The following is a 71,556-nucleotide window of genomic DNA, read 5'->3' on the forward strand; positions in this document are numbered from 1 at the left end:
CATAAGGGGTGACACTAATCACTACAGAAAGCTCTGTGCAAACTAGCAAGAATATTTCACAGCCAGATGACTGTAATGATAAAAAAAAAAAAACTGCTCCAATGATTTGGTTATTTTATATAAAGAGAACCAACTGCACCACATTTTAAAGGGGCCCATCTTTATTCCTTGAAAGGTAAGAGTCCCTGCTCCTCTTCAGGGAAACAGATCTTCCCTAGACCAAAGTGGCTTCCCTCAGCTTTGGGGGTGGTCTCCAGAGGACAGGATTTCAGACTCACCGCCATCCATAGCATCTCCCACTGGCTGGCTCTAGGCAGCTCTCTGCACCCTTTTGCTCTCTCCATGCACTTGAGAGAGAGACCCTGAGATCAAAAAGCTGCCTGTTGCAGTCTCAGACTTTTAAGTACCAACATCTTTTGTTGGGTCCCACCCAGGATTATGGAGAAATGTTGCCACAGAGCAGAGCCTTGAATAGACAGCTCCTAAACCCTAAGCTATGCCCTCCAGCACACTTCCCTGTCTCCTTGCAGTGCTGAGCCTAACTATTTTGCCAAGGTGTTTTTCCATGTCATTGTCTTACCAGGAAGGAATAATAAATGATTTTTCTCAGGCAGGGATTCTGGACAACTAATAAAACAGAGTGCAAGGACCACAAGGAAGCAGATACTGTGATGAAACATAAGGTTTAATTTTAAAAGCAATTGGAAGATACATCTTTTAAGTACAGAGTACAGAGCTCCAGGCAGCCTGGGCAATACATTGTGAACACAAAGTCCCTCAGTCACAGCCATGGATGGAAGCAAGCACCAGTTACATGGGTGTAATATCTGAGAAAAATTACATTAAAACAATTCTGTGACCAGAAATGTAACTACAGATATGGCTAGATAGATCTTTATCGGTCGGGACCCGTGGTATAAATAGAGCACCGTTGAAGTTACTGGTGCTCCGATGTTATAGCGCATCAAATAATTTGGCCCCGTATCCATGGATCTGTGCTCATGGAGGTCTCCAGCATACAAACAATAAATCAACTTTGTGCCAAAGCTATTCATACCCTGTGTCTACATCTAAACTTAAAAGCAACTACACAGTAGAAATCTCACGCTAAAGGAGCCCACGGGAATCTTCAGGTCAGTTCCAAAGGCAGAACCACCAGATCTGGGGGTTGGCACTAGCATACTCCGGTCACACAAGGATGCATTGAACTCAAGACTTCAGCATCAGTCTTGGGAATTTCTACTTTTTGTCTTCTTATCTCATTAATTTACCAGTGTCTGTGTGAAGCAGGTGAAAAAACAGACATCTTTGCACTAAAGCAAGCAAAAACTAAAAGCATGTACAGTGTAACCACACAAACATCATTCACACACACTTCCAGGTAATAAATTAAGCTATAAGAGAACAGAGCCATGAACCCAGGGTGCAGCTTTTCAGGGAGTGTGAGCAGGAGGAGAAGCGTGGTGCATGGAGAGCGGTTCTAGCCGTCTGTGGGGCAGTTCCTCCTTCCAGGCCCTTTCCTTCGTGCTTTACCAAAACCACTGGGAGGCAGAGCAGTACTTCTTGTTATTGCTCGAAATCTTCACTTGGCTTGATTGACCTTTGGTCACACACTGCTGGGGGCACTTGGTCACGCACTGCTGGGGGCACTTGGTCACACACTCAGTTACACACTGCTGGGGGCACTTGGTCACGCACTGCTGGGGGCACTTGGTCACACACTCAGTTACACACTGCTGGGGGCACTTGGTCACACACGGTGGGGGGCACTTGGTGACACACTGGGTCACACACGGCTGGGGACACTTCACACATTGAGGGGGGCACTTGGTCACACATGGTGGGGGGCACTTGGTGACGCACTGCTGGGGGCACTTCACGCATGGTGGAGGGCACTTGGTGACGCACTGCTGGGGGCACTTCACACATGGTGGGGGGCACTTCACGCATGGTGGGGGGCACTTGGTGATGCACTGCTGGGGGCACTTCACGCATGGTGGGGGGCACTTGGTGACGCACTGCTGGGGGCACTTCACACATGGTGGGGGGCACTTGGTGACGCACTGCTGGGGGCACTTCACGCATGGTGGGGGGCACTTGGTGACGCACTGCTGGGGGCACTTCACGCATGGTGGGGGGCACTTGGTGATACATGGCAGGGGGCATGGTGGGAGACACACTTGCTCACACTGAGGCCTACACTTCTGCCAGCCTTTGGGACCACATGGCTCCATGCACTGCAGTGAGCTGGACTCGCAGTACCCGTCGTAGCCCGAGTAGCTCTTGGTGGAGTATTGTGGTGTCCACTGCTGAGGACACATGGGTGGGCATTTCACAGGGAGTTGGTCTTGGCAGATGGGTGTGGGCAGGCACCGCTGCTTGCACTGCTGGCCGTAGTAGGACATCTTGATGTGATGGGGCAGAGCTGAAAGAACCATGAAAGAGCAGATCCTTGACCAATGTGACATTCACTAACCCCGCCAAGTACCCCTCACTGCTTGGTCACTCAGGGAAGAGCCAGTTACTCAGGTGCTACAAATTGATGTTGCTTTGTTGCAACCCAGTGCACATCGGCAGGGAGCCTGGATCCTTGCATTTATCCACAAACCACAGTGACAGGCCACATAATGCAGGCATCTTGGTCATATTCCTGCTTCAAATCTAATGGCCCAGGCAGCAGCCCCCATAAAGTCACACTGGTGGTATCCCCTGCATGGGCAGCACTGTACCTGCGCCCACGGGTGCTTGGGGCAAGCTAATCACCCAGTTAGCCTCCATCAATGCTAATGAACCTGCCACAGCATTGGTGGTGCTTCCAATGCAGCGTAGCACCTGTACCGAGCAGGGCGGTGTGTCACAGAGCACAGGGAGATGGGGCTTGTTGGACTGCACAGGACTAACCAGTTTGGTGCACCCCCAGGTGAATGCCTGGGGGAAAAGAAATTGGGTCAACCCTTCAGCTTTGTAGGGGGAACAGACTGGGCTGTCCATGACATTCTCAGAGCCACCAAGCCTAGCACAGCTTTCCTTTGCTCCTGTTCATCTCCAGGGACTCCCGCTGAATTACTCCTGCTCTCCAGAACTGGAAAAAGGGTGCTGTTCCATCTCCAGCCGGACCCGGGTATCCCCTCCCCCAGGGGCTCTTGACAGAAACACCCCTGGTTGTAGCAAGAAGGGCAAACAAATTCAATGCAAGGACCCAGTCCCTTCCCACTGGTCTACAGTGGCACGCTCCCTCCTGCTTGCTGTCCTCCTGGCTCCAAGACATGTGCCTTCTTGGCTACCAATCAGCCTAAATTCAGCAGGATGGGCCATGGGGCATGCAGTCCATTGTCTGGTTTTGGGGCCCCACTAAAGGATGTGGACAAATTGGAGAGAGTCCAATGGAGGGCAAAAAAAAAATGGTTGGGGGGTTGGGGGCATGACTTGTGGGGAGAGGTTGAGGGAACTGGGCTTATTTAGTCTGGAGAAGAGAAGACTGGCAAGGATTTAACATCAGCCTTCAACTGACTGAAGGGTGGTGGCAAAGAGGATGGAGCTGGGCTGTTCTCAGTGGGGGCAGATGACAGAACAAGGAGCAATGGGCTCAAGTTGCAACAAGGGAAGTTGAGGTTGGATATTAGGAAAAACTTTCTTACTAGGAGGGTGGTGAAGCACTGGAAAAGGTTCCCCAGAGAAGTGGTAGAGTCTCCATCCTTGGAGGTTTTTAACACCCAGCTAGACAAAGTCTTGGCTGGGATGATCTGGTTGGGGCTGGCTCTGCTGTGAGCAAGGGGTTGGACTAGATGTGATCTCCTGCAGTCCCTTCCCATCCTAATTTTTTTTGTCAACCCTCATTTTCTATGGTTGTATGGATAGCAAGGAGGCTTTCAACCAGGAGCTTTCCTAGGCCTGGCCACTGCTTCCCCACATATTAAATATGAAACCCATTTTCTGGCTTTCAATTCAGTCTACCCAGGGATAATGATTTTGTGGGAGAGTTCCTCCTCTCTGTTACCCCCTGGCTACTCCACTGACATTCATGGGGTTTCATTAACACAGCAGAAAGCAGAATTTAAGCCTTCATCTAGTGCCAAGCATCCAGTCATGACTTTGCAAACAAATAATAACAATAGCAATTGTAGATCAAAATTATTCTTGTTGTCACGATATTTACTATGAGAAAGGGCTCTTTTACTCCAGCTCCTTTCAAGACCGTTCAAATATCCACAAACACCTTTTTGCCTTTCTTATAGTACCCCTTCTCTTTCCTTTTCCTCCTAGTCTCTGTGTACTTTACCCTTCAGCCTTTACATTTCTCTGCAGTCTATTATGACCACCAGTTTACAAATGTGGAAATCAAGGCACAGGAAGACAACACATACCATATTTCAGGTCAGTGACCAAGGCTTAGAAGCTAGGTCTTTCCAGAGCCAAGCCTCTTACCTTCCCCACCAAACCACTCAACATCTCTAATGTTACTCGTCTTAAGCTCATGGTCCATTTAGCCTCAAACACTATATTCATACAAAGCCACAAAGTAAAGTTAAAATTAATAATCACCAATGCCTCCAAGAAAGAACCATGACAAGGCTCTTTCACAGTAGCTCTTCCACTACTGGCCAAGATCAATGAGTATTTGTAGACACCCCATTGGAGCCACTGGTCTGGGGGAATCACTGCAAACTCCATCTCTGGAAACTGATCTGCCCCAAAATCACAAGCCACTTCTGAAATCCATGCCCACAAAGACCAACCATAAAGTGACGCTTCAATAGCTGGAAAGATACTTAGTACAAAAGTGACTTACCCGATTCACAGATGAGAGCAGTTGAGTGGTAGTGGATGAGGAGCCTGCAGAGTGAGAAAGCTTTTATACAGTTCCCAAATGTGCTTGGAGGGTATGAGACACTCGCAGCATGCGTGATCCTTACTAACGGTCATAAAAAATTATTCACCCCACGTGTCACACTTCTAACACCTGGCAGCACGCCACCCCCCCAGTGATGACTAGTCTGCTGCCAGACCCATATGTCACCAATTATCTTGCATGTAATCCTCTCAAGAATGACAAGACTTTGTGGTTGTTCCGTCGGGCAGATGATGACAATTTTAAGCCCTTAGGGGCTTAAAATGTCAAGGCACAAGTGGGTGAATGGAGCACAACAAAGAGCTAAATGTTCTCAATGATAACGGATGACAGAACAAGGAGCAATAGGCTCAAGTTATAACAAGGGAAGTTTAGGTTGGATATTAGGAAGAATTTTCTCACTAGGAGGGTAGAAAAACACTGGAACCAGTTGCCCAGAGAGGTCGTAGACTCTCCATCTCTGGAGGTTTTTAAGATCTGGGTAGACAAAGCCTTGCCTGGGATGATCTAGTTGGGAATGGTCCTGCTTTGAGCAGGGAGTTGGACTAGATGTGACCCCCTGAGGTCCCTACCCATCCTAATTTTTTTTATGATTCTATGAAAGCATACAAGAGATACTCAAGAGGGCAATGACCACAGATTTTAAATTTCCACAGGGGCCTGGTAGAAACATTCCCACTCCTTGATGGTTCCCAAGTAACAAGGACATTCATTGCACTAGTTTTCAGACCATTGATGTGGGACACTGGGGGCTCTAGAGGTGACAGAGGACCATGCTGCTACTGTCTTGCATGTAGTTGGTGATCAAAGCTGGTATGTCTTCGCCATGCTAGCCACAGGTGGAGTGAATATTTGCCTTGACTATGATCCTGGATGGGTCTATGTCACTCAATGGTTTCATTAAACTGTGTGGACTGGTCATCATGATATCCCTGCTGGGGATACCAAAACCCCTTTGTAACTTCTGTATTCATTTGCCTAGCACCAATATCAAGATGGTGAAGTCCATTAACTCCTTTTAAACAACAAGAGAACATTGTCTTTGTCCCATTTTTTCATCATTTACCATAAAACATTAGCTAGTCCCCCCTTAACATAACAAGTTAGCATTCAAGTCAGTAGGATAGTCAGAACTTTCTTCTTCCAGGTACAGGGGCTGGTTGGTCTTTGTCAGTAGTAGCTGGCAACATTATAAAGGTAACGTCTGCCACTCCTGAGAAGGCAGGTCATCTTTTCCTTTTGCCTGCCCCACATCCCAACTCCAAACATATGCATGAATACTGAAGGAAAATCTCTTATGTCTATACAGTGACCAACAGTCAGGGCTTCAGCTCACTCAGGAGGGTGGAATATCCCCGGGTCTTCCACCCTGGGGCACTCCCAAGAGTGGATGAAGGACACTAGTTTACCAAGGGAAAAGCAGAGTCATTCTCGGTGGGATTCAGAGCAAAAGCTCCCTGCTCTTTGAATGAGGCCAATTTGAGGAGCTTGTATCACTTAAGCCCTAATTTGATGGGATGAATTTACCCAGAACACCTGACTGTATGTCACTTCCACCATACATGGTTTGTGTTGGTGCTTCTTTAAGAGCGCGATAAATCAGTTGAGATGAAATCTTACATTTCTCTCAAATTGCCCACACTGGAAAGACCTCATTGAATAAACATATGGTTTGACTACCTGCAGCCTTCTGTTAGAAAACCATTCATCATTAATTCAGTTGATTATTACTTAATATCAGCCCACTTCACATAAAAGCCATGGGTTATTTGAGCTTCAGATCAGTGCTTGTAAAGGGTTAACATGCCGTTGGGAAATTAATTTATCGGGAGCTAACCCAAACTTTTGCCTAGACTTACCCGAGTCAACCTGATTCTTAGTTGGTGAAAAACTGGTGAGGACTTGGCCTAATGCATTTTATTAATCCTATGACACTTATGCATCAACATATTTGCAAAGTGACGGGAGCACGCCGTTCTGTGACTCCCAAAGTGAAAAATCATTAGACAACATCTTGTTTCATTTCAAGGCTGTTACATAAGAAGATGGCATTTATTTGGCATAGCTAGCAGATGTAGTTCATCTAAGAGCAAGGGTGATTTGATGAGTCATCCACTCATCACATTTTGCCCAGATTTAAAAAAAAGAAAGAAAGAAAGAGAGGATGTTGAGGATCCCCTTAATTGTGTTTTTCTTTGCCGTTCAACATTAAATAAAAAAGCCTATTGGGTTAGAATTTCAGCTGTGATAAATCATCATATCAGTGGAATGCAGAATTTCAGTTTTTGCCTAAATTTTTCAGGTCTCTTTGCTAAAGCCTCCAAAATTCAGTTATTTATAGTCTCAAAGCTCTCTGGGTCAAATTCAGCTTGAAGCACAACTGTCCAGCCAGCGATCTCCGTGTCAGCCCCTGGTCAGCACACAGAATCATAGAAAATGGGAAGGGACCTCAGGAGTTCACATCTAGTCCAACCCCTGCTCAAAGCAGGACCAGGCCCAATGAGATCTTCCCAGGCAAGGCTTTGTCTAGACAGGTCTTAAAAACCTCCAAGGATGGAGAGTCCATAACCTTTCTGGGGAACCAGTCCCAGTGCTTTACCTGTCACATAGCTGCTCTCTGCTGAAATACAGGAAATGGGAGTTGGCTGCTGTACCATTTTAAGGCTAGGCCTATAGTATAAACTATAAAAACTTCTTTCTTTTCCTTTGAAAAGCCATTGGGTTCAAGCCTCTGTGCCTACCAAGATGGAGAAGCCACATCTGCACCTCTCTTTCATCCTAGGTGCAGTGTTCACTTGTCTCTTAACTTCCTACCTAGGAGAACTTTATTCAAGCCCTGACCAAAACCTTCATGTTCCCCTCTCAGGTTTTAAAATCCTAGGTGGATTTCAATTATTTTATTGCATGAATTTTTCCTGTGGTACACTGACTTCATGTTCTCACTCAGTAAGGTTTATGAGAGTTGTGTATCTAATATCTCCAAAGGAAGTTCTGATTAATGGTCCTACAGGGTAATGCAGGAGGTAGGGTAGAATGGCATCCTCTAAACTAACTCATTCAAAGAGATGTGAGCTTTCATAGGCTGCAGTCTATTCAGATGCTATAAACGGACTTGCAGGCAGCAGGGGTAGGAAAGAATGAAATAAGTTAAACACAAAGATAGGGAAAAAGGGAGGAAACAATCCTTATAGGCTCGGCAGTGCTACGTTGGATAGCACTACAGAAGAAAGAGACTTGGGGGTCATCATTGACCACAAGATGAACATGAGCCTGCAATGAGATGCTGCAGCTAGTAAAGCGACCAAAATGCTGGCTTGCATCCATAGATGCTTCTCGAGCAAATCCCGGGACGTCATTCTCCCCTTGTACGTGGCCTTGGTGAGGCCGCAGCTGGAGTACTGTGTCCAGTTTTGGGCTCCACAATTCAAAAAGGATGTGGAGAAGCTTGAGAGAGTCCAGAGGAGAGCCACGCGCATGATCAGAGGTCAGGAAAACAGATCTTACGATGACAGGCTGAGAGACATGGGACAATTTGGCCTGGAAAAGCGCAGGCTCAGGGGTGATCTGATGCCACCTATAAGTTTATCAGGGGTGACCACCAGGATCTGGGGGAACGTTTCTTCACCAGAGCGCCCCAAGGGATGACGAGGTCCAACGGTCACAAACTACTACAAGACCATTTCAGGCTGGACATAAGAAAGAATTTCTTTACTGTCCGAGCCCCCAAGGTCTGGAACAGCCTGCCAGCGGAGGTGGTTCAAGCACCTACATTGAACACCTTCAAGAGCAAATTGGATGCTTATCTTGCTGGGATCCTATGACCCCAGCTGACTTCCTGCCCTTTGGGCAGGGGGCTGGACTCGATGATCTCCCGAGGTCCCTTCCAGCCCTAATGTCTATGAAGTCTATGAAATCTATAAGCAGGCACTAATGAGAATAAAGTAACCGATCCAAGAAATTCTTCATAAGTCTATGTTATTGTGTTATACTTGGCTGCATAACTGGCTGCTAGGTTGGAGACTAGCATCGAGACTTTCACTCTCCCATTATAAGAGTTGGCGCGAAATTTTGCTTCTGCTCCCATGCTTTGTGGGTGTTCTGGTAGCATCCGCAGTTGGCTGAGCCTGGCCCACACATACTCCGGAAGATACAAGTCCTGCCCTGGAGAAGACTTCAATCTAAGGAAAACTCCTGAGCCTTTTTTTTTTTTTCCCTTCCGAACAGGTCTGTCCAGTCTAATGACATGGATCAAAGTAGCCCAACACCGCAGTGGAAAAACAACATCAAAATAGAACTGTGACACCAAGGGCCAAGAATTTGGTATCCACCCTGTAATAATGAAGCAAAGAAGTCATGATACCACTGGGGTAATTCAGGAACTGAGCTGATGCTTCAGGAATCCAGATCGTCTCAACTGACATCAAGGAATAAGATTCAACACAGGGGATGTATCTACATGTGCACATTTACTGTGCAATAACCAAAATTACAGTGCAGTACGGGTTCTCATCTCTATGTGCACACCCATACTGTGCAGTAAATATGGTGACTTACGCCAACTTGAGCGTAAATTTGATACCTGCATCATGCAAGTATCGAATTTACAACCCGATTATTTACTGATTGGTAAAAACACATGTAGATGCCTTACTGCACAGTAGCATTGTGTGCAAGGACTGACTTGGGACTAATTTTAGTCCCAAATCAGTCCACACGAGCGTTAATGAGCTTTAATGTCTGCACATATAGATGCTGGCCTATTCCTGCTTACTGCGGAGTAAATTTAAACCTGCATAAATACACATGCAGACACACGCAGGATGGAGTTAGAGATACCTAGGAGAGAAGACACAAGAAGGGATACCTTAGCTGTGGCATCGGTCTCTCTTGATATCTGGGGTAGGAAAGCACTAATTGGTAGACAGAATCAGTGCACAAGTTATGTTCCTAAGCCACTGTTCTTATTTTAAAGGCCCTATACCTACAGGGTGATGGCTGAGAAGGCCTGTTCATAGTTATCCAACTGCAGGAGCCAGGCCTATATTTATACCGGAGTTTCCGTTTTAATGCCATATGTTATCTCTCCCCCTAAAACCTCAAACTGACTTTAAAGCGGACACGTAGAACCACCAGGAATTTTCCATCCGTATGTTTTTTGATAGACAACCCAGTTAGCTTAAAATGCAATCTGAGAAAACATTGGTGGTTTTGGAAGGGTTCGGTCTCTACTCTAAATATTTTGGTTTAAAACCGGTTTGAAAAATCCACCCGAATTATTTTGTTTTGAGACAGAAAAATACAGCCCATCACATAGGGAAAAATTAACCTATGAGATAGATACCCTCAGAATATGGTAAGAAGCAAAACTTTTATGAGGCATCATAGGACTTTAGGAAGATGTTATTTTTGTTTAGTTGATTCAAAATAATCAAAGTAAAGCTATTTACATTTTTTCCATTCTGATTTTTTTTCCTGAGGTTTTCATTGAGGGAAAAATTTAGATGTACACTTTTTTTTCTACTCCAGGATAGATATTTAAATATCAGAATTTTCCATGGGGCAAATGTTCCAATTTTCAGTTACATTTCAGTAACAGGTTCCTTCTGGGAAAGCCTGGAGTTTTTCTGGGATACAGAAGAGATATTTGAATAGTTAGATAGTCCTATTTGGATAGTTTAATAGGACACAGAAAACAGAACCTATTGTTTCCATAATGGCAGCTTCAGGAGATGATCATTCTTGCTAGACCATTCAGTAAAACTAAAATACCTTACCTACACGTGCATTTTGTTCAGTACACACTCCAAACCTCATGACTGGATAATGATCCCTTGATTCAGAGACTCATCGCTGTAGTGAGTGTGATGCTGGGTCACTCAATGACCCTTGAGAGAAGGGCATTTATCACCCAGAATGTATACCTGGGCACCTAGCAATTTGAACTGTGTTAACTACATCAGGACTAAAACCCAAACCTGGCAAAATGCTCATGGGACCCTATGTTGTTCCAAACACAGCCTTGGCTGGGATGCCTTGAACAGGGCCACAGAAGCACTTATATTACTGGTACTTAGCAATACAACTTTCTTCCCTCTCTAAAAGCATGGTTTAAATAATAGGTGCCAGAACATATTTTTTTTTACTCTGTGCATATGCAGCATGTAGCATAATAGGGCCTCCATCTCAGCTGGCATTCAGAGACTAGTGACAGGACCAGTTAGAGGCTTGGGGAAGATATCAGATGGGAAAGGGCTGAGATGCTTTGTTACTCCAATTGCCAATTGCTCAAATCACAAGTGAGACTTTATAAAGGGGGATAAGGTAAGATGCCACATATATTGATTACATGAGTTAGACATAGAGGTTTGGACACACCATTCATACAAACACACACAAATAATCATAAACATCATTACACACAGGCGTACATATACACAAAACAACCATTCCATCCACACATACACTAGATATAGTTACCAGCGATAGTTGCTCAATATCAGCCCAGGGTGGCTAACCCAGGCTTATTGAGTAGATGATGATGATTTGAAAATAGCAGATTTGAAGATAACAGCTGGAGTGGGGTGAACAGATTCATCTGTGCTCCAATGAAACAGCAGTAGAGAAAGAAACTGGCCCAACTCGGCATTTTCAAAGTGCTCTTTTATAGGGATTGACATCCTTTGTTTTAGTGCTTTGCAGTTTTTCCATACCCAGCTTCTGTTTTTGTGGTTGTTTTTCTTTTGTTGGAGGCAGGCTTTCATGCTCCTCGCAGGTGGCACCCAGAAACTGCCTCTCTCCATGACCTTCGTGTTGGATGGGAGGCCATACATGGTGTACATCTCCCAGGGCAGGAATTCATGCCGCTGCTGCAGCAGCGGCTCCCACCTGGCTGCCCAGTGCCCACTGGGGCAGTCAGCCAGGGCACTGGCTGCTGCACCCACATGGGGGGATGGCGCGTCCACCTCCGGTGCATGCGCCACATCAAAGGGTGGGGTTGGGAGATCCTCCGAGCCCCCCTCCACCCCTACTCCATCCGAGGGGATCGACCCCTGTGGTGCTGGTCTGCCACCCGGGGGGGGGGGGCCTGGGATGTCCTCCCAGGGTTCTCCAGCCCCTGTAGTGCCTGATGCCCCACCCGGTGGAGGGGCTGGGGAGTCCTCCCAGTCCCTCCCTGTCCCAGTTCCGCCCGTGGTGGCTAGTGTCTCAGGCACTGGGGCCCTGTCTGGTGGAGCAACCAAGACCTCCCCACCACCTCCCTCCACCCGTGCCTCAGTCAAGGCAGTGGACCCGGAGGTGGCAAACCCTAAGCAGCCTGGCCCATCCCCTTTGGTGGAGGTGTCGGCTGCTTCTAAGAAAGCTAAAAGCAAGAAGCAAAAAAGACCTTCCAAAGGAGTGCCTGCCCCTTTGGGGCCTGCCTCTGATAGCACTGGGGAAAATGTAGCCAGGGAACCTGCCCCCACCCTGCCTGCCCCCCAAGGAACCTCACCACCTCAGGCCAGGACTGAGATTGTCCCAGCACCGTCTGGCAACGCTTCACCCCCATCCCAGCTCGTGGGGCTTGTGAGCGGTGAGGTAGAGAGAGAGTGCCTGCCACCCCAGAATCAGGCACAGGAGATAGCAGAGGGTCCTTCCACCCCCCCCCCCCGCCCACTCCCCTGCCCACTGACTTGGTGGTGGCACGAGAGGTTGTTCCCAGCCAGCTGCTGGCCATCCACATCACCCTGGCACACCAGAGCTTGCTCCTCGTCAACTTCTACACGACCACTGACAGGAAAGAGAGAGGAGCCTTCCTAGAGACCCTGGGCGACCTCCTGCGTGACACCAGTGAGAACGATGACTTGCTCCTCGTGGGTGGGGATTTCAATTGCATTGTCAACACACTGCTAGAATGGATGGGGCCGGAGCCGCACCTGCCTTCAGCCCGCAAGCTGTGGACCATGCTGGAGGCGGCAGACCTTGTCGATGCCTGGCAGGTCCTCCACCCTGACACGTGCAAATACCCCTGGGCAAAGATGAGTGCCAGTGGGATTGCCATGGCCCACCTCGACCACCTCTATATCACCCAGCACCACCAGCTATTACTACACAGCAGCCGCATCATCCCATCGGGCCTTTCGAACCACGCCCTGGTCTGCTGCAAACTGAACCTGCCTGGCAGAGCATGCACACGGGCCCCTTACTGGTGCCTCAACATCAGCCTGCTCCAGGACACCCACTTCAGGGACAGCTTGCCCACCTCTGGAGGAGCTAGGAGGTTGCGAGAGCAGACTACCCCTCCTGGCGGCTGTGGTGGGACATGGGGAAGACCCAGATTTGGGCATTCTGCCAGCAGTATTCCCAGCTGGCGGCAAGCAAGATCCGCTGCCGCACCCAGGAGCTGGAGGAGGACATGGCAGAGCTTGAGGCAGCCCTGCTCTGTACAGGCAATGAGACAGCGCTCCTTGAGAGCCTCTGGTCCCACAAGAAACGCCTGCGGGAGCTGGCAGAGGATGTGGCCCACAGTGCGCAGGTTCGTGCCCACTGCCAGGAGCTGGCACAGGCTGATGCCCCAACCAGCTTCTTCTTCGGTCTGGAGAGACAGCAGGCTGCGGCAAAGACGCTGGACCATCTCCAGACCCCAGAGGGACAGCTGCTCACAGACCCCGGTGAAGCGCGGGGGCATGCCGTCACCTTCTATCGGGATTTGTTTACAGCTGATCCCATCTGTCCGGAGGCCGCTCGGCAGCTGCATCAGGACCTGCCACGCCTCGGCACTTCACAGGTTGAGGCCCTGGAGTGCGAACTCTCTCTGGCTGAACTCGAGGCTGCTGTGGGGGAACTTGCTTTGGGCAGGGCCCTGGGCCTGGATGGACTGCCCGTGGAATTTTACAAAGCCTTCTGGCCCCTCCTTGGGCCCAGCCTCCTCTGTGTCTTCCACAAGAGCCTCGCTGAAGGGACCCTGCCAACCAGCTGCCACCGGGCAGTGCTCACCTTGCTGCCCAAGAAGGGGGACCTGGACTGCCTTAAGAACTGGCAGCCCATCTCCCTTCTGTGCACCAACTATAAGATCCTGGCGAAGGCGCTGGTGAACTGTCTCCGCACCGTCATTGCCTCTGTCATCAGGTTGGAGCAGAGCTACTGTATCCCGGGCAGGACCATCCAGGACAACCTATTTCTGCTGCATGACCTGCTCACAGCCACAGAGCTTTTTGGCCTGGACATCAGCTTGGTCTCCCTGGACCAGGAGAAGGCTTTTGATTGTGTCGACCACCACTACCTGCTCGGCACCCTTGAGGCTTTTGGCTTCAGGCCTTTTTTCATCACGGCCCTCCAGGTCCTGTACCACAATGCCTCCAGCCTGCTCAAGGTGAACGGTGTGCTGTGTTCCCTGTTCCTGGCGCATTGCAGCATACGCCAGGGCTTCCCCCTCTCGTGCATGCTGTATGCACTGGCCATCGAACCGTTGCTGCATGCTCTGCGATGTCGCTTGACTGGCTTAGCCCTGCTACCGGCACCAGGCCCGACCACCAGCCCCCCCAATCCGGCTGACGGCGTACGCGGACTATGTGACAGTCTTCCTGGGCAGCCAGGAGGATGTGCAGGCCCTGGTGGACTGCTAACACACCTACGAGCTCGCTGCATCAGCCCACATCAGCTGGGGCAAGAGTGACACACTCCTGCTTGGGAGGGCCTCAAAACCCTGGGAATGTTCCTGGGGCCACCGGCCTTGTAGCCCGCAACTGGGAGGGCCTGGCAGAGGGAGTGGAGACCCACCTGTAGCACTGGCACTTGCCCGCCCTCTCCTACCACGGCCAGGTCCTCGTCACCAACAACCTGGCAGCGGCAACCCTGTGGCACTGCTGCGCCATGCTGGACCCTCCACTGGAGCTCCTTGAGAGACTGCAGTGGCTCCTAATGGACTTCATCTGGGATAGACGCCAGTGGGTCCCGCGAGCTGCCCTGTACCTGCCCACCACCAAGGGGGGCCAGGGCCTGATCGACCTGGCCAGCAGGGTGGCCACCTACCACCTGCAAGCCCTCCAGTGGCTCCTGTATGCCAAGGGCCACCTCCCGTGGCGGCAGCTGGTATGCCAGTTCCTGCACTGAGTGGGGGACCTTGGCTTTGACCGGGAGCTCTTTATGCTGGACCTCACCTTCCTGAATGGGGTGGTCCTCCCCATGTTCTACCGCAGCATGGTGCGGGCCTGGTGGGCTGCCTTCCATCTCTGTCCCCAAGCCAGGCACCTGCATTTCCCACAGCTGCTTCAGGAGACCCTGGCCCACAACCAGGCCCTGCAGCATGTCATGCCGAGTCTGGCCTCTGCCAGCCCCGTGGCTGCTCTCATTGAGGCATGCACCACCTGCCTGGGGCACCTTCTGGACCCTGCTCAGTTGGGCTGGCTGTCACCCGAAGCCCTGGCTGCCCGGATGGCACTGCGCTCTGTCCGCACCGCGGGCCGGCTTCTGCACACCATTAGGGCTGCCCTCCTGACGGAAGCAGCGACTACCCTGGAAAGCTACCTCCAGGCTCACCAGGCCCTCCCCACCGCAGATGCCGCAGGTGACGCCTTCCCACTGCTGCTGGTCATCCCAGTGGTGGCCAGCGAGCTGGCTGACCAGCTCAACACACTGCTCAGGCTCCCTGTGCACTCCAGCAGCAATACGGGCTGCCCCTTTGGTACACTGCCCCGGAAGGGACTCTACGCATGGGTGATGCAAACCTGGCACGCCCAAGTGCTGGCTGGCTGCCCCGACACCATGTGGTGGTGGCACCTGGCATGGCCAGGGACCCCAGCATGGTGCACAATCTACAAGGCACCCACCGCCAAGAATACCAGCAACCGCCAGTGGAGACTGGTGCACGGCATCCTGGCCACTGGCATCTTTGTGCGCCACCTGGACCTGGTGGCCCCGGCGGCCTGCCCCTTCTGCCGAGGGGTGCTGGAAGAGGACATTTTCCACACCTTCCTCAACTGCCCCCGACTGCAGCCACTCTTTGCCACCCTCAGGGTGCTGCTTCGGGCACTGGGCCAGGACTTCTCAGCAGAAACCTACATCCACTCTTTCCCGTACCAGGTGGCTGAGCAGGCCGCAGTCAGCCTGGCCAACTTCCTGGTGGGCCAAGCCAAGATGGCCACCCTGAAGAGCCGGCGAAACTGGCTCACCGGGGCCTGGTTGCATGATGCCCTGCAGCTTTTCCGCCTGCTGGTGCGTGCCCGCCTCTCTCTTGAATTCGAGCATGAGGTCCACCTTTGAGGAACTCTGGGCCGCCGGCAGGGCACTGTGCTGAGTTGAGGCAGGACACTTGCTCCGTGCCCTGTGACACCACTAGCTCCTCAAGGTGCAGAGGTGCACCCAGCAAACTGAGACCTTGGGCTTTGTCTGGGTGGGCCAACCCCTGATGTTCTGAGGCCCCCCTGAATGTCCTCCCTGGCAAGAACTGTATATATGTATATATGTAAATACTTCTTTTGTTCTTTGTGGTTTTTTGGTTTTTTGTCTACAGCCATTCTTCAGCCATTCATTAATTAGTTTACTGACTGGTAATTTGCATTTGGCGCCTTGTTGCTTACATAAACAGTTAAAGCTTCTTCTCCCATCTCTATGCCATTCTCTCACCATTCACCCTTTTACACACGCTCATACATAAAGGCTATGTAGAGTTCATTCACTTATGTCAAGCAGAAGGATACAAAAGGGGGGTTTCAAGTTGCTTCCAGCCAAGACTAACATAGTTATATTTCACTGTTATTACACTCTGTGTTAATATCAGCTACATTAGTTCAGTTCATGCTACAGCTTTAACCTCAGAAAGGAAACAAAAAATAGTACGATGAACATATGTAAGTAATGAAAGGTCTTGAGAAAGTCAGCTGGGAGCTTCTGTCCCCCTGAGCCCTCAACACAAAAACCATGGGAACATTCACAGAAAACGAGGGGTGGTGAATCCCAACCTGAAAGGAAGACAGATGTGTTTGCTTATTGTGTACATTCATTACAACAGGATGCTGCCGATGACGAGGGTTAAGATTCATAGAGGGACTGGATGTCTCTAGAGACAACAAGACTATCCAGAGATACAACAAGGGATGAAAGCTTCAATAGTAGGCTTAATAGTAGTTATTATATCTACTAGTAAATTCAATAAATATCATGGTTATATGTTAGGGAGGGAACTTAATATTTAGGGTGTATTGTGTGGGGGGGGAGGGCGGAAGTTTGGGCCACATCTGGCTGCTCTGCAGTGTATGCATCTTGCTGTGAAGGTTCAGATTCCAGATTCTGCTAGAGGAAGGAGCTGAGCTAAGAGCATCACAGGTCTGACCCAGAATGACAATCACTATTGCTCTTGCTGTAATCTAAGTAGGAATGGAGAAGTGGAAGGGACTGAGATTACTGCCCCAGCCCTGCTATTGCAAATGCAACCCCCTCATATCATTATGAGCTGAATCCTCCATTGGTGTAAATTAGCCTAGAAGGGAACAATAAAGCATTGCTAAAATGAACAAAGGGACGGAAACTGGGAGTATTCTCCCAGCTGTGACCATTGGAGGGTGCTGTTCACTGTAACGCCCATCCTTGACCTTGACACATGCACCCTCCTACAGGCTCTAGAAACCAGGGAGAACCTTAACTAGGAGCAAAGTGGGGAGGGGGCTGCTGGATGGGGTGAAAAGAGTTGGGGGAACTCCAAGCTGATATGGGGCCTTTGTACATACCACATTTTTAGCCCTTTCTTGTGCTGCAACTGTGTGACTGTTTGCATGAAAGATCATGAATGACATGTGTCCCCAGAGGCACGGTGGTGGCGAGTGAGGAGCTCCCACAGGTGACCATGGCAGTGGTGGTTGGGGGGAGGGGTCGGTGACTACCCACAGATGCTGCTGGCAGTGGTGGCAGCAGCCAGCCAAAATTGGGGACCTCCCGCAGACGCCACCAGTGGTGTCAACAGTGCGGGGGAGAGGGTGGTGAGCAGCAACTGCCCACAGGAACTGCCAGCACCATCAGTGGTGCTTTTCGCAGGGGGTGCACCGCCAGTCTCAGGGGCTACATGTGCACCCACGTGCACCCCCTACAAGTCGCCAATGCGAAAGACCCAGAGGGGAGAAGGCTGCCAGGCACAAGAGGCTGCTTCTGCATCACTGCAAGGAAAATTCCCTTCTGCTTCCTTGGGTTTTTTGTATACAGTCCTCAATCACGGTGCAAATCATCACTCACACAAGTGCAAATACAGTGGGGGAATTAGCACACTTCTACATTTGGCATAGGAATATTGGAGGCCTGTGTCCTTTCCATGGAAAAGCCACTAGAGAGCAGCATTGCCCTGTGCACTACTTGCATGCACAACCACACTGTTTTGCAATGGTATTGAAACTCCAGTGGCTCTGAAACACCTTCTTTGGCCAAAGCAATCAGGACTCATGGTAGAAGTGATATCTTTTATCAGACCAACTGATTTTTTGCAAAAAAAAATATTTAATTGAAAGCTTTTTTTGGCCATACACACACACACTCTCTGGATTTCAGCAATACCCATCACTGTGATGCTTGTATGTGTTGCATGCAACACGCCCATGATACCTGATCCCCACATCTGCTACAGCAAATGTGTTCATTTATTGGCAAGAACATGTACAGCATGGTGGGAGGCCGTAATGGACCTGTATTGACTCAAAGGAGAACCACAAAGACAGCTTAAAAGTTTCAGCCTAGCTTCTTGCCAGCCCTTGCATGGATCAGTTGTTGCAGGGCTGAGCTGCCCAAGAGCACACAGGGCTGCACTTTCCCCAGTGCACTGAGTGCTCCAAGAGGTACTGTGTTCCCAACTTTACCCTTCTGTCTCATTCCCAGTCTCAGCTGTTAACTAAAGGCAGCAATATCTCCAGACAGATTTACTTGCAAGTCACCTTCAAAGGAAAGCATATTCCAGGAAACAATAGTTTCTTGAGAGAGACCTTGAGATGTTCTCAAAAGGTCTTATTCTTACATGTGGTTGTCTAAGGAGAGATCCCCTGCAAACCCACCTTGCTGGGCTGCGTACAGGCTCTCACCTGTAGAGGTAGCACTGTGAATGGGGACATTGTTACTCCTGCACTTCTCAGTCAGGTGTGTGAGATGAACAGGAGCATAAAAGAAAGGCCAGGAGGCAGAGGGGAACAAGGAGATATCTGATTTTATTGCATTACACATGCAATTAGTGGCATACAATGAGAGTGTGGCCCTGCCACTGAATGACATAACTGTAGCTATTCACCGGTGTCCATCGTGTGTCTAGTTACATCCCAGCAATTAAACTGCACCGAAGGGGAAAAGGCAGTGCCATTATCCATGAAACACTCCCACATTTCTGTCCTTTCCCCATCTCCAAAGGGCTTTACCTGCATTAACTAATTAATCCTCATCACTTTCCAATTAAGGCACAGAGTTCAGGCCCCTTCTATAGCTTTAATCTACCAGCAGTGGGGGCCCTTTCTTAGCCATCCTCACCAGAGAGCCTCCAAAGCAAGGGACAGCTGATGAGGTAAAACACAGGCTCAGAGCTTCATGGCTGCTACAGCTAACCATCCCCTACAGCAGTGGTTCCCAACCTTTTTTATACTGAGGACCGGTGAACATATTTAAATTTAATTTACATATTTAAATTTAATTTTTAGGTTGGGGTGGTTGCAAGGGTCAGACTGGGTTGGGGCACCACAACCATGGGCACCGGAGGACTCTGCAGAGGAGGGGGCTGCACAGGCAGTGGCCTGGGGGGTCCAGGAAGAAGGTGCTGCACTGCCTTCCCTAGGAGCAAGCAGCGAAGCTGCCTCCCCACACTCTTCCCCAGGCATTTCCCCACCTGCATTCCCAGGTGCGGGCAGGGCTGTGGGGTCCTGCCTGGCCTAGCACAGGCCCCAGTACCTGCTGCACAGGCAGCACCTCACCAGGCATGGCCATGGTGGCGGGAGCAAGGCAGGATTCATGGAGCAGGTTACCTCCCTCCCAGGACTGCCCCAGCACCCAGTTTTAACCCCACACGTGACTGATGGCGACCTGACAGCCAATCCTTCATGGCCCAGTGCCAGGCCATGGTCCAGTGATTGGGAACCTCTGCCCTACAGCAATGGTTTTCATCCTTTTTTTATTAGTGGACCCCTTTGGAAATTTTGAATGAAGGCACAGACCCCTTTGATCAATCAAAAGTAGGTGAATACCCACACTTAAAATTCATAGTCAACTTTCATGGACCCCTTAGATATAGCCTGCAGTCCCCTGGGGTCCATGGATCACAGGGCAAAACCACTGCCCTACAGAAATGCAACAGGTATTAGCCCTCTGGACAATAGACCCACATCTGGTGTGATTCAATCTAGTCCCACACAATGCATTCACTTAATGATCGCAATAGCATATATTGAATAGCACTAACATAGAGAAAGAAACTGTGAAACCTTTAGAGCAAGAAATCATAGCCCTACAACCAGGAGGATGTGAAGTTAGCTTTGGTATGCGGTGACTTTCATAGCATGGTTTCCCTAATGACAATGAAAAGCATTTCTGCTTTGGTAGCTACAGGCGTGGCGGCGGCGGCTGCTGCTGCTGCTGCTGCTCCACCAGTGGAGATGGCTGCACAGGAGCTGAAGCTTCTGGTTCCTCTGGTACTAGGAATCCTCCCAGTTTGGATTCTGGTTCTGGCTCCAGTTTGGGAGCCAGAATAAGAGGCTGACCCAGTGGTTGCTTACAGTACTCCTCTTCTTGGTGTCTCCCGGGTGCATTTTCCAGGTCCTCAACTGGGGCTGCACATGGTTCTAGTTCTGCTGGGACTGGCTCAGGTACCGCTGGGTCCAGGACTGGGGCTGGGTCAGGAATGACTTTGCTCAGAGCAGGAGGCAGAGTGGGTACTTGTTTGCATTGCTGCTGATTTTGCCGGGAAGACATCTTCCTGCAGTGCAGAGACACCTGTGGGAAATGGCAGATGGTCTGTACACCTGCTCTACCAACACCTGCACCTGGCTTCAGGACCTTTGACAACAGCTTCATCTCTGGGTGAATCATTTCAAACAACAACAGTAACAATTCCCTGCTGGAAATTTTCATTTGGGGTTTTTTTCCACCCTTGATAAAATAGTCACATTTTGGCAACCAAGTTCTACCAACATTGTCTTTGTTTCAAAAAAATAATCCCAAATTCCCTTTGCACAAAAGGGGTCTAACTGATGAATTTCAACCTGCCCTAATTCACGCTGATACAACAAGAGGACAAAATAGGCATAGAACAATGCCCATTAGTTTCCCTTTTCTCCTTCCCCAGCCTCTTCCTGGAGGCCTTTATTTCTTTGCATCTTGGAGTACTTTATTCCTTTGACAACTACCTCTACTAATATTACTGCCTGCATTTCAGTAGCACCCAGGGGTACCAAACTGTATAAGGTCTCTTTGTGCTATTCACAATAGTCACAATGAAAATAAAGACTTTTCCGTATTTTATTCCCTTCTTCTCTCTTGCAATGGCTTTTCCCCTTTCTTTTCCTCCTCCTGCAAGGGAATTTGTCCTTTTGTCTAGAATATGCATTAAGGTATTAAGGTTCTGGGTATTTTATGCACCACCACTCAGTGTTGCAGTGGAAGCCACAACGGCGCTCCCACGAAGAATGCAAAATATTCTTATGAAAGCCTGATTCCTTTCCCATTGTCACTGGGACAAGTCAAGAGTGACTGTCAAGGACACTGAAATTATCCAATCATGGAGGAGCAGCCACTCCATCAGTCAACAGAGCAATGCAGGTGCAATCCAGAATTAGTTCCATCGAATCAATGGGGCACAAAAAATTGGGAGAGGGATCAGGCTGCTCCATTTCCAAAGCCTGCAGCCCCTGCTGTTTCATCTCAGGTAGTTTCATACACAGATACAAGAGACTAACCCTTACCAATAACAGATGATAAGCCTCTGCCAGCACCAGCCAGCTCCCATGAACGAATGCACGGACTTCGCCAAATCCGACTTACCCAGTGAAAGCAAACAGGTCTGTGACTATAGGACTGAAGGAGCCTTGGGATGAAGGAACCTTTATATGGTCCCAAAACCCTGCCTCCTGGGAACAGAACATTGCTCTATGTCCGGGGGCCTCATTCCTTCCCAACCCTGAAGTTGATCAGGTCACTCAAATTACAAGGTTGTTCGGCCTTTGAGAGAGAAAACTCCCTTTTGTGGGGTATTTTCTATTTTAGTAAGGGATGATTTGTGGGAGGGCTTGTTCTCATTCACGCACATCTCAGGGTGTCTGCTTCACAATGCGGTGTTCTTGGATATGCCTCAAAGTAAAGAATGCAGACGGGAGATCAGGTCTTTACCCTATGACGGGGGGGGCAAACTCCTCATGGAGAGTACGAATACAAAGCCGGATTCTCGCCGATACTCAGACCCTTCGGGGCTGCAGAAATGAGCCTTAAAGAGAGTGGAAATGATTCCTGAAGAAGCCCACCATCTGCTTGTAGCCTTGGTTGAAGCTGGGAGAAGCTACCTATGCTGACCTTTTCCCCTGAACTCAGGAGTAAGGTATAGGTCAGGGACCTGGCCAACATTCAAGCTATCCCTTGCTCCCAAAGTGTCAACAGAGAGAAGGACATCATTTAGAGCAGACCCAAGGCTACATGCGATCCCGAATAATCCTTTCAGAGTTCCTTTACAATTAAGCTTTAAAGTAGTATAAAGGCCTCCTCAATTAGGTAATGAGGTGGTTTTCTCAAGTACTTTGCATTGCAAGGTGTAAACAAAAGTTTATTGAGGTCTGGCAATCATCTTCAGCAGATTTGGATTGAATCCTCTGGGCCAGCATTACCCTTGGTACTGTGGTGCTAAATGGTTGCAGAGCTCTGCTGATGGCTGTTGGTCATTCCTGCAGGATTGCTTCATGCAGCTGGACAGCAGAAGGATTTTTGCCAACTGAGCTGCAGGTTCATGCCAGCCTGTGGGAACACAACCTGACGGCGGTGGGAATGCAGTTCTGTTCAGTGAACTTCAGCCAAGGACCCACCCCAATACAAACTGTACTTGGAAACTTCCAAATGCAGATTACATGGACGCTTGGCTGGGATGTTTTAGTTAGGGGTGATCCTGCCTTGAGCAGGGGGCTGGACTAGATGATCTTGCGAGGTCCCTTCCAGCCCTACTTTCCTACGATCCTATAAACTAACCCCCCACTGGTGGATGTTTCTATTTTCAAGGTCTCTCCACAGACCCATAGGCCTTTACTCAGTGATTCCTGCCCTGAGACCAGCCTCCCACAACCAGGCCCCCAGTCCTCTGTTGTCTCCATCCATGTTTGCATTTGCCAACACCAGCCCCAGATCATTTGTCAGAGGTTACACAGAAATAGGAGTGAGAGCACTTATAAACGCATCAGGCAACAGTCGCAAGTTGCAGCAAGGGAAGTTTAGGTTAGATATTAGGAAGAATTGTCTGACTAGGAAGGTAGTAAAACACTGGAACCGTTTACCCAAAGAGGAGGTGCACTCTCCATCCTGGGGGTTTTTTAAGACCTGTATAGACAAAGCCTTGGCTGGGATGATTTAGTTGGGGCTGGTCCTGCTTTGATCAAGGGGGTTGGGCTAGATGAGACCTCCTGAGGTCCCTTCCCACCCTCATTTTCTATGATTCTATGATGAAACAGTTTAGACTTGCAGACAGACAGTTTGACAGTGGGAAATTCAACCCAGGTCATTAGAGCTTTCATGCATGTTAAAATGATCCACCTTGTATTGGAAGCCAGGTGGCCGCCCTGAAGTAATGACAGGTGCAAGAGAACAAGAAGGCGTGGAAGTGACATGAGTATGTAATTAAGGTAGGAGAGCTTGTTCAGCCACTTCTGATTCATACAAGGTGGGGGCAGTTCCTTATGATCCAGCTCTTCCCATGCCTGGAGACTCATGAGTTTTGGGAATGCAAGTCTGTCAGGCAATGCAGGCGACCACAATCATTTGGTCAGAAAGGGTCAGGAGATCTTCCTCTCTACAGCCCCCCATATGGCAGAGATACAAAATGCCTACACCCAACTCCGGATCCATGGTGCAAGGAGAAATTCCCACATAGGAACAAATGAAGAGAGGCTTGTGGAAACAAGAAGAAGAGTCAAGGGGGCCTTGGCAAAGAGTGAAAAATGGTATCTGGATACAGTCATGTTGGCCTGTGGGAACACAACTTGTTGGTCAATGTAGGATGAGCTAGGTCGAAGATGACTGGATAAAGCTTATATCACTAGGGAAGTTAATCTCCCCCAACAGTCCTTGCCAGCATGATCGGAGGAAAGATTTCTCCCTGCCTGCAAAGCTAGGGATCATCTTGACCCTGAGTATGTGAATGAGACACCCGGGCCATGGAGCTCTTACCCTTTCTTTGGATGACCTAAAAAGACTGAGCTCAGTTATTCTTTTGTCATGAAGACAGGCTTTCCAGACCTCCAATTATTCAATAGCTCCTTTGTTGTAACCACATTCTCCACTCTTCCAGTGTGGAGAAAGGAGGGTTTTTAAATTCCTAGGGAAAGGAAATACAAGAAGGTATTGGACAATGGGGAAAGAAAAAGCTGTTTGTATTGAGCACTCCCTCGGTTAAGTTCTGGGTGGTTTCCACAAGAATTGGGCAACCTAGAAGCCACCCTACCAAGTGTGTCTCTCCATCTGGGGCTGGTAAGGATGGAGAACCAGCTGCGCCAGGGTGAGTAGCCAGGGCCTGGCAGAGATGATTCACAAATGTTGACATCTCAGCATAAGTCATTGCTGCAGCAACAATAAAAAAGCAAGAGGATGAAACTGCCTTTGTATGATGACTCCTACTGAACAAAGCACGTCCTTCGGGTTAAAAAGCTGGAGAACAAAGCACATGACAAGGCAAGGTGTGGGTCCAAACAAGACAGCTCAGTTTTAATCTCTTTTTGACTCTGCTTTGAGGCACAAAGTTCGTGGGGCTGCAGTTTCAATCAAAGCAATTTTGGATGATGGGTGAGGCGTGCACCAATGCATAATGTGTACAAGTGCCCCAAGAGACAGGGGAGGTGTGTAAGTCCCTGCACTAGAGAGGGGAGGTGGGTAGGATTCCCTGACTCTCTTGTGTGCCCTTGGGCAGGATTTTTAATTTTCTTGGGCTTTCAAGCCCCTCATTTGCAAAACCAGGAGTGTGAATCTCCTTCCCTCCCAATCAGAGCCTGTACAATAAGCTCATTGGAGGTTCTTGTGTGGTTTGTGCCGTTCCTAGCACAATGCAATCCTGGCCTCGATATTTTACCTTTAAACCACAATTAACAGACAAAAATACCTCTTCTGCCTGGAACTGGCCTGGCTTTTCCTGACACCAGGGTGCATTAAGTCTGTTTAATTTCATGGATTAGAAGCAAAATCAAATCTTAATCTTAAGAAAGCAATCGCAAATTGTTCTCAGCTGGGACACCTTCACATGAGGTCCCCTCATCTTGTGTGACAGTTTTTCACCATTCCTCCAACACTTCCTTAAAGCTGGCTTCACTGCGTATAAGATTTGTCTCATAAAATAGTCATGGGAGACTGTTAAGAAAATGTATATATGAAGGAATAAATTCCTTCTATATATTCTATATATTATACATGTCATGTAAAATATAATATATAACATGTAATAGAATTTATATATGAAGGAAAAAGCAGTTAATCCTTGTAAGTGTTTTTTTTGGGGGGGGTGGGGGTTGGGAGGGTTTACATCAGGAAAAAAGTCAAAGTGAATTCATTCATAGTCATCTGCATATTTGCTTCTTAGTTATTCCTTGGAGAGTGCCCATGGTTCAATGCTTTTCAGACACCCTCACAAATGAATTGAATTGGGCTAAAAATTGCAAAACTTTAAAAATTACCCCAAAGTTCTGCTTGCACTGTTGCTATTTTTTATTCTTTTTAATTTGGACATTTTTCTTGTGAAAAAAACCTGAAAAGTTCTTATTATAAATCTTTACCATTTTCCCTGCCAGTAGGGCTGTGCAAAACAGCTATGTTTTGTTTTGGATTCAGCCATTTCAGAGGACAGTGATTTGTTTCAGTGTTTCAGATCACTCTTCCATTTTGATTTTGCCAAATACGTTTGGGAGTTTCAACGCTGTTTCAGCACTGATTTGGAGATTCGGATTGGCTGGGGAGAGGCAAGCACAGCCAGGTGGCTGCAGGTTCTCCCACGGCTCCTTCAGCTGTGCCTTCCCCTCCCTGGGCAGGGGGAGCTTCAGGAGAAGCCCCCATGGCTGCCTTGCCCGGTCCCATCTCCCACCCAGCCTCCCAGCACTTTAAAAAAAAAAAAAGCCCCACATTCACCAGCTGCAACAGCAGTGATCAGGGCCTCTGAGGGCTCGTGGCAAAGCCCCTCCATGCAGCATGGAGTAGTGGGGGGCAGAGGGAACACCTTCCCACCTGGCACCCATGCAGCAGCTGCCTTATTGTGCGGGTGCAGCACAGCTTAGCAGACATTGCATGCTGTCTGGGAGCTGGGACCACTGGGACTGAGTGGTGCTGGGCTCTGGCTGACTGCTGGAGCTGCCCCAGCTCCCAGACAGCATGCAGTGCCCTGCCAAGCCACACTACAACCACACCATGGGGCAGCTGTAGTGCAGGTGCCAAGAGGGAGGGGAGATCTCTGCTTGCCCCCACTGCCCTGCACTGTGTGGGGGGCTCTGCCATGAGCCCCCAGAGGCCCTGATTGCCACTGCTGCAGCCAGTGAGTAAGAGGCTTTTTAATTTATTTTTTTTAAGTGCCGGGAGGCTGAGGCCAAGTGGAAAAAGGGGCCAGGCAGGGCAGTCATGGGGGCTTCTCCCCTGGCTCCTCCAGATGTGCCTGTCTCTGCCCCAGCAGGGAGCACCACGGGAGAAGCCCCCATGGCTGCCCTGCCCAGCCCCATACCCTGCCCAGCCCCAGCCTCCCGGCGCTTTAAAAGGAGGGCTGCGGGGCTATGCCAGACTCTTCCTGGGGGTGTCTCTGAAACATTCTGACACATCTGAAACATTTCTGAAATATTTTGAATGGTTTCATTTAGTTTCAGAGATGTTTTGGACCCTTCTGTTTCTTTTCAGATTCAGTGTTTCTGGTGCCAAAATGGACTGAAACACCTCCGAAATGAAATGGCTGCTGAAATTTCAGAGAGCCCTAACTGCCAGGTCTGTTCATGCCCTTTGCCAAGCCACTGCAGTATAATTACCAGAGGGAAGGACTGAGCACACTCAGGTGTGCTAACTCACTCCATACCACCTGATAGGTCAAGGTTGAAACTAGGATGAGAATTCAGGGGTACCCTAGTTTCCCCAATTCTTCTCCACACCTTATCCCATCTTGCTCTGGAAGCTTTTTTTTCATTAACCCTGAGATACTGGAGATGAATGCTAGAAGCTTGATAGTCAAAGCACAGATTGCTTGATCCCTCCAAAAGTGGTAGTTCCTCTTTCGGTCTGAACACGTCAAAGCATTCAGGCTTTGAATACAGATGTTTAACAAATCTCTGGGGACAATAGGTTTTTCTGCTGTGATTCCAGGCAACGTTCCCTCTAAGCTGCATGGCATGTGCGGCCTGAGCGCACCTGTGCTGCCATGCATGCTGCACAGCTTAGAGGGAACGCTAATTCCAGGCATAAGACCTTGCCTTGGTGCCAACCATCCTGGCATTTTACTCCAGTGGAGGTCTGACACTTGGCATTAGCTGAAGAGCTGCCTCAGAATATTTAAGTGCATTTAAGTCATGTAGGCAAGGTTCTTTGAGTAGATGTGATATCTTTTATAAGATCTACTAAATAGTTGGAAAATTGATTCTTCACAAGCTTTCTGGCACAGATACCCTTCTTCAGGCATATGGAGAGTCTGTATGCCTGAAGAAGGGTGTTTGTACCTGAAAGCTTGCAAATAACATTTTTTCCAACTAGTTAGTTGGTCTAATAAAAGATTTCACATCTACCATCTACCCAAAGTCTTGCCTGCCCATGTCTTTAGACCAACATGGCTACAACCAACCTTTAAGTCATGTATAAACCTTCTGACCCCAGTTTGCTCAGTGCTGGAAAAATTCCATAGTTCCCAAGCCAGTCATGGCTTTGATGTCAGGGTCTACTGTCAAATCAGAAAGAAAATTGCACTGATTAAGTCACCCGTGGGAATGAGACATCCTATCTAGAATCTAGTTGCCCCACCTGTGAATTGATAAATGAGATTGCGAGAGAGGAAGTTGCCCCACAGCTCAGACCTGTCACCCACATCACCCACTCCAGGACTTGCAAACGGCAATACCACCATCGTATTGCTGGAGGCAAAATCCTGTCCTGTGTAGGCCTGGTCTGAGGAACTGGCAGGGAAAGAATTCTCCTTCTGCAAAAACCCAATGAAAAGAATCAACATTTCCTCTTTTTACAATTTTTTTCTTGAAATAGTCATTTTGATGAAAAAAGCTCTAATAATTAATGTCTCAGGATGATTTCCATTTTTCAGAAAAGCTGTTTCAATCCATAAAACCTGTCAGTAGAGATATGCTCTGCTGTGTAACATCCAAATCCACCTCCATTTCGTTCCCAATATGTTTTGCAAAGCCCCAAACCAGCAGCCTAACTTCTTGCTATCATCATGATAAGCTTCATATGTTAGTGTCAGTTCCTGTACTCTCCACATCAGAGAGAAATTCTGCTCCCATTCTTGTCAATATTATAGGGCCAGAATATTTTGCTTTTGTATAGGAACGCCCATGAAACATAGTCAAGTCAACACAGAGCTGAGTTCAGTGACATCTATTTAGATTCCTCAACAAAAGAATGCAATATGATCTAGTATGTTGCTATCAGCCCCTCATTTAACTTACACATTCCATTCTTCTAGATAGACAAATTTAATTGGATAAAGCAGCTTATCTTTGGAAGGCCAAGGACCAGATTTCCTTTTACCTACAATTATTGCAAAATCACATCAATGGATTCTTCAGCAAAAAGCCACATAAGTGGCCTTTGAAGCACGTTTCTGAAAATCAGTCTCACTCCAGAGTCAGCGTAGGATCCTTCTCCAGCATCAACAGCTCCATCAAGCTTCAGTGGAACTATTTCAGCTTACATCAGCAAGACCCTAACTGTGCTGGAGCTGTGCTGGGGTGGTGATTCTCAACCACTTAAAAACATCTTTTGCTAAAGCTTGCCCATTTGCATTACTCAGGAAGGGGATTAAAGAGCAAAATGGTATCAAGGGAGGGAGTTTCCTACCAGTGCCAAGAATGAGAACAGGTCAGTAGAGGAAAGAGATACGTTTGGTGGTTATGAAAGAGTGAGATCATTGTTCATATGAACGTCTCATTCCCAGGAGGTGGAGCTTGGAAAACATATATAAATGTTCTCATACCTCAATTTTGCACCATCTGCTCGAGCTCTTTCTACTCCTATTTGCTGGCCGGTTGGGTAAGTCAGACTGTACTCAAACGTTTTTGTTGTAGCTGTAGCTCTTGTGCTAGTGTTAACACAGGTTGATGCACTGAAGAAGTGTCCTATCTATTTAGAAACAGATGTAGAGCCTCAATACAAGTAGAGATTTTATTTTAAACCTATTTACAAGTACCAGTGCTACACAGGGGAGGGATTGAATGTGTCCATGGTATAGCTAACATCATGTATGCCAGACAAGCCACAACTAGTGACTAACTTGGCTCTAGATGTTAAAATACCTGGTGCTAGCACTAAGAAAGGGATGCCATGGTTCTGGGAGCTGTTCAAACAGAGCAAAAAGTTAATTAATTCCTACCCTAAAGAGCTTATAGTCAGGCAACTCAGGGAGGAATACTAGAAGACAGTCCTGGATGGTATGATAAGTAGTTATGTGAGCCAGTTTGCTGCAGGCATCATGGCAAAATTGAATTTTAAGAAGGAAGTTGAATGGAAAGACTCAAGTAGCTTTGGAGATGTTGATAGAGAGGGACATCAGCCAAAAACCCTCATAGTGTGAAACCTCTTTGGCATGTTCAGGTTGCCCTTAGACATACAACCCCATAGGATCCAGCACTGGGGAAGACCAATGGCCTATTTGAGACTGGTGCCCTGCCTTCAGCCAGATAGCAGGTGCTTAGTACAGGGAACACCCTGTCATCCTTCTGTGTAGAGGTGCATTGTGGGACTGGGAAGTGAGATGAGAAATTCCTTCTGCCCTCATTCACATGAGCTAGGTATGTTAGAGACCATAAAAGCCCATGCTAAACCAGGCGAAGGGAAAACCCCAGTGATTAAGATAGCAGAGCATCTGTCTTGGCTGCTAGCATCACTGATGTCATGTCTCGTGCTAATAATTATTCCCATAAAAGCCTATGAATGCCAAGGGTATCATTCTCCTGTCAGGCAAAACATCATAAAGCCAGAGAGAGTGTGGATTTCTAATGCACTCAGTGTAGCTACACAGATGTAAAGCCAGACCAAGAGGAGAAACAGGACCCATTTCTTGGGCACTGAGATGTTCCACGGAGTAACATGTTAGTAGTTAGCTTGGTGGGGAGGAGATTTCTCCTGGGTTTTGTTTCAGTCTGAGTTTGAAAAACCTCAAAAGAGGTAAAAATACAGAATGGGGAGAAGTGCGGGGCAGGATTTCTCCCATTAAACCTAGCTGAGCTGACTCCCATTTAATTGTTCAGTCGGACACATGAAAAATCACGAGACAAAGTGGCAATATGAAGCTTGTTCTTGCTGACAACTGTTGTTTCCAAAGGCTGCTGCATGCACCCTTTGGGCCAACTGTATTTGCATACCATGTGTAACCGCACCGCAATATTTCTTTCAGATTAGCTCGAGTCGTGCCAAGATGTCATCACACCAAATGCAGTGCAAGCAGAAAACCACCTTGCCTCCTCCCTTGTGCAAAGAGCCACCGAACCCGGGCCAGGACGTAGTGCCTCTCCCAGATCCAGTGCCACTGCCAGCTCCAATGCCAGAGCCAGGACCAGGAAAAACACCAGACATTAAGATACCAGAGTGTCCACCGCCACAACAGCAGCAATGCAAGCAACCTCCAGTAATCATCCCACCATGCCCACCACCCTGCAAGGAGCCACAAGTGCCAGAGCCCGTGCCATTCCCTGAGCCAGAGCCTTGCCCAGAAAACCCAGTGCCACTGCCAGCTCCAGTGCCAGACCCAGGCCAAGGAAAAACACCAGACATTAAGATACCAGAGTGTCCACCGCCACAACAGCAGCAATGCAAGCAACCTCCAGTAATCATCCCACCATGCCCACCACCCTGCAAGGAGACACCAGTGCCAGTGCCTTGCCCAGAAAAACCAGTTCCACTGCCAGTTCCAGTGCCAGACCCAGGCCAAGGGAAAACACCAGACATTAAGATACCAGAGTGTCCACCACAGCAACAGGAGCAATGTAAGCAACCTCCAGTAATCATCCCACCATGCCCACCACCCTGCAAGGAGCCACAAGTGCCAGAGCCCATGCCATTCCCCGAGCCAGGGCCTTGCCCAGAAAACCCAGTGCCACTGCCAGCTCCAGTGCCAGACCCAGGCCAAGGAAAAACACCAGACATTAAGATACCAGAGTGTCCACCGCCACAACAGCAGCAATGCAAGCAACCTCCAGTAATCATCCCACCATGCCCACCACCCTGCAAGGAGACACCAGTGCCAGTGCCTTGCCCAGAAAAACCAGTGCCACTGCCAGTTCCAGTGCCAGACCCAGGCCAAGGGAAAACACCAGACATTAAGATACCAGAGTGTCCACCACAGCAACAGGAGCAATGCAAGCAGCTTCCAGTCATCCCACCATGCCCACCACCCTGCAAGGAGCCACCAGTGAAGTGCCCACCTCCACAGCAGACCTGTCCCCCCATCCAACAGCAGCAACAAAAGCAGCCGTGCCAGTGGCCACCACAGCAGAAGTAAGCTCCAGCTAGCCACCGAAGCCTCGAAGGAAGAACCCAGTTCGGGGTACCTGTCTCCAGGGCTCAGTCCCCTGGTTTGTATTACCTCATCCTCTCATTTCTTGCAGTATATAAAGGTATCTTGCAAAGTTGCCCAGCTTCCCCTGACACACTTGTTCTTCCCTTTGATAGCGCACTAGAATTCTGTTACTAGCTAGCACAGGGTTTCTGGCTTGGAGGATGATCGGCTAGAAAAGTTACTCTGGAAAGAAACTGTGAAAAGATGCTTTAAATCTCTAACTCTGCTCAAATCTCCTAAATCCTTTCAAACTTGCAGTGCTGCAGCTGTAGATATGGGGGAGGTGAAAATTAGGGCTGTCTAAACTGATGTCAGTCATTCAAACTTAACATGGTAACAGGTAGCTGGTGAAGAGAGACCATGGCCCGTCACATGGATCAATATTGTCTCGTATTGCCCAGTGCTCCATCCGTCCATCAGTATTTGCCTGCTGTCTCCTGCCTTATTCTTAGATCATACATTCTCTGTGGACTGCCCATCTGTGCTGTATTCATGCAGCGCTGAGCATCACAGGGTTTTAATTCATGACTGGGTCCGTGGCACTGCAGCGGCTCAAGTAATTAACTATAATTGTAATAATAGGGTAGAAAAGAAGAGTATCCAGATATCCTGAAGCCACTGTACTCCATTTCTCCTCCAGTAAATTCCACCAGATCCTAAGTAAAGATACATATTACCATTAGACATTGAGTTAGCTGAATTGCCAGCCATCTCCACTGAAACAATTTCTAAACCTGCAATGAGTCTTTTATCATATCAGCCTTTCCAAACTGCAGAAATTACAGTTTAGGCTATGAGCAATTACATGAAAGACATGATGATTAAGCCCCAACCCATACATAGTAGAAGTGATGAATCTTCAAGAAAGTGGCTTCACTTATTAATTGGATGCAATAAAGGATGATGGAGAACGCATCATACCATAGGAGTTAAGACCATGCTTGGTCATACTTTACTACACAATGATACTCTTACTGATTCCTGATCAGCCGGTACCTGCTGCTGCTATTGTATCTGTGATTTGTTTTTCTATTAAAATCAACAATAAAACCTATTTAAAGTATTGGTTGTGGAGGGGCCTTTATTAAAATAATTTCTACCAACTTATTCCTGAAAGTCATAGGTTTACACCAGGGTTCATACAGCTTAGGGCCAACAGGACCTGTCCTTCTGCAGAGTGCAGCCCATAGTATTTCAGCCAGTCTCATCTCAACAGAGGTGTAAGAGTTGTAGCTTAGCCCTGTCTTCACATTCTCTTTGTGTGGCCAGAGCCTTTGGAACAGAGGAGTTTAGTAAATAGTAATACTGTAAGATCTGGGTCTTATCCCTGGCTCTGCCAATGACTTCACATGGAGCATCAGCGAAGTCACTTCCCTTCAGTTTCCTTGCCTACAGAAAAGGAGAAACATGCCTAGATGGAAAATGTTATAGGTTTATATTTGTATTATAGTAACAGAACCCAACTGTGACTACTTCCCCATTGCATAGGACACTGGACACAGAATAAGAAACAGCTATTGGCATGGGATATAACTCATCATGACAAAATTAAGTATTAAAAAAGGTGGAAAAGAATTATACAAAGTCATCTCTATTAAGCTTGTGCGAGTAGGCAGCAATTCAATCTGGCTCTGGATCTGGCCACTTCAGATGCCAGCGATCCGATCTGGGGCTTCGGACTGGGTTCCTGCTTCAATCCGACCAAAGTGGCTCCAAAGCTTTGGAGCCACCTCGGAGATCTGGCCATAGAGTGTAATGTGGAAATCAATGAAATAGCTATAACTTTGTTGTTTTTTTGCAGGAATGGTAGCTGCTACTGAGAACAGGCAGTCTGCCAAGTTTCAGGAAGATCAGTGCAGGGGTTCGAGGGGAACTGCACCCCAAATTCTTGAAAGCAGAACTTCTGTCACATATATATGTTATGCCACAGGGACGTGAAAACTGTAGGGGTAGTAGCCCCTGATGGGGCCACAAAGCTTGCCAAGTTTCAAGGTGATAGGTGCAAGGGTTTGGGGGGAACTGCACCTCAAGCTGTGGACAAGCAAAACACGTGAGGTGGGTGACACTGCGTGTGTTAAGGCACAGCAGGGTGAAAGCTGAAGGGATGGTAGCCCCTGCTGTGGCCATGAAGCCTGCCAGCTGTCAAGGAGATCCGTGCAGGGCTTCTGGTTCTGGGGCCCTGCATCTCTATCTGCTGACAGGCAAAACTCGTGTCATGGGTGCTTGTGCAACTGTCTGTCTCGGGCCGTGGGGCTGGGGGGGACTACTGCAGGCCTGGCTGCTAAGCTACTGTGTTACCAGTTACCAATTAATCATGATTCACTCAGGGACCAGCTCAATACACAGGACCTAGCTACTACATAACGAGTTAACAAGCATGGATTAACCCCTAGAAAACCACAAACTAAGGAAGGAAATAATCAGTACAGGCAATCAACTGCCCCCAAGACAGACACAGTCAGTTGCACAAGCACCCATGTAACTAGTTTTGCCTGTCAGCAGCCAGAGGTGCAGGGCCCCAGAAGCCAGACTCCCCCTGCACCGATCTCCTCGACAGCTGGCAGGCTTCGTGGCCTCAGCAGGAGCCACCACCCCTGCAGTCTTCAGCCTGCCGCGTCCTAACTCATACAGGGTCATCTATGTCATGAGTTTTGCCTGTTAGCAGATTGAGGTGCAGTTCCCCCCAAACCCCTGCACTGATCTTCTTGAAACTTTTCAGGCTTTGTGGCCTTATTTGGGGCTACCACCTCTGCAGTTTTCACCCCCCTGTGGTGTAACACATAGACGTGACATGAGTTTTGCTTTCAAGAATTTGGGGTACAGTTCCCCCCAAATCTGTCCACTGATCTTGAAACATGTCAGCCTTCATGCTTTCAGCATAGGCTACCATTCCTGCAAGTTTCATCCAAATCAGACAAAAAACAACAAAGTTATAGATATTTCATCAATTCCCCATTATACTCTATGGCCGGATCTCCAAAGCGGCTCTGAAGATTTTCCAAAGTGCTTCACAAGCTCCAAACCACCTCAGAAAGCCTAATGAAACCAGAGCTTTGATCCAGACATACTGCTTTGGATGCTTCAGCGTCCGAAGCCTCTCCGGATCTGAAGCACGGTCTGAAGCCTCGCTCAGCCCTAGTCTCTATGATTCCAGATTACTTGGTTCTATAATAAACCCACCATTTCCTTCTAATTTCATAGGATTATAGCAATTTGGGGCTGGAAGGGACTTGAGGAGGGCATCTAGTCCAACACTGCTGTTCAAGGAGGGACCATCCCTGTCTATACCAGCCTGGACAAATATTTTTCTTGCCTACATGTAAAAACTCTCAGTGATAGTAACTTGTCAGCTTCTCTAGGCCTCACCATACTCAGAATTGCAATGTTTTTCCTAATAACCAACTTTCACCTAATGCAGGAGGTATACAGTCCCACTAGGGGAAATGCCTTACTGGACCTGGCTACAGAGGATGACCCAGTGGGGCATCTTCAGATGCAAAGTAACTTCAGGGATAGTGACCATCAATTGATTGGATTTACTATCCAGAGAAGGGTGGGAAAGATAACCAGTAGGGCAGAAGTGCTAGACTTCAGAAAGGCCAGCTTCAATATGCTCAGTAGATTAGTTAGTGAAGCACTGATGATCAGGGGCATTGGTGAGATGGGAGTCTAGAAAGGGTGGTTGTTCCTAAAGGGAGAGATCCTTCGGGTGCAGAAGGAGACAATCCCATTACACATCAAAGGGCGTAAAGGGGCCAAGAAACCCACTGACTGAACAGGGAAATCCAGGAAAGCCTAAGAGCAAAAAAAGAGGCACACAGTCTATGGAAGCAGAGGATATCTACCAAGCAGGAATATACCTCCCTGGCACACACTTGCAGGGAGTGAGTTAGAAAGGCCAAAGCTGCAATGGAACTTAGGCTGGCAACAAAAATAAAAACAACAAAAAGTCCTTCTGCAGGTATATAGGGAGCAAAAAGAAGGTGCAGGGTAACATAAGGCCCCTACAAGGAAGACTAGGGCAACAGGTGATAGATAGAAGGGACAAAGCTGAGCTCTTCAATGAGTTTTTTACTTCTGTATTCCTGAACACAGATCGAGACAAATCTCCCAGTTGGATTATAGACAAGCATGGGAGGGAAACCAGCCCAACAACTGTTAGTGCTGACTTAGTGAAGGGACACTTGGAGGGGCTGGATGTGTTTAAGGCAGTAGGCCCAGATGATCTTTATCCAAGGGTGCTGAAGAAATTGGCCAGTGTCATAGCAGAGCCATGGGCACGGCTGTTTGAGCACTCATGGTGCTCCAGTTATGCCCCAGAGGACTGGAAAAGGGCCAATGTGGTCCCTATTTTCAAGAAGGGGAGGAAGAAAGAGCTGGGTAACTATAGGCCAATTAGCTTCATGTCTATCCTTGGGAAATCCTTTGAAAAAATTATTAAGGATAACATTTGTGGGAGTCCAGCAGGAAAAAAAATGCTGAAGGGCAATTAGTATGGGTTCATAGCAGGTAGACCCTGCCTGACTAACCTTGTTTCTTTTTATGAGCAGGTCACAAAGTGCTTAGATGCAGGGGATGTGGTAGATGTCATCTACCAGGATTTTAAGAAAGTCTTTGATATGGTATCTCATCCTAGTCTCATAAATAAACTGTGCGGCTGTGACATAGATGATTACATGGTCAGCTGCATGGCAAATTGGCTAATGGGATGCACCCAGAGAGTGGTGGTGGGTGGGTTGGCATCAACCTGGAAAGATGTGGGCAGTGGAGTTCCCCAAGGCTTGATCCGTGGACCAGTGCTATTCAATGTCTTCATCAGTGACTTGGATGAGGGCATGAAGAGTACTCTGTCCAAATTCATAGACGACGCCAAGTTATGGGGTAAAGTAAACATACTAATGGGAAGGGAATGAATCCAGGCAGATCTGGACAGGTTGGAGAAGTGGGCAGAACAGAATAGGATGCAATTCGTTAAGGACAAATGGATACTGCTGCACCTAGGGAGAAGGAATCACCAACACACTTACAGGCTGGGGGATGACCTTCTCAGCAGGACTGTAGCAGAAAGGGTCTCCAAGTCATAGTTGACCCCAAGATGAACACTCTTTCCTGCCCGTGGCAGGATGTCAGACTTGATGTGCTAAGCTCCCTTCTGACCCTAATAGCTATGAATCGATCTATGAATCTAAGTGAGGCTCAATAAGGAAAAGTGCAAAGTCTTGAACTTAGGATGGAGCAATCCCATGTACTGGTACAGGCTAGGGGCTGACTGGCTGGGCAGCAGCTCTGCAGAAAAGGACCTGGGGGTGACAGTGGACAAGAAGATGGCTATGAGCCAGCAGTGTGCCCTTGTTGCCAAGAAGGCTAACAGCATCCTGGGCTGCATTGGTAGGTGTGTTACCAGTAGGCCAAGGAAACTGATTCTTCCCTCTATTTGGCACCGGTGAGGCCACATCTGGAATCCTGCATCCAGTTTTGGGCCCCCTGCTATAGAAACAATGTGGACAAGTTGGAGAGTCCAGCAGAGGTCAACAAACATGTTTCAGGGGCTGGGGGACAGGACTTATGAAGAGAGGCTGAGGGAACTGGGTTTAATTCTGGAGAAGAGAAGATGGAGGAGGGACTGAATAGCAGCCTTCAACTCCCTGCAGGGGGGTTGCAAAGAGGATGGAGCTGGACTGCTCTCAGTGGAGGCCTATGACAAACAAGGAGCAGTGGGCTCAAGTTGCAACAAGGGAGGTTTAGGTTGGATATTAGGAAAAACTTTCTCCCAAGGAGGGTAGTAAAGCATTGGAACAGAGAGGTTGTGGAGTCTCCATCCTTGGAAGTATTTAAGACTTGGCTAAACTCAGCGCTGGCTGGGATTATTTAGTTGGGGCTAATCCTGCTTTGAGCAGGGGGGTTGGATTAGATGTGACTCCTGAGGTCCCTTCCCAACCCTCATTTTCTATGATTTTATAAGTTTCACTTGTTACAATTTAAGCCAGTTGTTTCTTGCCCTGTCTCTGGGAAGACAAAGAAAATGGGCCACATTCCTCTTTATGACAAGCCATTAATGCATTCCTTCAGCCCTGCGTTGTGAGTGAGTGCTTGAAAGAAACAACTCATCCCTTCTGAACTCCACCCCACGCACTTTCGCACACCTGACATGCAGGTTGCTACAGACCTCAAGTGCAATCTCAAACTCAGAGACTTCCAGAAAGTGAAGTATTTGTCGAAACTACTGAAACTGCTGCAGCTCTAATCATCATGCAATAATTGCTAGATAATTATTCAAGTCTTGGGAAAGTACTTTCCTAAATTAATTAGCATACAGGCAAAACTCCCTGTCTCTGCTACAGGTCATCTTGCTTTGTCAGGAGAAAAACTGATCTCAGAAGGCTGAGGAATCCATTATTGGGCCTAATCTGAACTTTCCCCATGGAAGTTGCTGCATCAGACAAGTGTTAGCCAAAAGCTCAATCAAAAGGGGCATTTAGGAAATAAATGGCAGAATTTACATATTGCCAATAACTCTCTGGGGCATTTTTTTTTAGAAAAATTTTCTCTACACAATTTGGCCAAAACATTCATTGAACCTCCTGATTGTCCTTGAATTCTCTCTCCATTTTGGCACTGCTGATTTTGATCAGTCATCTTTATTAGGTGGGACTTCCTAGCAAGATTTTAAAGAAATCATTGTATAAAAGGAGTAGAGCCAATGATCAACAAAGCAAAGGGAAAAGAAATATCAGGGACAGATAATGATGGGTTTATTGGAGCACGTCCACAAGGCAAGATTAAAACTGAGTAATGACTTCTCCCGTATTCAAGGTACAAAGCAGTATGACTGCACGCGTACAGGCTACAGACTGCTGACAGCCGATCTTGAAGTGTTTACAACAAATTTAACATATAGAGGCAGAGCGCAGACAAGACTGTTTCTGCAGACTTTCTCAGCAATAAGACCATGGGCTTAGCCAAGCAGTAGAGAAAAAAGAGATGGGCATCTTGTTTTTGTTTCATTAAAGCTGGCTCCGCAGATGTTTGAACTACTTCTGCTTTGGGCGTTGCTGCTGTTGCTGCTGTTGTTGCTGCGATGGGCACTTTGGAGGGCATTTGTCTTGGCATTTTGGAGGCTTGCACAGCTCCACACATTTGGGAGGGCATTTATCTTGACATTTTGGAGGTACCCGCTCCTGCTGCTGCTGCTGCTGCTGTGAAGACATCTTCTGACAATCCAGGCAAATCTGAAAACAAAAATGGAGATGGCTTTTCATTAGCTTTAAAGGAAACAGGATCCTGCTTTTCTTGTTTCTGAGGATTCATGAGTCCTTTGAGCTATGGCTACATTGAAATCTTAATCACAAGCTTAATGAGAGAAAGTTTTAAAATGACTTGAAGAGCCCTGTTCTTTCAAGAGCAGGCAACATGCACGAGACGGTTAGGTCATAGGAAAATAATCACCAGTGAGATCGGCTGAGTGAATTGCAACATGGGATATTGTTCAAGTGCTATTATAATTATTATTTGTATGACAGTTAAGCATTTTGAGTCCTCAACAAAACACAGGGCTGCATTTCGGCTGGCTGCCACGAAGAGGCACAGGAGTTGGCAAACTGAAGGGCGAAGGCAAAGGATGGGAAGAAAGTAAATATCATTAATAATCCCCATTTTTGCACAGAAGGTCGAGCTCTGGAATGGCCAGGGGCAAAATGAAAAATGCCCCTGTCTCCACTTCTGGCTCTTTTGTGACTTCTCCAGAGTTGGAGAATATTTGAAAACACAGAGTAGGTGTGTGCAGTTGGACAAACAACCCAGGACTTGTTTAATTGCACTCATCAGCAGGGCATGATTAGAAAACCCCAAATCACAGCACGCTAAAAAAAAAAAATATTTCACGTAACTGAAATTACAAAGTAAACCCTGCATGATGTGGAGACTTTTCTGTTCTTCAACCAACTTTTTTGATCTCCCTATTTCTTCTCAGTTCCCCTTCTGTAAAACAGGGATATTCATCTTCCCTTGTTCTCATCACGTTCTGTTCACAATGAAATCGTAACACACACAACGACTAGCAAAACATCACCTGACTTTGTCCAGAGCTCCTTCATAGTGCTAACTGAAAACGATGTGGAATAATCTTTAAATTTGTTTTAAACATTTAAAAGCATTGAAAAGGATGGATAGAAATTGCTCCCAGAGCCATCAGTGGGATTCATGACCTAAGTGAAATCATTATCTACCTGTAGGGGGGTAACAAAGAAATGCTAGCCAAAGGATGAAACAAATTGTCAAAGGGGGACTTATCTGGTTCACCAACAGAAATAAGGGAACAAGATGCCAAGAAGAGTGAAAAGCCCCTGGCTGGAGCTCTTCTATATGGCTGCCCTCAACCACATCCTTTCATAACCAAAAAGAACAACTCCTTCGTTCTTGGGCTCAGTCATGATTTGTCAGAGAAACCTCCCATTCTCAGATGCGTGGGGATAGTTTTTTTTAATGGCAGCCCCACCTATTTTCTAATAACTTACTAATTTATTAACAATTTGTGTCAACCTGGCCCTAGGTCTTAAAGTCTGCGCTGGGCCCGCATGGCTTATCTCATCAGGTTTTGGCCAGTTGTCTTGAGAATTCATGTATTAACAAAACAGGCAAAAACATGGTTTCCTCCTGTAGTGGTTGGCTCATATCTTCAGCTAGTGTCAATCAGCACTGCTCCGTTGGGATGGTTTCTATATGGGACCAACAGAGACATGCAACAGGAACGATTCCTCATTGCCCCTAAGGGCCACCTAGTGAGTGCCCATGATGAGTTAAGAACAGGGGGCAAGATTGTGGGGAAGCGCAAGTGAGATGTAACCAGGAGAGATGTAACAAGTGCACGCGAGAGGTAATAAACAACAGTAGGGTTGCCATAACTCTTGCTAAAAAAAAGAAAAATGCCTGGCTTTCTCATGAGTCACACCATTCTTCCACCATGCAAGCCAGGCGAGATACTCTGGGGAATGAAGTAGGTAGATTCCCAACCTCATGCTCACCTTTGGTTGCATTTTCAAAGTAGCTGAGTGCCTACATGGTTCATGGATTTGTACATAATTAGACATGTCATGTAATCCCATGGAAAGTGGTATCAGTCATCCCTCCATTTCTCTTCAACCTGTCTTAGAAGTCTTTGAATTTGGCTTATGGGACCTCACAGATGGCTCCAAAGTACTATATTGACTAGTAATGGAGTTCCCACTGAGTCTTGCTGATAGATAAAAACCGTGGGCGGGGATGGGAAGACATGCAGAACATGAATTCCAGGTACAAGGAAAAAAATCTTTCCGACTCACCTAGGGTCAACTTCAAAATGCGGAGTTTTATTTCCTGACTCAATTTTATTTAAAAAAATGGTACTTGTTAGTCTTGTTCAGAAGTGTTACCTAAGCAGGTTAACAGGAATAATACAAGAAGGAATCTCTTCAATTCCTTCTATTGTGCAAACAACACAATTAAACAATGATTTGGAAACAATGACACCTACACACCTAAATATTTCTTTTCCCATACAAATCAATTACACTCCACCCTTGCCTTAATGAAATGTTAATTAGGCAATTATTTTCTGTAGTCCACAAATGGAAAACATGTTCCTATTGCAGGAACGAGCATAGGTGGATCGTTAACATAGCAGAGAAATGAATAGGACAATTGCCCCAGAAGTTCAGCATTATGTCATCTTCAGAAGGTGCTTACCCACTGTCTGGCTCAAGACAATGAACTTCCCCTTGACTTCCCTATGCTGTGAATCCAAATCAAGGACTTTTATTTGTAAGTGAATAAAATCATTAACCACAATTTTCCTACCCATATTTTGCACAAGGGACATTGTCTCCATAACTCCTGTTTTTACTCCCTAGTTCTTGCTAGGATAAATTAAACTTTTAGGGTGCTTGTACAATGTTATGTGTTATGTATCTCAAAATTCAATGGCATTAACCTTTTTTTGGGTGGGGGGTGTAGCCTGTATTTGTTCTGCCTATTCAATGAAGTCCTGGTCTTTGACTGGGGGCTCCTAGGTGCTGCCACATCACAAGCAATTAGCATCAATATTTCAGGGTGGAAAATGGATTTGCTTTTCTCCCTTGTCTACTTCACACACATATAGAAGACAGTTGAACTCACCCCAGGCACTAAACTGGACATCAGTGCTCTCAGAGTCAACTAAAATTACTCATTAGACATGCAGGCCCATATACCTAAGCAAGGCTCCATCCATCTTGAACGATGCTTCCCAACTGGCTGTCACAGCTGTGTCCAGTGCCTTGAAATGCTGAATAGAAGAGAAGTGAATTCAGACATTTCCAGACTACAAGGGATCACAGACCAGGGGTTGAAGATGGAGAAACAAATAAGAACCAATGGCTAGAAATTAAAGCCATTTTTTTTCTAGCAGTGACTGCAAAACACTATTTGGATGAGCTACCAAGGGAAAGTGGGTGGGTCTGAGTTTCTGGGTCCTGGGGATCTGTGAGGTCAAGGAATTCATGCTGAAGATTTCTGGAAAACTTGTTTCAGACGCATACAGCATATTGGTTCAGTGAAGGGGGGGGAGTATATTATACAGGAGGACAGACTGAAGGATCTTAGGATCATAGAAAATAATAGAAAATGAAGGTTGGAAGGGACCTCAGGGAGTCGCATCTAGCCAAGCCCCCTGCTCCAAAGCAGGACCAGTCCCAACAAGATCATGCCAGCCAAGACTTTTCCCAGCCAAGCCTTAAAAACCTCCAAGGATGGAGACTCCGCCACCTCTCTGGGCAGCCTGTTCCTCTGCTTTACTACCCTCCTCATGAGAAAGTTCATCTAATATCCAACTTCAGCTTCCCTTGCTGCAACTGGAGCCCATTGCTCCTTGTCTGTCATCTGCCCCCACTGAGATCAGCTCCCTGCAGGGGAGTTATTTGTTTCTGTAAATGAGAATAACAATTACGCTCTCGATTCCACATGATTCAACATGGGGAAGGAAAAAAATGACAAGGGTCTGGAGCCTTTTCCAGAAATGAAAAAATCAAGGGCAAAGGATGATTAACATGAGGAAATTAAGGCGGTTACTAATGGGCAGGTCTGGAATTACACATCACCTTGTGCCATGCATTGGGCATGGCCATTGTGCACAGCCAGGACACAAATCCCTATAAAAGCACTCTCATTTCCACTGCTTCCCTATCGACTTGGGTCCTCATTCATTCACTGCTCTTCACAAGACAGGTAAGTCTCTTTCTCATTCTGAAAGCTTCACTTTGGTGCCAGCATGAGCTTAGCCTCTTATTTTATAGGCATTGCTGATTCAGGAATATGGTGTTATACCCAAGGGTTGGGTTGCTAGTTTGTGTCTTTGCTTGGATACACGGAAGGGAGGCATTGCAGAGGATGGTGCTTGCTCACCGGTGCTGTGCTCTCTCTCACTTCCAGGTCTCTCTGAATCGAAGAACCATGTCTTACCCTGACCAGCAGCAGTGCAAGCAGGTCGTGTGTCCTCCTCCAGTGTGTCCTCCCACCAAGTGTCCTCCCCAGAAATGTCCTCCACCAGACTGTCCTCCCCCGAAGTGTCCTCCCCAGAAGTGTCCTCCACCAGTGTGTCCTCCACAGAAATGCCCACCACCTGAGTGTCCTCAGAAGTGCCCTCCGCAGAAGTGAAGACTGACGCCCCAACCCGCTGCAGCAACATCCACCACCACAAAACCAAGAACAAGGCAGCAAGTCCCTGTGTGCAGCTTCTTTTACATCCCTTCATCTTCTCCACTGGTTTCCCAGGCTGTTCCTGTGACCATTTCAAAGCTCTGCTCTTGTACCCACCTGCCATCCTGTTGTAAGTGGTGCCTTGACTCTGTGTAGGTGGCAACGGGCTTTGTAATTTGACATCCTCCTTTCCAGGAGGAGCTGGGTGCAGGGATGTGGGATCAGCTTTTGAATTATTCTCAGGTGTTTTCCTCCTATCTTGTGTTGTGACCATGTTGCAATAAAAATGTCCCTTCATGGCAACCGCTGACTCCTGGTGTGTCTCTAACCCTGTGTCTCCATAGTGTTCTCCCCGCCGCCCTCTCCATCACAGGGTCCCTTGAGCTGCTCCACACAAAGCAGTGACTGGAGCCTCGTGACCGCGGTGCAATGTGCACAGGGCAGAGGGCACCTGAATGCAAGGGGAGAGGGAGGGTCTTGCCCCAGGCTGTTTCAGGGGTCTGTGTCAGGAGCTGAACTCAGAGTACTGATCTCCCAGGCAGAATCGGGGACCTTAGCCACAGGCACCATCACCTCTGGCACCTACTGCTCTCCCTGTCTGGCTCTCCCCATCACCAACATTTACTGTTCCCCACATTTGGTAATGGATGTTGGTGCCTTTGGCCCCTCTTTCCCTGTCCCACACATGGTCCTCCTGCATGGAGCCTTGACTGGTAGGACAGAGAGCCAAATCCCAGTTCGACCCCCTGCCCTGGGCAGGAAAGAGCACTGGGGTCAGGTGACCCCACCCAGATGTTTGTCCAGCGTCCTCTTAAAGAGCTCCACCTCCCTTGGAAGCTCAGTCCAGATTCTGGCAACCCTTACCATGAAGAAGTTCTTCCTGATGTCCAACCAAAGTCTGCTTTCTGTCAATTTGTGGCCACTGTTTTTAGTAACTCAAACATAGCATCTCCTATTCCTTGCTGTCCCCTCCCTGACAAATTTGTAGACAAACACTAGATCCCCTCTCAGCCTTCTTTTGTGAAGGCTGAAGAAATCCATGGCCCTCAATCTCTCCTTAGACAACCTTACCTGCAGGCCCCTAACCATGCGAGTGGCCTCCTCTGGACCCTTTCAAGGTTGTCCACATCCCTCCTGAAGTGCGGCGCCCAAAACTGGATGCAGTACTCCAACTGCAGCCTGACTAGTGCCGCATACAGGGGAAAGATCACCCCCTTGGACCTATTCATTATGCATCTGCTAATGCACTATAGAGAGTGGTTAGGTTTACTCATCGCTTCATCGCATTGACAACTCATGTTCATCTGGGAGTCAACTATTGCTTCGAGATCCCTTTCTGTTTCTGTGCTACTTAGGAAGTTATCTCCCAATCTGTATGTGTGTTGGAGATACCTTTTCCCTAGGACTTACCTTGAACTTAACTTTGTTAAACTGCATCCTATTCTGCTCTGCCGGGTTTTCCAACCTGTCCAAATCCTCCTAAATCCATTCCCTGTCCACGGATGTGTTTACTTTGCTCCATAATTTGGTACCATCCACAAATTTGGACAGAGTGTTCTTCACACCCTCATCCAGGTCACTGATGAAGACACCAAATAGCACCAGTCCAAGGACTGAACCCCCCACTGCCCACATCTTTTGAGGTCGATACCGACCCATCCACAATCACTCTCTAAGTCACTGCCTTGTGAAGAACAGCTCAGGGGAGCCTGTGCTGGAGGGCCATGGACCTGTAGGGTTAGAGACACACCAGGAGTCAGCAGACACCATGAAGAGAAACTTTTATTAGAGCGAGCTCACAGTGCAAGATAGAAGGGAAACCCTGGAGAATAATTTAAAGACTGGCCCTGTATCTCTGCACCCAGCCCCTTCCGGGAAGGAGGATGCCAGGAGACCACATTACAAACTCCGTTGCCACCTACACAAATTCCAGGCGCCACTTAGAGCAGGATGGCAGGTGGGTACAAAGCAGAGCTGGGAAATGGTCGCAGGGACAGCTTGGGAAACATGGGGAGAAGAGGAAGGGATGTGGAAGAAGCTGCACGCAGGGACTTGCTGCCTTGCTCCTGGTTTCATGGCGGCGGATGTTGCTGCAGTGGGTTGGGGCATCAGCCTTCACTTCTGCGGAGGGCACTGCTGCTGAGGACACACCGGTGGTGGGCATTTCTGTAGAGGACACACCGGTGGAGGACATTTATGGGGAGGATAGACTGGAGGAGGACACTTGTGGGGAGGACAGACTGGAGGAGGACACTTCTGGGGAGGACAGACTGGTGGCGGACACACGACCTGCTGGCACTGCTGCTGGTTGGGGTAAGACATGGTTCTTCCATTCAGAGGTGCCTGGAAGCGAAAGGGAGCACAGCACCGGTGAGCCATCACCATTCCCCGTGATGTTACCCTTCCATGTAGCCAAGCAAAGACACAGACAAGGACCCATCCACCATAGCACCTTCTCCATATTACATTAAACCTGCTATTGCAGCTGGCTGCTGGGCTCTGGGCCTTTTTGGAGGAAACCACCATCGACTTTGATGAGACAAAAGCACATGTGCAGAGTGCAAGGATTCAAAAGCACATGCACATGGGTTCAAACGCCTTCCCTGGAAGAGGGGAGGGGCTTGAGCACATGCAGAAGGTAGAGCATCTTCAGAAGTGATATGCTAGGCAGGGTTTTAGTCCTTGAGGTGCTTTCCAAGAGGCCTGTGCCCTTGCACTGATGGCCTAGAGTGCAAACTTAGATGAAACTCATGAGCTCAAGCATTGAAAGAATTTTCTCTCCATCCCGCACATGCTGACATGAGTTTCAAAGGAGAAACAAGCAGCCTTTCATGTCATTTTTATGGGAATTGGTAGAGAAGAAAGACAGAGAGAGTCCCAGCAGCACGAATGCAAGAGACTTACCTGTCAAGCAAACTGGAGAGAGTACATGTGGAGTCAAGGGGATGGGGAGGCCCTGGGAGGGAGAGCTTTTATAGGCCCTCTGCCCCCGTCACCAGGCTATGATCCCCTTGATGAGTCTTGTAGAGACACCAGCGCCTCTCATCCACCTCCCCTCTTCCTGAATTCCTTCTTTGCATCATGCTTTGCCCGATTTTTCCTTCTTGTAGCCTGATCTGCATCATCGTTCCCCTCCCTGAGTAGCCTGCTTTGAAGGAAGAAGATATTTAAATAGTACCGGCTCACAGCGATCGCAATGAACAACTTACGGCTGTTTTTCCACAAGCCGTTTACAGGGTGTTGTAACCAGGCGCTCATGCCCTCCTGGCTGTGGTTCATTCTTTGGCTCCTCTTTCCTTGTCCCACGCATGGCCCCTGGCATGGAGCCCTGCCTGGCAGGATAGGAGGGCAAATCCCAGGGAGTGGGACCGGCGCAGCCCCATGCAAGTCAAGGCAATGCTGCCCACTTCCACCGCTGGCGAGGAGGGGTGGAAATGTGGCCTTGAGAATCCTGTGTCCGGCTCTGTCGTTCCCCACGCAGCCCACCCTTAGCTCCCCCGCGCAGCCAGAGGAAATGCCCCCAGGCCCCTGAGGAAGCCTTGTGCACACCTGAGGCACTAGAGGTGCAAGTCTGCAGGTGATGGTGGGAGTAGATTGAAAATTAAGCAGGAAGGGGAGAAACAGGAGCCAAAGTTTGGTCTACCAAGCTTTTAAAAACCTCCAAAGGATGGAGATGCCACCACCTGCCTGGGTAACCCATTCCAGTGCTCCAGCACCCTCCTCGTGAGAAAGGTCTAACCTCAACGTCCCTTGCTGCCACTGGTGACCATTGCACCTTGTTCTGTCATCTGCCACCACTGAGATGCCACCAACTCCATCCTCTTTGGAGACAACTGGCAGGGAGCTGAAGGCTGCTTTACCTCCCCCGTTCCCCCCGCATTCTTCTCTTGTCAAGACAAACTAAGTCTAATTCCCTAGTTCTTCTGTCAGGTGTGAATGAAGCTTCCCAGGGGCACACAACTATTTCCTCTGGCTGCACAGGGGCAGGTCAGGGTGGGCGGGAATTTGGCCCCCTGTCCCACCAGCCAGGGCTCCGTGCAGGGCACTGTGTGCAGGACAAGGAAAGCGGGGTCCGAGGGGAAAGCACAGCCAGGAGGGCACAAGTGCCTGCTTACAACACCCCGCAAAAGGCCCGTGGAAACGAAAGCATGAGTTGTTCGTAGCAGTCACTATGAGCAAGTCCTCTTTAAATTTCTTCTTCCTTCAAAACAGGACAGGCAGGGAGGAGATCAATGATACATATCAGGATAGCACCAGGGAAACTTGGGCTGGAGTTTCTTCGGGCAGACTATGATGCAAAGAAGGAAATAAGGAAGTGTTGGTGGAGTGGATGTGGATGAGAGCTGCCCGGTATCACCATCTGATTCATCAAGGGCATCATATACCAGCCCCAGGGGCAGAGGGCCTATAAAAGCTCTCCCTCCCAGTGCCTCCCCATCCACTTGACTCCACATCCACTCCCTCCTGTTCGCTCGACAGGTAAGCCTCTCTCGCATTCGTGCTGCCAGCGATCGGTCGGACTTTCTTCTGAACTTATTCCTATAAACATCGCAGGGCGGGCTGTTTGTTTCTGTATCGAAACCCATGTCAGCACATGTGGGGTGGAGAGAAAATGCCTGTGCTTGCGGGGTTCAGCCGGGTTTGCAGTCTGGGCCGCCAGTCAAAGGCACAGACCTCTGGGAAACGAGCTACAGGACAGCACCCTGCCTGGCATTCACTTATGGATGTGCTCTGCCTTCGGCATGTGCTCAAGCCCCTTCCCCCTCCCAGGGAAGGCATTTGAACCAACGTTCCCGGGCTTTTGGATACTTTCATTTTGCACATGTGAGCTTCAGTCTCGTCAGTTCTGATGGTGCTTTGCTGAGAAAGGACGTAGAGCCCGGTCCCCAGCTTCAGGACCAGGTTTCATCTCACATGGACAAGGTGGTGTGGTAGATGGGTTGCGTCTTTGTGTCTTTGTGTGCCTACATGAAAGGGCAGCATGATGGAGGATGCTGATGGCTCACCGGTGCTGTGCTCTCTTTCGCTTCCAGGCATTACTGAATTGAAGAACTATGTCTTACCCCAACCAGCAGCAATGCAAGCAGGTCGTGTGTCCTCCACCCCTGTGTCCTCCACAGAAGTGTTCTCCACCCCTGTGTCCTCCACTGAAGTGCACTCCACCCGATTGGCCTGACCAGAAGTGCCCTCCGCAGAAGTGCCCTCCACCGAAGTGCCCTCCACTGAAGTGCACTCCACCCGATTGGCCTGACCAGAAGTGCCCTCCGCAGAAGTGCCCTCCACCGAAATGCCCTCCACCCAATTGGCCTGACCAGAAGTGCCCTCCGCAGAAGTGAAGGGTGATGCCCCAACCCACCATGGCAGCATCCACAGCCAAGAAAGGAAGAGCAAGCCAGCAAGTCCCAGCAAGGCCCTGCGGCTTCTTTCTCATCTGCTCCTCTTCCCTCCTTGCTTCCTAAAGTGTTTCTCTGATGGTTTCATAGCTCTGCTCTTGTACCCTACAGTAATTCGTTTTCAGTGGCATCTTGAAATCTGTGTATATTTTAATTTATTTTCTGTATTAACATCCTGGCATGCCCCCTTCCGGCTGGATCAGGATATGGGGATATGTGATCAGACCTGAAATCATTCCCGAGTGTTTCCTTCATAGCTGTTAAGTGCAAACAGGCTGAAATAAAAGTTTCACTTCATGGCACTGGCTGACTCCTGCTAGTTTTTGTCCTGTATCTCTCTAGCTAGTCAAGAGATATGCTGTCCCCACACCGTGTCCCTGGCTAGATGAGGAACAAAGACTGGGGGGGCGTCCTCTTTCCGGCAGGGGAATGGGACCAGAGGGAAAATGGGAACTGCTTCAGATGCCAAGTTCTGTGTGGATTCAAAGCATGAAGCATATAACTGGGAGCAGAGAGGGGATTGTGCATCCACAGAGAAGCAAACACTCAGGACACACATCTCATCAGGGTGGAGCTAAAGGACCGTGGCATCACAACCCAGGTCTCCGCCGTTTGTCAGACAACAGCGTGATTGTTAGCTGGAGACATCAGATTATCCCACTCCCAGGTCATTGCCACCACCAGAGGGAGATGCAACTCATATGTTTGAAGAGTTTCTTGCAGGTGCTGGGAAGAGATGGAAAGGAGGGGCTGTAGCATAGCACTGGCGGCTGGCTTCTGCTTCCACGATTCAAGAACAGCAGGGCAGATGCTTGGCGCGGCGCTTCCCAGAGGATGCCCACGGTGCTGGGAGCTGCCACGATCCCTGGCTCCGCCTCATAAAACCCTAAGGAGTGATAAAACTTAGGAGGGGATGCAAAAGAAGAGAAGCGGTGATGTAGGCAATGAACCTGATCTCTGCTTTGTCATTTTTTTCATCTCAATTCTTACGTTGAAAGGAAAGAACAAAAAGGAGAGGCTGAACTCGATGTGGGGATGATGATCTTTAAGTCTGGGATTACTGCAGAATACAGCCGCTGTCTCCTGCTCTCTCACTTCCTCCTGTATTCCAGCAAAAGACGACACTGTGCTTTGACCCAAGGCTTTTCTCAGACCCCACACAGCTTCAGCCCAACAACAGAAACTAGAATACACCACAAGAGAGTCCTTGGACATCTTACATCATAACCAGGTAAACTAAAAAAAAATGAAGGGCTGTTGTTGTTCCATTTTAAGCTTTCCAATAAAGTTAAGTCAGCCCGGGGGTGATTGTGAAATATATTAGTAATCCCTGTCACTTCAATTCTAGGAGGAAGGGTAATGCATCAGCAGTGGCTCAAACAGCTGATCGTATCAGCAACCGAACTCCTGAATGTCTATTTTGCTTCAGCCTTTCACCAAGCCGAGAGCAAAATGAAGCCAGAGCGGACACCCAAGGAGCAGGGTAGGAATGACTGCTTTCCTACTCTTCCTGTCGAACTGGTGTGTGATCATTTGAAAAACTTAGACATGTACAAGTCAGCAGGACCGGATGAACTTCATCCGAAGGTGCTGAAGGAGCTGGCTGAAGTCATCACGGGACCGCTGGTGAAACTTTTCCAAAACTCATGCTGCTCCACAGAGGTCCCTGAGGACTGGAAGAGGGCCGTATGATGCTGTAGCCAACAAGGCAAATAATAGCCTGGGAAGTGATTCTTCCACTCTACTTGGCCCGGGTCTGACCGCAGCTCGAGTACTGCATCCAGGGCTGGGTGCCGCTCTTCAACAAGGATGTGATAAATCTTGAGAGAGTCCAGGGAAGAGGCACCCACGTGATCAGAGACCTGCACAGCAAGCCATACGAGGAAAGGCTGAGGGACCTGGGACTCTTCAACCTGAAAAAGAGAAGGCTGAGAGGGGACTTGAGAGCGGTTTACATCGGGGCGTACATCAAGGGCTCAGTGAGCAATTGTTCACCAGGGCACCTTTGGGGAAAACCAGGAGCAATGGCCAGAAACTCCCGGAAGCCCCTTTCAGGCTCAAAATTAGGAAACGCTTCTTTACACCTAGGGTGTCTAGATTGTGAAATAAGCTCCCTCCAGAGCTAGCGCAATCGCTCACCCGGGAAGTCTTCAAGAGGAGACTGGACAGTCACCACGCTAGGGTCACCTGACCCCAGTTCTCTTTCCTGCCTGGTGCAGGGGGCTGGACCCAATTATCCCCCGAGGTCCCTTCCAGCCTGACAGTCTATGAATGTCAGTGCATGGTGCTTGTGGCAACAGATCTCCTGGCCCAGGCTTGGAGGGCTCCGGTCAGCTGGCTGGGCCCAGAGAAGTTCTGCGACTGCAACCAGAGGATCGTATGAAAGGAGATACAGAACAGGCAATGCAAACTTGCATATCACAGGGGAAGCCCACAGGCTACTTTCAGTCCTTGATGCCTCCATCCTTCCTTGCTAACAGAAACCTCCTGCTCTATTTTGGGCACCAGCTGCTGCTTCCTAAAGAAGGGCGCTTTTTCCAAGCAAAGTCAAGGAAGGAGGGTCTGGCTCTGAGGTTGTGCAAAGAGCAAAGAGAAGATAACACAGGGAAACATGATGCCACGTGTTGTAACTTTTATTGGTGCACATCTACATAACAGGGCAAGGTGAGAAAGAGGAAGATTTTTCTAACCCCAAACCAAGCATTACAGGACATCTTCCAAGCATGAGCCACCTCCCAATGACGCAATGCAAAGAAAGACCCTTGTTTCTTTAGATATGCATGGCAGAAACTATGCACAGGACGGGGAAAGGAAACATTCACAGGAATATTTCCTAAAGCAAGGACAGCACAAGATAGGCAGAGTTGGGGAAAGCTCAATGCATCCCAGGTAGGTCTGTCACTCCTTTCCGTAGGCATCGATGACTCCAGGAGCACTAACACAGCTTGGTTTGGGTGCAGCACTGCTGCGGGCATTTTGCATCCACGCACTGAGGGGGACACGGGTTCGCACAGCCCAGGGGACACGGATCCACGCACTGAGGAGGACTCGGGTTCGCACAGCCCGAGGGGCACGGATCCACGCACTGAGGAGGACACGGGTTCACACAGCCTGGGGGGCACGGATCCACGCACTGAGGGGGACATGGGTTCGCACAGCGCAGGGGACACGGATCCATGCACTGAGGAGGACACGGGTTCGCACAGCCCGGGGGACACGGATCCACGCACTGAAAAGGACACGGGTTCACACAGCCTGCAGGGCACGGATCCCCGCACGCAGGACCACAGCGGGCCACGCACGGTTGAGAAGGAACTGTCTGCCCACAAACCGGGGGTGGCAGGCAGAGCTGTTTGCACTGATGCTGGAAAGACATCTTTCTCTGATGGAGGCAACCCTGAAAAAGAGAGAGGAGCTCACAGGTTGCAAGGCACTAGACACAAAACTGTGTGTTACAAACTTCTAGCCTCAGTGTAAGGTGGCAAAGGGCTGCAGCAAGGCAACAGCCCTAGACTTTAGGAGGGCTGACTTCAACAAGCTAAGGAGGATCGTTGGGGAAGCGCTGAGGACCCAGAGGGGAAGGGAATCAGATGTCGAAGGTGAGTGGTTGCTCCTTAAGGAGACGATCCTCCATGCCCAAAGGGAGGTAATCCCAACAAGGGTCAAAGGGAGCAGGAGGGCACATAAACCCCCATGGCTCACTAAGAGCATCCGGGAATGTCTCCTTGCTAAAAGGGAGGCCTACACCCAATGGAGAGATGGGGTCATCACCAAGAAGGACTATGTTACAGTCACCCGAGGATGTAGGGGGGCAGTCAGGAGGGCCAAGGCAGAGATGGAGATAGGACTAGCTTCCCGGATTAAGGACAATAAGAAGTCCTTCTTCAAATACATAGGGGGTAAAAAGAGGGTCCCGGGTAATGTGGGGCCCCTGCAGGACACGATGGGCAACTTAGTCATCACGCCAGATGACAAAGCTAACATATTTAACGATTTCTTTGCCTCTGTCTTCCTAAGTAGGGACCAGTTCAGCCACCTCCCTGCTGGGCCCCCCTCGGGCCCCAGGAGAGACACGCCTGGGCCAAGGGTTAGCGAGGAGTTAGTTAGGGTACTTCTGGAGAGGCTGGACGTGTTCAAGTCCGCTGGTCCGGACGATCTTCACCCTAGGGTTCTACAGGAACTGGCCGAGGTCATTGCGGGACCCCTGGCGCGGCTCTATGAGCACTCGTGGTGCTCTGGTGAGGTGCCGGAGGACTGGAAGAGGGCCAATGTGGTCCCTATCTTCAAAAAGGGAAAAAAAGAGGACCCGGGAAATTACAGGCCAGTTAGTCTTACCTCAATCCCGGGTAAGCTCTTTGAAAAAATTATTCTGGCACACATCCAGGAGGGCCTTGCGGGGGAATGCATGCTCAGGGGCAACCAACATGGGTTCATCAGTGGCAAGTCTTGTCAGACCAACCTGGTGGCCTTTTACGATCAGGTCACCAAATCATTAGACGCAGGGGTTGCTGTGGATGTAGTCTTTCTGGACTTCCGGAAGGCTTTCGACACTGTCTCTCACCCTGTCCTCATCAAAAAGCTGGGAGACTGTGGTGTCGATGCCCACACGGTCAAATGGGTCGCCAACTGGTTGGAGGGCCGCACCCAGAGGGTGGTAGCGGATGGGTTCTTCTCGACCTGGAAGGACGTGGGCAGTGGGGTGCCGCAGGGCTCGGTCCTCGGGCCCGCACTGTTCAACATCTTCATCGGTGACTTGGATGAGGGGGTAGAAAGCACCCTGTTCAAGTTTGCTGATGACACTAAGATGTGGGGGGATGTGGGTGCACTAGAAGGGTGCAATAGGCTACAAGCTGACCTTGACAGGTTGCAACGGTGGGCGGATGAGAATAGGATGGGGTTTAACACTGATAAGTGCAAGGTGTTGCACATGGGGAGGAAGAACCGGCACCACACTTACAGGTTGGGGAACTCCCCTCTTGCCAGCACGGAGACGGAGAAGGATCTTGGAGTCGTCATTGACTCCACGATGAAGATGGGCCGGCAGTGTGGGGAGGCAGTCAAGAAGGCCAACCGTACCCTGTCATGCATCCACAGATGCATCTCGAGCAGGTCCAGGGAGGTGATCCTCCCCCTCTATGCGGCACTGGTCAGGCCGCAGCTGGAGTACTGCGTCCAGTTCTGGGCGCCACACTTCAAGAGGGACGTGGACGATATGGAAAGAGTCCAGAGGAGGGCCACTCGTATGATCAGGGGTCAGCAGGGCAGGCCTTATGAGGAGAGGCTACGGGACCTGAATCTGTTTAGCCTCCACAAGAGAAGGTTAAGGGGGGACCTTGTGGCCTGCTACAAACTGGTCAGGGGGGATCAGCAGGTATTGGGGGAGTCCCTGTTCCCCCGTGCGCTGCCAGGAGTGACCAGGAATAACGGACACAAGCTGGCGGAGGGTAAGTTTAGATTAGATATTAGGAGGCGCTACTTCACAGTCAGGGCGGCTAGGGCCTGGAATCAGCTTCCAGGGGAAGTAGTGCAGGCTCCTAGCCTGGGGATTTTTAAAAGGAAGTTAGATGAGCACCTTGCCGGGGTCATCTGACCCCGGTGCTCTTTCCTGCCAAGGCAGGGGGTCGGACTAGATGATCTACCTAGGTCCCTTCCGACTCTAGCTACTATGAAACTATGAAACTATGGAAAAACTGTGGATGACACCAGAGCAATATGGGCTAAACATCAGGAAGAGTAACCTGAAACTAGGAGCAGGGGCAAGACAAAGAGAAAATGTCTATGAAGAAAGAAAAAATTGGATTCCAAGGTTTTCTGCTAGAAAACAAAAATAGCGCCCCCCTCTCCCCTTCCACCCTGGCTTCAGGGGCTACAATCTTATCGCACTAGGATACAGCGTGCAAGTCCCACAGAACTGCTCCAGGGAGAGAAACTTCAGGTCAGCCTTGCAAATGGCTCCAACCGCGGGTCCTTTTGCCTCTCACGTGGTTTAATGAATCAGCAGCCGTGCACATGCTGCAGCACAAACACGCCTTTCCCCCTCTTCCTCTAGCTGCATTGGCTCCACCGGCTCTGCTTGTACAGACCCGGTGTCCCCGCTGCAGCTCCCCCAGCCTTAGCAGGCTACGCGCATGCATGCCAGGAGTTCAGTTAACTCTCCTGTGCAACTCTTGGTGGTTGTTAGTGAGTCCCACTGAACTCAATAGGTGCTGATTTTCACAAGCCAATCTTTGGTCCAAGGATGCCATCTCCTCCCACCCTCCCTTTTCCAGCTTTTCCCCCAGCCTTGACTTTCTTCCAGGCGGCTCTTACTCCTTTGCCCTTCAGCCATTGCAGCCGTCTCCTCCCAGATTGTCCTCCCAGACAACCCTCTATGCTGTCCCAGGCCGTACCCAGGAACTCCCACTTACTCATTTCATTAATTTCTTGATTTTATAGGATTAAGAAAAACCCCGTGGAGGTAGGACGCTTAGGAGGTTGCAGTGGGGAACATCTCTGCAGAGGCAACAGGATGACTGCCAACCCCTTTCGGAGCATGAAGCACTCCAAAGAGGAGGACTGAAATCCTGGCTCCATGCCTAGCGCTGCCGTTAACAAAGTAACCTGAAGCAAAGCACACCTTTGATCTAGCAGGCTGTTGCCACAGTACATAGTGACCCAATAGCCCCAGCCACAGCACGAGCTTCCAATAACACAAGCGAGACTTACCCAAGTCCCCAGTGAGAGCGAGCGGATTGAAGAGCACTGGGCCGCGCACCCCTGATATGTGGTTCCAGCGGCATGACCTCCGGAAGTGAGACACCCCCGGGGTATTGAGGCCTGATTTTAACAACCCAAGCCTGCTCCACCTCCACATCCTCCAGTTGCTTAGTTGCAGCCTGGATTTTAATTAAAACCTCCCAAGTTTGTGACAAGTGCCCGACACCAATTCATCCAACACTGTTTACAAGCTCTAGTGCCTGCTCCACATATTGTGCATTGGGGAGGGAAAACAACACCGTGCAAAACTGGATTCTTTGCTTTAAGGACTGGGCTTTTGTCGTTATCCTGAAACCTTCTCAGGCCCATATATAGTTTCTGCTGGAACCCTTGAACCTTTTTCTACAACACAACACCTGATGGGAAAATGACCTGAGATCCACTCTGGCCTCCTTTCCGCTCTCTGATGTTTCAGTTTCCTGCTCACATACAGCACAGCTATGCAATGTCACACTTCCAGATGCATGATGTGGGGCTTTGGGATGCCTGACTCTCCAATTTCCTTGTACAATATGGTGCTTTAATCCCAGATGGCGCCTTTCCACTCTTTGATTTTGGTGAGACATCTGTCCAGCAATTCGTGAGGCCAGAACATTGTGGCTTCACACACTATTAGGAGGCCCTTGTTGTGCCTACCTCGTTGCGATGTTAATAGGAACATAGAAAATGAGGGTTGGAAGGGACCTCAGGAGGTCATCTAATCCAGCCCTCTGCTCAAAGCAGGACCAGCCCCATGTAGATCATCCCAGCCAAGGCTTCGTCTGCCCAGGTCTTAAACACCTCCAAGGATGGAGATGCCACCACCTGTTCCAGTGCTTCACCACCCTGCTAGTGAGAGAGTTTTTCCTAATATCCAACTTAAACCTCTCTTGCTGCAATCTGAGACCATTGCGTCTTGTACTGTCAACTGCCCCCACTGAGGATAGTGCAGCTCCATCCTCTTTGCAACCCCCCTGCAGGGCTGCTATTAATTCCCCCCGCAGTCTTCTCTTCTGAAGACAAGATGAGCTTTATTTCCTAGGGGCTCGTATTTGCATGAAGCCTGCCCAGGGGCACGGGAACATTTCCTCTGGCTGGACAGGGACAGTTAAGGGTGGGCTGACAGGGGAAGGACAAAGCAGGAGACGAAGAGGGAACAAGGTCAAAACCCCTCTTCAAATTTCCTCTTCCTTCTAAGCAGGACATGCGGGAAGGGGACAATGACACAGCCCAGAATACAAGAAGGAAAAGTGAGGCTGGAGTTTCTTGGGGCCAAGCATGATGCAAGCAAGGGATTCAGGAAGTGTTGGTGGACTGGATGTGGAGGAGAGGTGCCTGGTGTCACCATCAGACTCATCAGGGGCATCGTATCCTGCCAATGGAGGCAGAGGGCCGATAAAAGCTCATCCCCCCACTGCCTCCCCGTCCACTTGACTCCACATGTACTCTCTCCTGTTCCCTTGACAGGTAAGTCTCTCGCATTCGTGCTCCTGGCAAACTTTGGTCTTTCTTTTGCAGCGATTACTATAAAAATGCCATGAAGGGCTGCTTGTTCCTCTCTTTAAACCCATGTCAGCATGTGTAGGCTGGAGAGAAAATGTTACCCATGCTCATCCTTGGGGGTTTTCAGCTGGGCTTGGACTCTGCGCTGCAATTGCAAAGGCACAAATCTCTTGGAAAGAAGTTAAAGAAATAAATACCGTCTAGCATTCACTTAACGATGTGCTCTGCCTTCGGCATGTGCTCCAGCCCCTTCCCTCTTTAGGGGAAGGTATTTGTAACATGTTCAAAAACACCAAATTTTAACGAGCTTTGGAATCCATTCACTGCGCACGAGAGCTTGAGTCCCATCAAATTTGATGGTGGTTTCCTCCGAAAGGGCCAGAGCCCAGTACCCAGCTTCAGAAGCAGGCTTAATCGAATATGGACACGGAGGCATGGTGGATGGGTTGCTTGTCTGTGTCTTTGCTTGGCTACATTGAAGGGCAGCATCATGCAGGAGGGCGATGGCTCACCAGTGCTGTGCTCTCTCCCCCTTCCAGGCATCTCTGAATCGAAGAATAATGTCTTAACCCAACCAGCAGCAGTGGCAGCAAGTCGTGCAGCCTCCACCTGTGATTCCTCCCCGGAAGTGTCCTCCACCCGTGTGTCCTCCTCCAGCCTATCCTCCCCAGAAGTGTCCTCCACCGGAGTTTCCACCACAGAAATGCCCACCCCCCCAGATTCCTCCACCCAAGTGCCCCGTGCCTGACGTCCCCCTCCAAAAGTGGCCTCCGCCACAGTGGCCTCTGCCGAAGTGATGGCTGACGCTTAACCCCACAACAGCACCGTCCAGCGCCGCAAAGCACGTCCAAGCCTGCAAGTCCCTGCGTGCAGCTTCTTCCACACCCCTTCCTCTTCTCCCCTTCTTTCCTCGGCTGTCCCTGCGACCATTTCCCAGCTCTAGTCTTGTACCCACCTACCATCCTGTTACAAGTGGCGCCTTGATTCCGTGGAGGTGGCAATGGACTTTGTAATGTGGTCTCCTGGCATCCTCCTTCCCAGAAGGGGCTGGGTGCAGAGATACAGGGCCAGTCTTTAAATTATCCTCCAGGGTTTCCCTTCTATCTTGCACTGTGAGCTCGCTCCAATAAAAGTTTCCCTTCGTGGCATCTGCTGACTCCTGGTGTTTCTAACCCCACAGCTCCATGGTTTCCTTTCCACTGCCCCCTCCAGCACAGGCTCCCTTGAGCTGCTCCACGCAAGACAGTGACTGGAGCCTCGTGACCGCGGTGCAATGTGCACAGGGCAGCGGGCACCTGAATGCAGGAGGAGAGGGAGGGTCTTGCCCCAGGCCCAGATGGCATGGCCTCATTGAAGGCATTCCCCGGGTCAGGTGGGTGGGCCATAAATTACCCCCAAGATCCTGCCTGACTGCCACTGCAAACTCCCTCTCCTGCCTAACATCCTGCCCAGCTTCCTGCCCTCCCTGATGTGCCACAGCGCACGCACGCACGCACCACAGTTTGCCCATCCTTGCCCTGCACCTGGGCAATGGGTTTCATGAGGCTGTGCCATTGCTGGCTACAAAGGACCAACTCACAGGATCAAAATAAATTCCAGTTTATTGGACGGGATGGGACGTTACCAATAAAATCATCAATGCAAACTTTGAGTTATGGGTGGTACTGGTCACCTTAGCACATACACACACATGCACTCACTCATTCAAACCCATGTAGTATAGTGTGTAGTGGCTGCTGTAGTGATTGTGAGAGCACTGGTGTCGGTATATCTACCTACCCGAGGCCCTGGAGTCTGCTGGTTGTGCTCAGCTTCCTTCAAGACCATGTGCCCTCAGGAGGGGGCCGCCTGCTTGTCCTATCTCCCTTGGTCAGGTGCTGGATGAGAGGGCACCACGGAGGGTCAGGCTTCACTGCTTTTTATCCCTTTCTAGCAGACTTCTTTGTTCCCCCAGCATCCCCTTGGCTACCCAATCCGGAGGTCGTTGTCCCACCTAGGTCTTGAGTAGTCCCTGACAGCTGTTGGTCACAGCAGTCCTGCCTGCTGGGAGTGCAGTTTTGGGAGTCAGGTTGTGATTCGGATTCATAAGCAATGGCATTGTTAAGGGTTGCAGGAATACTCCGTTGGGTCGGTGCTCAGGTCCAGGAATCAGTTCCTTTTCTTGATTGGCTTAAAATGGAGTTCCTCGGGCTGGGCTCTCGTCTCCTGAGGATCTTCATTCACTCGCATTCACTCCAGGGACCAGCCAATATAACAGATTTTATCACTTTACAATTACAGTTTCAACACAGTTTTAACAATGGTCAAGGGCGTAACTTCATTCTGCAGGGAGTACGTCCCTTAAAACTTTAAACGTATAAAATATGAAAAATAAAATGCCACGGTAAAGGTGAGAGAGGTGAAATATAAAAATGCAATGTGAGGTAGGGAGGATCAAAGGCTCCTGGGGACAGGACGTGAGTTAGGGTTGCACAGGATATATTTACAGCCTTTGTAGTGGATATTTTATAGTTCTTTTGTTTTCTTTACTGACACGGAGCTTAATCGATCTGTAGATGTAGTTTCTAGGTTTCTCCTACAGAAAGCCACTTCAGCTTTCTGGCCTTGCCACCCACATGCAAGGAGTTTGCTAGGTCTCTGCCAATACTGAAAAGAAAAAGAAATGCACAAATTGTGTGTGTGTGTGCACGTGTGTGTGGGGCGGGGGGAATGCAGGCAAGAAGGGGCTTGTGTTATATCAATGTCCAGAAGGGAAATGTGCAAAGGGGGTGTTCTGATACACCATCTGGGCACCGTCATACCACAGCTTCCCAGGCCCTGCAGGGCCACCGGCCATGAGCAGTGTCCTCATCTCCCGCTCTCTGCCTCTCGTGAGCTCGCCTGTGCTGTGGCCAGGAGTCTGCGCGTGCACCGATTCCTTGTCCTAGCACCCATCAGCTGGCCACCGGGATAAGAGCGCTTGCTGTGTAGCTGCAGCAATGCAGTGGAGGGAGCAGATGTCCTCATTGGCCTTTTGGGACAAGCCTCCTTTACTGAATGTGGGGAATGGGAAACGCTGGTGAATGGAAGTGCCAGAGAGAGAGAGCAGTGGGTGCCAGAGGTGAAGGTGCCACATTTGCTAAGGTGCCCGGCTCTGCCTGGGAGATCAGCACTCTTGATTCAGCTCCTGAGACACACTCCTGTGACAGCCCTGGGCAAGACCCTCCCTCTGCTTCTGCATTCAGGTGTCCTCTGCCCCGTGCACGTTGCACCGCAGTCATGCGGCTTCGGTCACTGCCTTGTGCAGAGCAGCTCAGGGCAGCCTGTGCTGGAGGGCAGGGGAGACAACACCATGGACCTGTAGGGTTAGAGACACACCAGGCGTCAGCAGATGCCATGAAGGGAAACTTTTATTGGAGCGAGCTCACAGTGCAAGATAGAAGGGAAACCCTGGAGAATAATTTAAAGACTGGCCCTGTATCTCTGCACCCAGCCCCTTCCGGGGAGGAGGATGCCAGGAGACCACATTACAAACTCCGTTGCCACCTACACAGATTCCAGGCGCCACTTAGAGCAGGATGGCAGGTGGCTACAAGAGCAGAGCTGGGAAATGGTCGCAGGGACAGCTTGGGAAACACGGGGAGAAGAGGAAGGGATGCGGAAGAAGCTGCACGCAGGGACTTGCTGCCTTGCTCCTGGTTTCGTGGCGGCGGATGTTGCTGCAGTGGGTTCGGGCATCAGCCTTCACTTCTGCGGAGGGCACTGCTGCTGAGGACACACCGGTGGTGGGCATTTCTGTAGAGGACACACCGGTGGAGGACACTTCTGGGGAGGACAGACTGGAGGAGGACACTTCTGGGGAGGACAGACTGGTGGCGGACACACGACCTGCTGGCACTGCTGCTGGTTGGGGTAAGACATGGTTCTTCGATTCAGAGGTGCCTGGAAGCAAAAGGGAGCACAGCACCGGTGAGCCATCACCATTCCCCGTGATGTTACCCTTCCATGTAGCCAAGCAAAGACACAGACAAGGACCCATCCACCATAGCACCTTCTCCATATTACATTAAACCTGCTATTGCAGCTGGCTGCTGGGCTCTGGGCCTTTTTGGAGGAAACCACCATCGACTTTGATGAGACAAAAGCACATGTGCAGAGTGCAAGGATTCAAAAGCACATGCACATGGGTTCAAACGCCTTCCCTGGAAGAGGGGAGGGGCTTGAGCACATGCAGAAGGTAGAGCATCTTCAGAAGTGATATGCTAGGCAGGGTTTTAGTCCTTGAGGTGCTTTCCAAGAGGCCTGTGCCCTTGCACTGATGGCCTAGAGTGCAAACTTAGATGAAACTCATGAGCTCAAGCATTGAAAGAATTTTCTCTCCATCCCGCACATGCTGACATGAGTTTCAAAGGAGAAACAAGCAGCCTTTCATGTCATTTTTATGGGAATTGGTAGAGAAGAAAGACAGAGAGAGTCCCAGCAGCACGAATGCAAGAGACTTACCTGTCAAGCAAACTGGAGAGAGTACATGTGGAGTCAAGGGGATGGGGAGGCCCTGGGAGGGAGAGCTTTTATAGGCCCTCTGCCCCCGTCACCAGGCTATGATCCCCTTGATGAGTCTTGTAGAGACACCAGCGCCTCTCATCCACCTCCCCTCTTCCTGAATTCCTTCTTTGCATCATGCTTTGCCCGATTTTTCCTTCTTGTAGCCTGATCTGCATCATCGTTCCCCTCCCTGAGTAGCCTGCTTTGAAGGAAGAAGATATTTAAATAGTACCTGCTCACAGTGATCGCAATGAACAACTTACGGCTGTTTTTCCACAAGCCGTTTACAGGGTGTTGTAACCAGGCGCTCATGCCCTCCTGGCTGTGGTTCATTCTTTGGCTCCTCTTTCCTTGTCCCACGCATGGCCCCTGGCATGGAGCCCTGCCTGGCAGGATAGGAGGGCAAATCCCAGGGAGTGGGACCGGCGCAGCCCCATGCAAGTCAAGGCAATGCTGCCCACTTCCACCGCTGGCGAGGAGGGGTGGAAATGTGGCCTTGAGAATCCTGTGTCCGGCTCTGTCGTTCCCCACGCAGCCCACCCTTAGCTCCCCCGCGCAGCCAGAGGAAATGCCCCCAGGCCCCTGAGGAAGCCTTGTGCACACCTGAGGCACTAGAGGTGCAAGTCTGCAGGTGATGGTGGGAGTAGATTGAAAATTAAGCAGGAAGGGGAGAAACAGGAGCCAGAGTTTGGTCTACCAAGCTTTTAAAAACCTCCAAAGGATGGAGATGCCACCACCTGCCTGGGTAACCCATTCCAGTGCTCCAGCACCCTCCTCGTGAGAAAGGTCTAACCTCAACGTCCCTTGCTGCCACTGGTGACCATTGCACCTTGTTCTGTCATCTGCCACCACTGAGATGCCACCAACTCCATCCTCTTTGGAGACAACCGGCAGGGAGCTGAAGGCTGCTTTACCTCCCCCGCTCCCCCCGCATTCTTCTCTTGTCAAGACAAACTAAGTCTAATTCCCTAGTTCTTCTGTCAGGTGTGAATGAAGCTTCCCCAGGGGCACACAACTATTTCCTCTGGCTGCACAGGGGCAGGTCAGGGTGGGCGGGAATTTGGCCCCCTGTCCCACCAGCCAGGGCTCCGTGCAGGGCACTGTGTGCAGGACAAGGAAAGTGGGGTCCGAGGGGAAAGCACAGCCAGGAGGGCACAAGTGCCTGCTTACAACACCCCGCAAAAGGCCCGTGGAAACGAAAGCATGAGTTGTTCGTAGCAGTCACTATGAGCAAGTCCTCTTTAAATTTCTTCTTCCTTCAAAACAGGACAGGCAGGGAGGAGATCAATGATACATATCAGGATAGCACCAGGGAAACTTGGGCTGGAGTTTCTTCGGGCAGACTATGATGCAAAGAAGGAAATAAGGAAGTGTTGGTGGAGTGGATGTGGATGAGAGCTGCCCGGTATCACCATCTGATTCATCAAGGGCATCATATACCAGCCCCAGGGGCAGAGGGCCTATAAAAGCTCTCCCTCCCAGTGCCTCCCCATCCACTTGACTCCACATCCACTCCCTCCTGTTCGCTCGACAGGTAAGCCTCTCTCGCATTCGTGCTGCCAGCGATCGGTCGGACTTTCTTCTGAACTTATTCCTATAAAAATCGCAGGGCGGGCTGTTTGTTTCTGTATCGAAACCCATGTCAGCACATGTGGGGTGGAGAGAAAATGCCTGTGCTTGCGGGGTTCAGCCGGGTTTGCAGTCTGGGCCGCCAGTCAAAGGCACAGACCTCTGGGAAACGAGCTACAGGACAGCACCCTGCCTGGCATTCACTTATGGATGTGCTCTGCCTTCGGCATGTGCTCAAGCCCCTTCCCCCTCCCAGGGAAGGCATTTGAACCAACGTTCCCGGGCTTTTGGATACTTTCATTTTGCACATGTGAGCTTCAGTCTCGTCAGTTCTGATGGTGCTTTGCTGAGAAAGGACGTAGAGCCCGGTCCCCAGCTTCAGGACCAGGTTTCATCTCACATGGACAAGGTGGTGTGGTAGATGGGTTGCGTCTTTGTGTCTTTGTGTGCCTACATGAAAGGGCAGCATGATGGAGGATGCTGATGGCTCACCGGTGCTGTGCTCTCTTTCGCTTCCAGGCATTACTGAATCGAAGAACCATGTCTTACCCCAACCAGCAGCAATGCAAGCAGGTCGTGTGTCCTCCACCCCTGTGTCCTCCACAGAAGTGTTCTCCACCCCTGTGTCCTCCACTGAAGTGCACTCCACCCGATTGGCCTGACCAGAAGTGCCCTCCGCAGAAGTGCCCTCCACCGAAGTGCCCTCCACTGAAGTGCACTCCACCCGATTGGCCTGACCAGAAGTGCCCTCCGCAGAAGTGAAGGGTGATGCCCCAACCCACCATGGCAGCATCCACAGCCAAGAAAGCAAGAGCAAGCCAGCAAGTCCCAGCAAGGCCCTGCGGCTTTTTTCTCATCTGCTCCTCTTCCCTCCTTGCTTCCTAAAGTGTTTCTCTGATGGTTTCATAGCTCTGCTCTTGTACCCTACAGTAATTCGTTTTAAGGGGCATCTTGAAATCTGTGTATATTTTAATTTATTTTCTGTATTAACATCCTGGCATGCCCCCTTCCGGCTGGATCAGGATATGGGGATATGTGATCAGACCTGAAATCATTCCTGAGTGTTTCCTTCATAGCTGTTAAGTGCAAACAGGCTGAAATAAAAGTTTCACTTCATGGCACTGGCTGACTCCTGCTAGTTTTTGTCCTGTATCTCTCTAGCTAGTCAAGAGATATGCTGTCCCTACACCGTGTCCCTGGCTAGATGAGGAACAAAGACTGGGGGGGCGTCCTCTTTCCGGCAGGGGAATGGGACCAGAGGGAAAATGGGAACTGCTTCAGATGCCAAGTTCTGTGTGGATTCAAAGCATGAAGCATATAACTGGGAGCAGAGAGGGGATTGTGCATCCACAGAGAAGCAAACACTCAGGACACACATCTCATCAGGGTGGAGCTAAAGGACCGTGGCATCACAACCCAGGTCTCCGCCGTTTGTCAGACAACAGCGTGATTGTTAGCTGGAGACATCAGATTATCCCACTCCCAGGTCATTGCCACCACCAGAGGGAGATGCAACTCGTATGTTTGAAGAGTTTCTTGCAGGTGCTGGGAAGAGATGGAAAGGAGGGGCTGTAGCATAGCACTGGCGGCTGGCTTCTGCTTCCACGATTCAAGAACAGCAGGGCAGATGCTTGGCGCGGCGCTTCCCAGAGGATGCCCACGGTGCTGGGAGCTGCCACGATCCCTGGCTCCGCCTCATAAAACCCTAAGGAGTGATAAAACTTAGGAGGGGATGCAAAAGAAGAGAAGTGGTGATGTAGGCAATGAACCTGATCTCTGCTTTGTCATTTTTTTCATCTCAATTCTTACGTTGAAAGGAAAGAACAAAAAGGAGAGGCTGAACTCGATGTGGGGATGATGATCTTTAAGTCTGGGATTACTGCAGAATACAGCCGCTGTCTCCTGCTCTCTCACTTCCTCCTGTATTCCAGCAAAAGACGACACTGTGCTTTGACCCAAGGCTTTTCTCAGACCCCACACAGCTTCAGCCCAACAACAGAAACTAGAATACACCACAAGAGAGTCCTTGGACATCTTACATCATAACCAGGTAAAATAAAAAAAATGAAGGGCTGTTGTTGTTCCATTTTAAGCTTTCCAATAAAGTTAAGTCAGCCCGGGGGTGATTGTGAAATATATTAGTAATCCCTGTCATTTCAATTCTAGGAGGAAGGGTAATGCATCAGCAGTGGCTCAAACAGCTGATCGTATCAGCAACTGAACTCCTGAATGACTATTTTGCTTCAGCCTTTCACCAAGCCGAGAGCAAAATGAAGCCAGAGCGGACACCCAAGGAGCAGGGTAGGAATGACTGCTTTCCTACTCTTCCTGTCGAACTGGTGTGTGATCATTTGAAAAACTTAGACATGTACAAGTCAGCAGGACCGGATGAACTTCATCCGAAGGTGCTGAAGGAGCTGGCTGAAGTCATCACGGGACCGCTGGTGAAACTTTTCCAAAACTCATGCTGCTCCACAGAGGTCCCTGAAGACTGGAAGAGGGCCGTATGATGCTGTAGCCAACAAAGCAAATAATAGCTTGGGAAGTGATTCTTCCACTCTACTTGGCCCGGGTCTGACCGCGGCTCGAGTACTGCATCCAGGGCTGGGTGCCGCTCTTCAACAAGGATGTGATAAATCTTGAGAGAGTCCAGGGAAGAGGCACCCACGTGATCAGAGACCTGCACAGCAAGCCATACGAGGAAAGGCTGAGGGACCTGGGACTCTTCAACCTGAAAAAGAGAAGGCTGAGAGGGGACTTGAGAGCGGTTTACATCGGGGCGTACATCAAGGGCTCAGTGAGCAATTGTTCACCAGGGCACCTTTGGGGAAAACCAGGAGCAATGGCCAGAAACTCCCGGAAGCCCCTTTCAGGCTCAAAATTAGGAAACGCTTCTTTACACCTAGGGTGTCTAGATTGTGAAATAAGCTCCCTCCAGAGCTAGCGCAATCGCTCACCCGGGAAGTCTTCAAGAGGAGACTGGACAGTCACCACGCTAGGGTCACCTGACCCCAGTTCTCTTTCCTGCCTGGTGCAGGGGGCTGGACCCAATTAAAAAACCCCGTGGAGGTAGGACGCTTAGGAGGTTGCAGTGGGGAACATCTCTGCAGAGGCAACAGGATGACTGCCAACCCCTTTCGGAGCATGAAGCACTCCAAAGAGGAGGACTGAAATCCTGGCTCCATGCCTAGCACTGCCGTTAACAAACTAACCTGAAGCAAAGCACACCTTTGATCTAGCAGGCTGTTGCCACAGTACATAGTGACCCAATAGCCCCAGCCACAGCACAAGCTTCCAATAACACAAGCGAGACTTACCCAAGTCCGCAGTGAGAGCGAGCGGATTGAAGAGCACTGGGCTGTGCACCCCTGATATGTGGTTCCAGCGGCATGACCTCCAGAAGTGAGACACCCCAGGGGTATTGAGGCCTGATTTTAACAACCCAAGCCTGCTCCACCTCCACATCCTCCAGTTGCTTAGTTGCAGCCTGGATTTTAATTAAAACCTCCCAAGTTTGTGACAAGTGCCCGACACCAATTCATCCAACACTGTTTACAAGCTCTAGTGCCTGCTCCACATATTGTGCATTGGGGAGGGAAAACAACACCGTGCAAAACTGGATTCTTTGCTTTAAGGACTGGGCTTTTGTCATTATCCTGAAACCTTCTCAGGTCCATATATAGTTTCTGCTGGAACCCTTGAACCTTTTTCTACAACACAACACCTGATGGGAAAATGACCTGAGATCCACTCTGGCCTCCTTTCCGCTCTCTGATGTTTCAGTTTCCTGCTCACATACAGCACAGCTATGCAATGTCACACTTCCAGATGCATGATGTGGGGCTTTGGGATGCCTGACTCTCCAATTTCCTTGTACAATATGGTGCTTTAATCCCAGATGGCGCCTTTCCACGCTTTGATTTTGGTGAGACATCTGTCCAGCAATTCGTGAGGCCAGAACATTGTGGCTTCACACACTATTAGGAGGCCCTTGTTGTGCCTACCTCGTTGTGATGTTAATAGGAACATAGAAAATGAGGGTTGGAAGGGACCTCAGGAGGTCATCTAATCCAGCCCTCTGCTCAAAGCAGGACCAGCCCCATGTAGATCATCCCAGCCAAGGCTTTGTCTGCCCAGGTCTTAAACACCTCCAAGGATGGAGATGCCACCACCTGTTCCAGTGCTTCACCACCCTCCTAGTGAGAGAGTTTTTCCTAATATCCAACTTAAACCTCTCTTGCTGCAGTTTGAGACCATTGCTTCTTGTTCTGTCATCCGTCACCACTGAGAACAGTGAGAAACATCATAAGCAAACATGGGAATCTAGTGTCTTGCACTTTTCCAGCCTTCAGATATGCTAGAAACTCTAACTACTGAGGATGTGGTTCAAGGGGGGGTGATGAATCTTCCACGCAGCCACAGGTCTTGTGACAGTGTAATTATGCCCAATGGCTCACATGGGCATTAGAGGCCAAACTAATCACTAGTGTAACTTTACTGTCTTCAACTTGACATTGGGCAAAAAGAAAAGACAACCATGGCCACTGTTCTACCCTGAAGAACTTACTATGCATGGCAGCATTCAGGGATATTTATGACTGAATCTTATTATTTTGATTAATGCGGAAACAAAGCTTCGTCCCTTCCTAAGGTCAACAAGTCTCTCTCCACTCCTGAGCTATGCAGCACACTTGTTCAGAAGAGAAGATAATGTCAGAAGATAAAATAATGGTGAACTATGAGATAATGAATTTTTGATTCCCACTGATACAAAGCCCTCTTCAGTGCATCTCTAGCAGCATGAAGGAGCTGTTAGAGGGTATGAACTGCATGTAGTTTAAATGTCTCTTTTTGTTGCCAGAGTACATATAAAGGAGTTTTAGTTTAAATAAGAATTTGGGCCATATCCAGTCATGCCCTACCAATCCCCCAGAGCAAGAGCAATGCACAATCCAATTCCTCAACCCACAAGAGCTTTAACTCCCTCTGATGTCATAACGATAGGAGCGGAATGTAATTACTTAACCACAGGCTGAAAAAGGCATAAATTTAGGTGTGTTGGAGACATGCTTATCAAATCAGCTAATTAAAGCATTTATTCAAATGCTGATAGAACATCAACAAAAAAAGGAGGGGGGAAAAAAACCCAACATGAGCCACCTGCTTGTTATGTGGTATCCTGTTTACAAGGGATGCCATGATTCCAGTATGCAAATGACAGGCATCACACATTAATTGATGCAGGTCAGGAAATAAGAATGTAAGATTCAAGCCTGCATGACTCAAGAATCACATTTCTCTCATGTTTCAGCTGGGGGGGGGGGTTTTCTTATCCTTTTCTTCCATTCTTTTAATTTCCCCCCAAAAAGAGTAACCAGAAAAACCAGAAGTGAGATTTCTGTTTCCCCACTTACTGCATTTCTGTTCTGTGGAAACATCCTTGTCCTAGAAATGGACTCAGTGCTTTGGGATACAGGCATTGGACCTTCCTTTCCTCCCTGAAAGATCAGATTAAAAAGAAAAGACTATAGGAACTTGGCTTCATTGCCTAAGTTGATATGAGAGAGATTGTGCTCTATGAGTCAGGGACGCCAGGCAGCCACATTGTGCTCCTAGCTCTTTCACTGACCTGCACAGTAACTGTGAGCAAATTGACTGGCCCTCACTAAGTCTTTGTACAGGGCTTGGCACAATTTCCACCACCATACAAACATCAGGCTCCAATTTCCCACCCCCAATTCTGGCTTATTGCTCCATCTCTGGTAATAAAATGCTGAGAGAACCAGACATTTTAGGAGAGAATATTTACACCACCCTCATATCCAGTAATAGACAGATGGCTACAAACAGATCATTTATTATTCTTGATTAGGTGATAACTGTAGAATTTATGCATCGATCCATGGGGACCCAGTCACCTGACTCATTCCATTAACATCCGGACTCACCAAAATCACTAAGACTTCCATGACCATGTGCTGCATCATCATGCTCCATTGGAAAAAAAAAAAAAGAACTGGAAAAATAGAAAAAGAAATGGCCAACTCCATCTCTGGTGTCTTCATTATATCTGCAAACCTAGAGACCAGCTCCTAATAAGAGGGAAATATTCCAGACAGGAATTTTTGTTACCTGCCTCTGTGGCTACATGCAGAGTGCATGTAGGAAGGCAGCTGGCACTCAAGACCTATCTGGACTTCCATAATTTGATGCGAGTACACCAGGATTATTGGCCATGGGAAACATCATAGGAGGCTAATTATAGAGGTTTTAACTAGATGGTCAACACTTTTCAACAGCTGGGAACTATGAAATAACCAAAAAATATGGATTCCAACTTTAACCAGAACCATTGCACCAGTGCAGCACTAAAAGATGCTGTGCTGCTGGAGATACCTGTTGGTAATGACACCAAAAACCAAATTCCTGAGCACTTCTGACCATTCAGTTCCCTGCCAAGGCATATTTTGACCCCTTGGCTGAGCTTCCCTTGCTATTTCCACATAGCACATCGGTGCAAGGTTCCAGGCTCCATGGACTCTGACCACAAATGGGGCACTGTAGTGATGGGAGACCATCAATTCCTTATGGAGATAACATTAAAATGGGACTCAGGACACCTGGACTCTATCCCCAATCCCACCAGATGGCTACTGGCAAATAACTTCATCTAGCATCTCAGGTCTCCTTTCCTTTTAGATAAGGGATCATCTTTTAGTTTGTGTTCACACTTTACCCAACTGAGTGCCTCTTCTGAGTTGGCTCCCTGAGGGACTACATTGATACACATCTCAATCAGTTAAGGATTTCTAATTGCTTATCACCTGGATCACACTCAAAATCAGTCTCTTCATAAGTTTGTTTTCCTCAGAAATACTTGCTCCGCCGCTCCCTACCACCTACCGATCAAATGGAATAATTGCTAAATTAGAAGTGTAGGTAGAAAACACAATGAAAAATTCCACTTCATGCAACAAGCTTTCTTGGTATCACTGTTTTTATCCGTTGCATGAACTGAGAAATTCAGGACTGAGCATTAGATCCCAAAGAACTGAGGTCCATCAGCAGAAGTGGACACTTTTCGTTTGAGTCCATGGAAGAGGGATCATGGGACTCACAAAGGGACAGATTCAGACCCCGTCCCATGGTACCACCTTCTTGGAGAAGTCAATCCACCAAGACCAACAGGACAGTGTCAGAGAAAAAGCACTTCTCAGTGTGAAGGTAGGTGGCAGAACTAGGGCCGCAACTCCTCTTACAGGTAGGTGGTCATGGTAGGAGCATCACTCATGTGGACCAATGGCCAATTTGAGACTGAGAAGTCTCAAATATGTGACTTCTTTCTTTTTTTTTTTTTTTTAAAGAAGCCTTTTGCAGCCAACTTATGAGCTTCCTGACCCATACAGCAATAGCCTCTTGATTTAAATAATTGAAAAGACCCATCACTTGTCATTCTTGTGAGAATGCCCATCTTCCTGAGTGAACAACCAGCTGACAGGTGGGTTACTCCATGTTTCCCGTGCCTCCAGGATTTCATGTAATGAACTGAATCAACTTGATAAAACTGTCATTAAGACACAAAAACAAGTAACTTTTCGAGCCCCAATTAGACTAAGTGCATTGCCATTCACGTAGACAGTGTCTCAGGTATGTAAGGATTTTATATGCAGTATAGACTATATATGCAGTCTGGATATCACCGGGAAGGCGGGGGGCACTGACATACTGCGTGCATCAAAACAAAATCCTGTCCTAGAGTATTTAGGATCTACGTGATATTAAAAAGTGATAGAATCTCATATCTGTTCTGAATATGGAGACACTACAAAGCTGTGGTCCCACATGGCAAGAGCCCCCCACAAAATGAAGGCACAGTATCAGATAATACACAACAAAAGCACTCCTCATCTGCAATCATCTGGGAAATGTATATGTAAACAGGACAAACAGTGGAGAGGGTGCATGCACGGTGCTTTACAGTGCAAAAATACCGGGCAATCCATGATTTCAAGACCCATATTATAGAAGGGAAGTGGGAACATTGTGGGAAGGTTTGTACATCCTCAGAAACACAAGGATTTCCCCACTAAATCACATCAATAGCAGGTTAGACTCCTGTCCTCAACAAGGAATGGCTCCAGATGCCTGAGTGGCCCAAGAAAGCTTACATAAAGGCTTAATGAAATCCATGAGTGTCGTTTTTTTAAAGCAAAGAACCCAGTTCTTCATTACAATTGTCCTCCCCACCATGTGTATTACAGAGATGGGCCACAAGACCTTACACAAAATACTGCCTCAGCCTCACAAGCTCCTTCTTGAATTGAGAGGTTTCCATTGAAAACCATGATGCAAACAAGCACTGTAGGGAT

General features: G+C 48.9%; 2 protein-coding genes and 1 long non-coding RNA gene across 3 annotated transcripts; 2 read left to right on the forward strand and 1 right to left on the reverse strand.

Moving 5' to 3' along the window:
- Nucleotides 1-1,523: 1,523 nt before the first annotated feature.
- Nucleotides 1,524-2,405, reverse strand: LOC149861088 (uncharacterized). The gene has a single exon (XM_090054880.1). It carries the CDS (start codon nucleotides 2,403-2,405, stop codon nucleotides 1,530-1,532), a length of 876 nt encoding a protein of 291 aa, XP_089911006.1. The 3' UTR covers nucleotides 1,524-1,529.
- A 26,701-nt stretch (nucleotides 2,406-29,106) lies between these two features.
- Nucleotides 29,107-32,814, forward strand: LOC149861089 (uncharacterized). Its single transcript, XM_090054879.1, has 2 exons — nucleotides 29,107-29,233; nucleotides 30,597-32,814. The coding sequence occupies exons 1-2, from the start codon at nucleotides 29,120-29,122 to the stop codon at nucleotides 31,698-31,700; spliced, it is 1,218 nt and encodes a 405-aa protein (XP_089911005.1). The 5' UTR covers nucleotides 29,107-29,119; the 3' UTR covers nucleotides 31,701-32,814.
- Nucleotides 32,815-55,196: 22,382 nt separating this feature from the next.
- Nucleotides 55,197-58,192, forward strand: LOC149861090 (uncharacterized). The gene is made up of 3 exons (XR_016443207.1): nucleotides 55,197-56,169; nucleotides 56,793-57,058; nucleotides 57,634-58,192. It is a non-coding gene; the product is annotated as an uncharacterized LOC149861090 (long non-coding RNA).
- Nucleotides 58,193-71,556: the final 13,364 nt, after the last annotated feature.

The sequence above is a fragment of the Crocodylus siamensis genome, chromosome 6 (genome assembly GCF_052110815.1).
Source record: "Crocodylus siamensis isolate JL-2025a chromosome 6, ASM5211081v1, whole genome shotgun sequence".
In the NCBI taxonomy this organism is placed as follows: domain Eukaryota; kingdom Metazoa; phylum Chordata; order Crocodylia; family Crocodylidae; genus Crocodylus; species Crocodylus siamensis.

What these genes read in the sequence shown, in the direction of transcription:
- LOC149861089 (XM_090054879.1), top strand. Translation starts at nt 29,120, where the DNA reads ATGAACGTCTCATTCCCAGGAGGTGGAGCTTGGAAAACATATATAAAT. An exon ending in CCTATTTGCTGGCCGGTTGG is followed by an intron (nt 29,234 to 30,596) that starts GTAAGTCAGACT and finishes TATTTCTTTCAG; the next exon opens with ATTAGCTCGAGTCGTGCCAA.
- LOC149861088 (XM_090054880.1), bottom strand. Translation starts at nt 2,405, where the DNA reads ATGTCCTACTACGGCCAGCAGTGCAAGCAGCGGTGCCTGCCCACACCC.